The 72,089-nt window shown below is 40.6% G+C and overlaps 1 protein-coding gene across 1 annotated transcript; it reads left to right on the forward strand.

The window, feature by feature from the left end:
• Positions 1 to 2,457: 2,457 nt before the first annotated feature.
• APOB (apolipoprotein B) lies at positions 2,458 to 49,461 on the forward strand. The gene is made up of 29 exons (XM_075923425.1): positions 2,458 to 2,615; positions 4,301 to 4,336; positions 9,090 to 9,205; positions 10,966 to 11,111; positions 12,071 to 12,224; positions 12,386 to 12,541; positions 13,591 to 13,715; positions 13,892 to 13,977; positions 14,887 to 15,106; positions 17,427 to 17,654; positions 17,835 to 17,952; positions 18,069 to 18,215; positions 18,995 to 19,206; positions 19,563 to 19,800; positions 20,374 to 20,550; positions 20,889 to 21,080; positions 22,762 to 22,929; positions 23,899 to 24,110; positions 25,498 to 25,680; positions 25,882 to 26,003; positions 26,662 to 26,872; positions 27,803 to 27,978; positions 28,142 to 28,329; positions 28,592 to 28,725; positions 33,873 to 34,246; positions 34,978 to 42,552; positions 44,377 to 44,491; positions 45,759 to 45,942; positions 47,451 to 49,461. Exons 1-29 carry the CDS (start codon positions 2,555 to 2,557, stop codon positions 49,275 to 49,277), a joined length of 13,881 nt encoding a protein of 4,626 aa, XP_075779540.1. The 5' UTR covers positions 2,458 to 2,554; the 3' UTR covers positions 49,278 to 49,461.
• The last annotated feature ends 22,628 nt before the right edge of the window (positions 49,462 to 72,089 follow it).

Raw genomic sequence — 72,089 nt, forward strand, 5'->3', positions numbered from 1 at the left:
GCACAACATGTACTACTCAGAGATATGGTGGGCATTGGTGACATACCCAGGAAAAAGAAAATGCATAAAAGTATTAACATTTATTGCATATGTTGTTGTGAAGTTACAATGGAGTTGTAGTGAAGTTACTAGGAGTCCTAAGTGCTATGATAAGTCTACTAATAATTTTATTAATAATAATCCAAGTGTGCCACACACATGCTTTTGGATTGAAGTGGGATATTCATAATCTGCAGAGCAAATCTGGCCCGCATTTATACCAACCCAAATCATTGTATAAGCAATCTGCCCTGATTTACAACTGAGATCCTCACTAAAGACAATCAGGTTATACAATTGCAATTAGAATGTATTAACAATCCTGTTAATCATCAGCAATCCAGAGAAGAAACCAATTCTCAGTCTTCCAGAGATCTGCTCATCTATATTGCTAAGCAGTGTAAAAAGTAATAAAGATCAGTATGTGTTATTAATATGTAGTCCCCTTACACACATTACAAGTAAAAATTTGACACTACTACATAGTTGCTTTTCAGATAGAATCCCTTTCAAACGAAAAAACTAAAGAGACTGTTCTGTGTTTATGGACACCAATGATTGCAATGGGCTTTTTGGAAAACAAAAATGCTTTTCTCTAATATTTTGGTGGATCTGACAGGTACTAGATAAGGTCAGCAGTAGAAATAGAGAAATATGAAAGAAATGCACATCTTGTAGTGTTTTCAACCCATATCAATTAAGAAGAGGGAATTCTCACAAGAAAGTCTGTTCTTATGGAGATATCTGATCTGACCAAAGTGGCTTGTCCATACAAGTGATAAAATCCTAACCCCAGGGAGGTCAAGAAAGACCTGGGCTACTTGACTGAACTGTATCTGCCATGATGCAACTTCTGGTTGAATTGACACTGCACATCATGGGAGTTATGTGAATACGTCATGGGAGATTAATCTAGCAAGGCATCCCGCCCCACAAGAAGTGAGTCATGAAGTACTTGAATGATAGCTCCTATGAGGCACCATGATCATTTAGGGGAACCCAGATTATTGTTGATCCAAAATAAAAATAAATGTTTTCATTTGGTTCAACAAAACAGAAAAGAAATATTTTAATTTTGGAATGTGAACTTTTTCATTGAGGGCAGCAATGTCAAAATGAAATATTTTGATGTTACTGGACTGAATTTTTTGGGGACAAATGCTATTTCAACTTTTCACGTTGATTTGGGATTTTTCCCCCAAATATTGGAATTCCCTATAAGATGGAATTCTTGATGTTTGATCAGCTTTGAGCCCTAGTCTACACTAGGGAATTATTTCAAAATAACTCCCCTTATTTTGGAATAACAAGCAGAGCATCCACACTACTAAGCCCATTATTTTGAAATAACAGGGTGGTTATTTTGAAATAATAGCTCCTGCTTTCCACAAGGAATAACACTTATTTCGAAACAGTTATTTCTAAGTAGTGGTAGTGTGGATACTCTGCTGCTGCTATTTCAAAATAACTACTCCTCAGAATCATTCAAAGTAATTACTCCCCAGTGCTTCCCGGGGGTCTAAGTTCAGGGAGTGCATCCATGTTAATGAAAGTTTCCTCAGACTAATTTTGAGGCTTCCCTGTGGTATGGATATTCTATTTTGATTTTGTTATTTCAGGAGTTATTTAGAATTTAGTCATTTCAGAATAATTTCCTCATGTAGCCAGGCCCTAATATATACATAACTGTTCACAAATACTCCACATCTCTGAATTTCCTTCACTTCGTTCTCTAAATAATAACACTAATTTCTTATTATTTCCTCTCATTTCTTTGTTGCTGTTACCAAATAAGGAAATGTCCTCTAAAAAATCTGGAATCACTGAATCCAAGCAAAATACTGAATTTTCTAACCCCAACAGTTGGTATGGCCTGTTGTCCCTGAATATCCCCAGCCTGTCTGAAATGCTGCTTCTTTTCAGCAAGGGATGAAGCAAATTTTGGCCCTACAATGGGCACTCATAGCATTGATTCTTCTTCCTCTTCTGGCCACATGAAAGAGAAGATGCCTAAATTGCACAATAATCTAATTACTCTCATGCATAAGTACCATTCAATTCTCTCAGCAGCCACACTAATTCAAAGTTCCGTAGTAGTATTTTTTCCAGCAGTAATTTACATGATTTACTTTTGTTGTGGCTAAATGGAGGAAACCCCTTTAGCTGGAACATTATCCTCTAGAGTTAAAGCTCTATTAAAGAAAGAAAAACACAATGGAAGTGGCACACTCATTTACCACACAGATTAATATTCAGTCTTCCTCTGCATCTAGGGCCTCCGCAGCCCAGGCCGAGCCTTCTGAGGAATTGCAAAGAGGATCCAGGACTCTAACCTTTGGACCTTTTGCAATTTGCTCTGAACTTTCTAAACCATTTGCCTTAGCTGCTTGCAACAGACTATATAAATCCAGGTCCAAGTCAGGAGGCTCATTCTCCCCAGAAACGTGGGCAGAGGAGGGGAAGGGAGAAAGAAAGAGAACTGAGGGGACAGCAGCAGTAGGGTCCAGTGCTCACCATGGGCCCTCTGCAGCTCCAGCTGCTGCTGCTGCTGCTGCTGAGCTATGATGTCCTCACTGGTAAGTAGCATCTTGCACGCCAAGGCTTTTTTTGCAGCTTTATGTGGGACTCTTCAATTATTAAAATATCAGGAAGGGGGGAAATATTAATGGGACGTGGATCACAGAATCGGAAAAGCAAAGGTTGGGAAAGAAGTTATCTAGCTTCTTTTCAGGACAATATTGTTTCCTAATAGCAGGATCCAGATTGAATTTGTACAAGGAAAAGTTGGAAATCTCACCATTTTTTGGTTTATTTTTAATGTATTTTACAACTTACATGGTGTCACAATCCTTGATTTTTGTCCAGCTGCTTTACAGTGGTCATGGTGGTCCCCTGCAGACTATTCTGCAGATTTAGCGTGGTCATTGCTAAAATATTTTACTGCAAACAAGTGTGATGAGATAGGAGTGATAAAGCATGATGGCACTAGGTAGGAGGCACTGTATGTGAAATAGCCAATTTGTATTAAAAGATGACAGTAGCACTGTAGTAATTTTGATTAAGTAAGTAAAAATAAATCTTGTGTGATTTGGGAAAAAATGAATGTGGTGTGGTGTAGTTATAAGCTAACACCCTCCTGCCCTAGGAGATTCTGTTTAAATTGTTTGATGGTACTGTAATTTGTAAAATGTTTCGGGATTCTTCAGGAGGAAAGATATGCAGGTCCAATCCTTCATCATTGAAATAAATAGGCATTTAGCAGGATCTGGTCCTATGTATAGGCAATGATAATATTGATCCTCAATGTCCCTTTATCAACTTCACTGAAGTTGCATTAAGGATGTATTTGGTCCTGTACATTGTTACTAGTATTATTATTGTTATTACATTACATGAAATAAATTGGTTTTTTTTCCTAATACAAAACAATATGAGTGTGATCAGAAAAGTCCAACAAGTCAGTGAGCTTTGAGTCAAGCCCCATGTCCTTAAAATAATTGTCTCTGTATTGAAACTAATCTTACCTGAATGCATAGCTTTATGCAATCCAAATATTAATTACATTAAACACATTTTTCAACAAGTATCAAATATCTGTCATCCACACAGCTGACTCTTAATTATCTACTTTTTGCCAGTGTGCACATTTTATAAATCAGACTTAAAAATTGAGATTTCTTGCTGCTTCTTAATCAAGATTTAACAGCAGAGAGCTGTACAGAGGTCTCAAATAGTAAAGCGATTATTATTTTTAAAAAGGAAATGGTGATGCAGTACAGTTATGAGTCTATTATGCACAATTTTCATAATTTAAAGCTTAACTATAATTTTTAATGATGTAAAGACAGTATATGCTCTGATGCAGTCTGTCATCAATTGACTATACTACTTTCCCCATCATAATGCTTTTTTATCATTATGCTTTTTACATTTGGTGCCTGGTCATACACCAGTAATATTAAGGAGCACTTTGCTACCGATTTCAGTGAGATGAGGATCAGATCCTGACTTGCTTATTCACACAATTCAGTCATTTGCAATATTTTTTAGGTCTGCACTTTTTAAGTTGATATCAACGTTTTTTCTTTTACCTCGTTGTGCTCAGAACTAAGCCCTCGCTGTTAGTACAAATTAGCAGGGCCCCATTGTGTCTGCACATCTTTCCCTCAATAATGGGCAACATTTACATATTTATTTTCATGTTATTTGTTTAATATTAATGCTTTCTATATGTTTTATTTCATGCTTTGCTTTTTTACAGATGATGGGCCTGAAAATGGAAATCCAGCCTGCTCAAGTAAGAGTTCTCCCTTTGTATTTCACTGTTTAAATGGGCTAGACTCCTAAAGTTGAGGTGTTTTGTTTTTTGTTTTCCATTTGTATACATCCCTTCCTTTAAAAATAGCTGCAGCAAAAACAATGGTCCATATTCTGGAGTCCTTACTTTGTCAAAACTCCTGTAGCCTTCAGGCCTTAGAAGGTCTCAGGCATATACCCCTATCAATTTTAAGATATTTCGCCAGCCTGAAAAGAGGTGATCATGCCACTGCATTTGACATAACATTCCATAAAGAAATGCCGCATTTATTTGCTTGGTTAATTTTCAAAAGTCCATTATTTTGGAAATTCCTTTTCTCTAACTTTGAAGATTTAACAAGGAAATTGTGTACATTTCATTTCAATGTACAATGGTGTTCTCACTCCTGATTTTACTCCTCTTTTCTATTGCTAAACACAGATATTTGGCTCAGATAGCTAAATAAATATCTGTAGAATATGTCAATAATTCTATCAGCCGGGATAATAATTTATTAAACCAATCTAGTCAAGAAATAGGAAATGCTGACTTCATGCACAACCTTTGTAATGAACCCTGGTTGGCCCTAACTGATTGGCTGGATACATAATGTTCCCCTGAAGGGTCAGTGTCCAACCAGTTGATGTTTTTCTCTTTGTCCTTGATGAGCTTTTGTGTTTTCTTATTTGACACTTTAGCACCATCTACAGGTAATCACGATAAATTTATCTGAGACAATTCAGAGATTTTTTCCCTGTAGTTCACTGTCAAATTTTCAACTTTATTTTTATTTACTCTTTCCATCATTGTCTATTTCTTTTATTATAAGTGAGCTTCATGTTAAAAACTGGGAATGAAACAATAGTGGGAAGGAAATTATGTCTCCTAGAATTAGTATAACATATCTCTGTATTCTGAGAATTGATGAAAGTATACAAACAATTATCGCATGGTAGAGCCTGGGGTAGCCAAAGTTTACATAGATAGCCTTCAAACTTATAGTATTTATTATAATTGGTTATTAATAATCAAATCAAAGGTGTCAGAAATAAAATACTTGACATCTCAGATTCTGGAAATCCAAGGAATAAAACTCTCATTTACAATCCTCATGATGCCAGAATAAATCCTGGACCAGATGCTTAGCTGGTGTAAACTGGCATAGTTTGACTTCAAAAAAGCTATTACAATTTACACCAACTGAGAATTTGCCTCTTTGATTTTAAATTATTCAGTCTCATACCTTCCTCTCCTAAGATGTATAACTTGCTTTTAAGATGTCTCTGTCTTCCCCTCTAAAGTGTTATTCTTATCCCAAAATATAAGGGAAGTAATAAAAATCTTACCAGATTCTACACAGACAATCTCTGCTGACAAAGTAAAATGTGTTTGTTATAGGAGTGTGGCTGTGAATATGATACACTTCACTAACCTAAACACTGTGCTGGAATAAAGAGACAAAACTATTAATTTCACTGAAGTTCTGGAATGGGGATTATTATTTCCACTCCATTTTCTATATATACCCTTCAACTTCAATCATGTGCAATTCCTGGACAAATTAGCTATTATAGTTTTGGGAGTTGTGGGGTGGGTTGTTGTTTTGTTTCATTTTGAATTGAGATCGTACAAATTTGAGCTGAACTCTCCAGTCTCAGTGGCAAAGAAGCAAACACTACTTTTAAAGAAAATACGTAAGACGCTTTTTTAAAAAAAAATTGTCAAATTAATTGTCTGCCTAGAATCATAGAAAGGGGAGGCTGGAAAGGATATTGAGAAGCCATTAAGTTAAGCCTCCTGTGCCAAGGCAGGACCAAGTGAACCTAAACCATCTTCCTTATACGTTTCTCTAATGTGCTCTTTAAAACCTCCAATGATGGGGAGTCCACAATTTCCCTAGGAAACCTCTTCTAGAATTTAACTAGAGATATCGTTAGAAAGATTTTCTTAATATCTACCTTAAATCTCCTTTTCTGCAGTCCCTTACTTCTTTTCCTATCTTCAATGGAAATGGAGAACTATTGATCACAGTCATCTTGACAACAGCCCTTAACATATTATCAGATCCCCCTTCCAACTTCTTTTCTCAAGATCAAATATGTCCACTTTCCTAACCTTTACTCATTTTTAGCTGAGACTTAACCAATGCTGAGTAGAGTTGGACAGTTACCTTCTGTGTCTCACATATGACACTCCGGAGTGATATTAGGACTTTTGCAACTGCTTCACTTAGTTGCCTCATTCAATTTGCAATCCACAGTAGTTCCAAGAACCTTTCCAATAGTATTACTGGCTAGCCCAATTATTCCGCAATTTGCATTATGTAGCTATGCATTATATAGCAATTTGCATTTTGTCTTTATTGAACTTCATCTTACTGACATCAGATCAATTTTCTAACATGCCAAAATAATTTTGAATTCTAATCCTGTCTTCCAAAGTGTTACAGGCCCTCCAATGGAGGTATCATAGGCACATTTTAAAAGCATAATCTTAACTCCATTATCTAGGTCATGCATGAAAGTATTTAAGTTTGAAAGGATTATATTTTTATTGGCAAATGTGGGTAAATATCAATTTGACCATAGAAACAGAAACCAATGAACAAATATTCCCATCCATAATATTATATATTTACCAATAGGCAAAGTAAGAAAAGTGCTGCTTGAGAACTTACTAGAATTTAAAAGAATATTAATTTTGTATATTTTGACATGTGGTATTGACAATTTGTGTTTTAATGGTTATAAAGCTTTTACTTTTTGAATTTCAGTATGTAATGTCCTTAAATAATTATTGTTTGACCGTGACCCCTTAATTTCCTGCCACTGTGAAAACATAAATAAATGTTATAAAAGATCTAAAATATATAATGCTGCACAAATGTGCAAATTTAAATAAAGATTTATTTAAATGAACAGTTATATTATCTATCATAATGATAAAAAAATTCAATTATGCCAAGTCTCAAAATATTGAATAGCGCCATACCCACAACCCACTCCTCTGAGATACACTAAATACAACTTCCCAGTTTGACAATGAACCACTGAATATGGTATTTTCAACTAGTTTTGCACCAACCGTATAGTAATTTCATCTAGACCACATTTCCCACATTTGCTTTGAGAATGTTATCTGGGACTATATCAAAAGCCTTAATAAAATCAAGATATATCACATCTAATGCTCCCACCCTCTGCTGTAAGCCAGTTATCCTGCCAAAAAAGGAAACTAGGCTCGTTTGGTATGATTTATTCTTGACAAATTCATGCTAGCTATTCCCTATAAGCCCTAATATTCTCAGGGTGCTTACAATTATATTTTTCAATATAAACATTTTTGTTTGAGTATCTTTCCAGGTGTTAAGTTGGGCTGACTGGTCTATAATTTCCCATGTCCTTTTTTCTCATCTTTTTGAGGTTATGTACTAAGTTTGCCCTTCTCCATTCCTCTGGGACCTCGTCTATCCTCCAGGAGTTCTCAAATGTAATCACTAACAGTTCCAAGTTTTCCTCAAGCAAAGTTGATTTGGATACATCTAATTTATCTAAATATTCCTTAATCTGTTCTTTCCCTATTTTGGCTTGCATTCCTTCCCCCTTGCTTTTTAAATATTTGGCTTGCATTCCTCTCCCTCCTTCTTCTTGTTAATGTTAATATTGTTGAGTATTTCACCACCATTAACTATTTTAGTGAAAACTAAAGAGAAATAGGTTATTGCCAGCATATTGCTTTTTATGTTCCATGCTAGATGTAACTCATTCTGTGCCTTAGTCTTTCTGATTTTGTCGCTACTTGAGTGTGCTATTCTTTTTACTCCTCCTTAGCAATTCTTCCATGTTTCCACTTTTTGTAGAATTTTTAATCTTCAAATCATTGAAGAGATCCTGAGCCTTTTTCTTGTTATCTTTCTTTTGCATGACTTCATTTGTCCCTTAGATTTTCTTCCAGTGAGGCCTATGTTCCTAACTATGCTTATCATTGATTTTTAAATGGAGAAAATCAGAGCTGCATAGACTATAAAGCCAGAAGGGATCATTATGAGCATCTAAGCTGATATTGCATAACACAAGTCAAAGGAGCCAATAATTTCTGTAGCAAGGCCATAACTTTTAGGAGCTATATCACAAATTTTTAAAAAACATTATATCTTGACTTAAAGTCTTCAAGCAATGACAACTCACCACAACCCTTTTACAGATTTATCTTAAAACAAAAACACCTTATGTACAAAACCAAAGAAGAAATCAGCTATGGGGATATGATAATACAGGGATACTCAACTTTGGAAGCCTCAGGGGCCACAATGATACAGCATATGCTGAGGGCCGCAACCTAAGTGTGGTTGCATATACATGCAAATATATGAGCAAACAGCTTTTCACAATGACGGGCATGAATGCAAAGCACTTCACTCAATGCCCCAGCGCTCCCGGCACCTCCTCCCTGGAGGCTAGAAATGCTGACATCCTGTACCCGTCTGTTCTAGCCAGCCTGTCTGCCCGAGTCTTTCAATGCTCACCTCTGAGAGATGCCTCGCCATTGTGGCCACATGTTGAGCCCCGCGTAAACCCAAACTGAACCGCAAGTCACATGCAGCCCACGGGCTGCATGTTGAGTAGCCCTGTGCTAATATTTCTCAAATTTCTGGTATTATTTCCAATTAGCACAATGGTATTTGGGTCTGTATTATGATGATCTAAATATGCATGTGTCTGTGTTATTCATATTCATATTTTTCTAATTGCAGAAGATGCAGCCAGATTTAAACCTTTCAGAAAATATGTTTACAACTATGAAGCAGAAATAGCAAGTGGAGTGAAAGGAACAGCAGATTCACGAAGTGGCTCTAAAATTACCTGCAAGGTAAGGGAAGAGGAATAAATAACCAGCTACAATCAGAAAAAGGATAATGGCCAACAAGGGGATTACCCTTCCCTCTTATCTTCCATGTCCTCCATCTCCATTCCTCTTCAATTTTCAATAATTTATGTGGTGAATGCAGTGCTTGTGGAAAGGCATTTGAAAGCCTTGCAGTCTGAAGCCCTTTATTTTCTGACAGATGAGGCCGTGGCAAGACTGGCAGAGTTTCTTCACTCTACTCTGCCAATGCTGCCAGGCTTTTCTACTTCTAGAGAAGAGGTGGCAGAGTTGGTAACTCAGTCAAGTCTCATTCGGTATTTGACTTATCCTCCAAGTCTGCCTGTAGAAGCATCCAATGTTTTCTACACTTATTCACTAGACTGAGACTCCTAATTGATCAGTTGATTTGATGCAGGACACTACATACATATCAGGTGGTGACAGCTCCCAATTATCATCTTGGGTCAGGCTCTGGTATCCCCTAGGAGTGAAAGACTCCATTGATCATTACTAGTCTGATAACCTATCCCATTCTCCTTCCAACTTCCTCAAAAAGTCACATTTCGCAGGATTACTTCATTAACTCTGTAACTGGGCAAATAGCTTTTAGTAAGTATTACAGTGTTCTGCCAAGCAACTCAATACTTGTCTATGTAATGCAAAAATTTCTTTACAAATTCTGAAGACAGGGTCAAGACCCACAATTGCAGAAGGCTGGTTTGCATCTAGTATGCAGTATGGTGTGGCACAAATTGTCAATGTTGCTCATTAGACATCTTCATGTTTGCTCTGCTTGAAGTGTACTCAATTTTGACACACATTCCATATGAAAGAAAACTTATAAAGGCTTGATTCTGCTCCCATTAAAATCGATGGAAGTGAAATCACGTCACCATCATTACTGTAAGAATATCTACAGATATTCATGTCATAATATTTTAAGTTTCAATATTTTGACAAAAAAGTTTTTTGCCAAAAAAATCCCAATTTTACGAGCTGTAGCTATAAATATTATTTGGTTAATAATAATTTCTGGACTTTATAATAACATTGGATCATGCCATATTCACCTTCCTTTCCTAGATAGTTCTGCTGATAGCAGTAGGACTGGAATAGAGTGAGGAGGATTTGGTCCATTGTATATATTTCATAAGATAGTCTTTTTAAAAGATTTGAGAATCTAAGCCAAAATACAAAATATTTTTATTCCAGAATGTTCTGACAGGCCCTTATGGGAAAGCAGATACTTTTTTCAACAACAACAACAACAACAACCATCATTCTATTGAAAACCACAATATTTGCTTGAAAAATATTTTAAACAGAAAATTCTCTGACAACCCCAAATAAGAACTGGATCGTATCATGTTTAGTAAAATGGGTGGAGCAGTGGACCTAAATGTTTTGCTATTGACTTACTATGTGTCCATGCAAAAGTCTTTCTCTCAGTTTACCCATTATTAATATACGGGATATATTATTAATTAGGTGTATTTCCATATCTTTTAGGGGCCCTAGTCAAAGACCAGGGACCCCCTACATGCTAGGGGCTCTGCCAATTTAAATAACTTTTACTCCACCTGGGTATTGTAGGTCTATTTTAACCCCTCTTTGATCTTCACACAGAAACTGCTATAGAACTGCATGGTGCACTTTAAAAATAAACTTTAGACAATCTCCCGTATCTTTAAAAATATGAACCACACAGTTCTGCAGCAGTGACAGCGAGAAAGGAAGCAAACTTGTGCTATGTATGTTTTCAGATTGAGCTGGAGGTCCCACAGATGTGTAGCTTCACCCTGAAGGCAAGCCAGTGTACCCTGCGAGAGATGTTTGGTGTGGATGCCGAGGGAAAGACTCTCCTGAAAAAGTCAAAGAACTCGGATGACTTTGCCAGAGCCATGGCCCAGTGAGCAAACAGTTACTATTATCTTTGCTAACAAATTCACCCTTATTTAATTTGGGAGAGACTATGACTTCACAACCTGCCCAGTCCTTTACAAGGGACTGTGTATGGCAGTGGCATCCCAGACTTGGGAATGAGTTGGGGATGCTGAGAAAGCAGGAGGCTGAAGAGAGCTTGTGCTTTCTGTATCTTTAAAAATATGAACAACATGGTTCTGCAGCAGTGACAGTGAGAGAAGGAGCAAAGATGTGCTATGTATGTTTTCAGATAGGCTCCCTGATTCTGAGCCATCTGCTTGTGGCACAACTCAGGGCTGCACAGGGACAGCCTTGAATTATTTCACTGAAAGGTTGGGTGCAGCAAAAATCCCTGTCCCATCCACATCTAACAATCAAATGTCCGCAGTATGCTTCCTTCTCTTCCTTATATCAGGAGTGTGAGGGAGTGTCTGGTGTACAAGTTAGCATAGTACACTTTGACAGCTTTTTACCAGAAGAAAATTCCTCTGAACATGAGAAATCTGTGAAACCCCCTTTCTAAATAATTCCCTAATGTTATTACCCTATCCAGCACATCTTAGGCCATAGAATTGCACCCATGGATTCTTGTATCAAGCAAAATAAGAAAGAATAAATAAAGAAGCAATATTACATTATATGCAGTGAATCCAAGGCCACTATTTCTCATGAAAAGGGGAAGGGAAAGATACAGAAATTGGTTTATTAGGGAATATTTTAAATGCAATTTTCAACTATTTGGAACATGTGTGTTCATAGAATCCTTAGCCCAATGGAGTCCAAACTTGTTTAACGTTTTGGGGATCCACATTAATACAAATGAATATTAATACATAATTCTATATCTAGATACCCATGGAATGCATGGCAATAAATCAAGATGGCAAGCTGTTGGCTGGCTTGTTTCTATCTTTGTCTCACACCTACTGTCTTTTTGGGAGGCAGGTACGAGCTAAAATTCAGCACTCAGGATGAGAAGAAGATCCAGCTGTATTCAGAGAAGGATGAACCAATGAATATTCTTAACATCAAGAGAGGGATCATCTCAGCGCTTATTGTGCCAACAGAAACAGAAGACAATGTAAAAACAATCTCCATGGTGAGAAATTGAGCATTAGTGCATTTGCTTCTTTAAGAAAAGCAGCCAAACCCACTAAGTGGGCTCTGTCCTGAAGTTCTCTCTCAGAAAAATGGCATGTCAGACTAGACTTGAACTCTTTTGGTAACATGAATAATTATGTTATATTTCCTGCTTTCCAGGATACTATATATGGAAAATGCGACAGTGAAGTTGAAATCAAGGATAGGAAAGGGAACATAGCATCAGTTATTTCAATTAATAGAAACCTGAAAACCTGCGAAAACTTCAATCCCATCAGAGACTATGTCAGCCCAATTGCCCTCATAAAGGGACTGGTAAGTACATCAGAGAATAATGTTATGTCAGAAAGGACTTCATTATATTTATTTTAATTCTTCAATATCTGACCATCTGCTTTTGCTTCCTGCCCTTAGTGGTAATTAATGGAAAATATGAAATTTGGGAAATGAATATAATCACAACTTCTTTCACATTGTTCTCATTATCTGTATCACTTTTCCACAAGCTTAATACTGTCAGGTGTACAGCACCTTATAAGATCAGGCCCAAGGTTTTATAGAAATCCCATTAATCTTTATTAGCCAAACCTTTCAACATGCACATGCATATTGCATATAACCAGCATACATGTGCAAGTAGCCTTGATTTGCACATATATGTTTAGGTTTCATCACGGACCAAGGCAATTGCTTTGGCAAGCTCCATCTTCAAAGGCATTTCAGGATATTTGTGTATGCAACGAGGCCAGGTGCAAACACACATACAGACACACACACCTTGGAAGATTTGTTCATGTACCGACTGTTCCTGTGATTTTTCTTTTTAATGTTTGCTGTTGAAAATCGTAAAACCATTTGTAACTATGGAGCCCTTATAAGGACCGTAAAGTAAATTCACTGTTTTAAAGTGTTTAATTTATTCTAATCATTGCAAATTAATTCATAATGGTAAGAATCAGTGCTTAATTTGTGCCGGGACTTAACAGAACTGAGCCCTGGCACTTTTAGCCTTGGCACTTCAGAGTCCTGGCACCTCTTGAGCCCTAGCACCTAATTGTTTGAGCCCCAGCAACCTCTTGCATTACAAATTAAGCACTTGATAAGGGCATGTCCTTTCTTGTAGGCTGTAAGGGCTCAGTCCTATGGTACATACTCAGGCAAAGACTATATCAATGTCATTGACACTTGGGACAAGATATCCGCAGGAGTGTTGGATACGAAGGGACTGCAGGCTATGGACCAGTATTGGCACTCCCAATATGCTGTTACTATTAATGTTGCAGCCCAGGAACAATAGCCATCAGAAATGCGCTTTTTTCACTAATATATAATATGCTACATGTTCCTCACACGATGTTTTGCAGAACAGCCCATTAGCCAACCTGCTCAGCAGCAGCCAGTCCTGTCAGTACACTATTGATGCAAAGAAAAGGCATGTGGCTGAAGTAGACTGCCGAGAAAAACACCTGTTTCTGCCTGCCTCCCACAAGTAGGTGTCATGCCATATATCATTTCCCTTTCTTTGTAAATAGTCATAATGATTGGTAATGGGTCAGATTCTGCCCTGGCTTACTGCACATGCAATGCCAGGGCAGAATTCAACACAACTAAAGCACAACGAACACAGGCTTAACTAAAGGACTGCATTTTTATGTTGTTTATTAGAAATCAGTACGGTATGATGGCACAAGTCACGCAGACTCTGAAACTTGATGAAACCCCCAAAATCAACAACAGAAACTTTGATGAAGGTAGGATTAGCTTTGCTAAATTCAAAACCACCTACGATATAAAAGCAACATATCACCTTCAGAAAAGAAATGTTTATTTATCTAAATGTGATTTATATCTCGATTTGGGGAATCAAATGCACTATTCAGCCACCTCAGGGACTAAAAAGTTCATACAGATTCTGTTATTTAAACAGGAAGGATGCTTCAAGGAGTCAGAAACTAAAATGTCTCTGTGATGGCTAGTTATTGAGGTTCAGGCTCTTAGGCATGTGAGAGCAAGCAAGTAGGGTAGCCCAGGTCCTCCCACTCCACCAGGCTCCAGCTCAGGGCCCTGTGAGTGCTATCAAAGGTCCTTACAGCTGCCCTCCCTGGGAAACTTCCTACCACCCCACTATGGTTCAAAATTGCAGTCTCTGACAAGAAGGTGCCCTCAGCACTGGGCACTTCCTCAAGGTCGTGCTTCACACAGCAGTGTTCCCTGTCTCTCATAGGGCAGCATCTGCCTCCTCCTGTGACTTTCCCCCCCTAAATATCAGTGCCCAGACTCTGCTCTGTCGAGAGTCTATAGATAGCACAAGGGGAATCAATGCAAACAAACTGGGTTCATATGAGACAGAGAAGGAAAAGCCTTCGTCTCAGGGTGCATCTGAAACAGGCCCCCCCTTCTCTTCCCTTTCTTCCAGAAGTAGTTGTATGGAGAAGTCCTACTTTCCCTCAGCCCTTTATTCAGGAGCTACAGGCCCATTCTCTACCTTAGTCTGCCACCAGTGAGCTGTTCTCCCTTTAATTCCTCCTCCAGTCTGTACAAGTCTTACAAGCAGGGCAGGGCAAGGCTAGCAAAGCTCAGAGCAGCTCCATAACCCCTGCCGGGGGAGTCTGTATATCCCAGTCCTTACAGAAAGAAATAATGCTTTTCATGTTTGTTAGATAAACTGGAAAGGAGAGGACTTTCCTTGGAAGGTGCTGACACCAAATCCCTCCGGCATGGGGATGCTGTGCTGAAGGTCCTTCAGGAACTGCAGAAGCTGTCAGCCTCCCAGCAGAACCAGCAGAGAGCAAGCCTTTTTTACAAATTTGTAACGGGACTTAGAGGCTTACACAATGACACTCTGGGGTCTCTCGTACAGAAGATGATGGAAGCCTCAAGGTAATGGATAAAAAAAATTTAGTTCTTGCATTGTGCAAACAATGCCTGGCAACGTGGAATCAAATTTAATTCCAGAGGTGATGTTCTCCTTCAAGCGACATTCATCATAACCTAAAGTAATATCTTAAATGCTGTAATAGTTGGACCTTGGGAAAGGCCACTAAGACTATGTCTAGACCAGTGGTTCTCAACGTGGGCCATATGGCTCCCCAGGGGCCACGCCTTACTTCTAGGGGGCCACATGGAAAAAAACAGAACATTAGGGGGCCACAGTAAGTTTCTGAGGGGGCCACCCAAACTTAACTGCCAGGCGTATGATGAATGAGGCTCCGAAGGGGGCCATGAGCAAAAAAAGGTTGAGAAACGCTGGTCTAGACTACAGGGTTTTTTTTCGAAAAAAGTGGCGTTTTTCGAAAAAACATCACCTGCATCTAGACTGCCGCTGCGTTCTTTCGAAATTAAATCGAAAGAATGCGGCGGTTTTTTCGACAGTGGTAAGCCTCCTCTTTTGAGGAAGAATGCCTTTTTTCGAAACAGCTGCTTCGAAAAAAGGTGTTCTTGACTGCAAACAGGACTTTTTCGAAAGAGCATACAGATTGCCTCTCTCTTGAAAAAGCGGATCACTTTTTTGAAAAAGGTGTGGCTGTCTAGATAATCTCTTTCGAAAAAAGCTTTTTTGAAAGAAGCATGTAGTCTATATGTACCCTGAGAATTTGTGTATTTGAGTGAGAGACAGAAAGCTATTTAAATGTTATGCCACGTACAGAGAAGTCTAGCATGATAATAATTTACTTCAATGGGTTTATTCTGACCTTCCACAAGGTCGTCATATTTTTCATTTGCTCATTAACTGCTATTTTGATATATATAAATCCTTGTATAATATTGGGAAAGTAGACTCCTAAATGTAAATCACACTGTCCAGTATTGTATGGAATCCAATCCAGAACTTCTATCAATAGTCTCTCATTAATCATGTAATACATACTGCACACCAGCATAATAATTCCTTACCAGAGATGCCAGCCTCTCCTCTCTCCTGCCACCCTGTCACTTCTCATGCAGAGGTTACTACTATGTGATAAATCCAGATTAGAGCTGGAGTGGGGCTATTCAGGGAACCGATGTGATATCAGATGCTACTGCTACTTCCCATTTGTGGAAATCAAATTTTGTGGTCCAGGAGTTGTGCTCTGCCATTTCCTTCCTGGCAGCATTTTATTCCATTTACACATTTGCAGGAAAAAAGCAGACTCAGTTTAACTCATTAAATTATCCTGAGGGTTGTAACCTATTTTTGCATGTGAAGAGGATGGTTAGGGAGAGAAAGATGTAACTTGGCTGTTCTGTGTATGTATTGTGCCTACCACAATGGGTTCCTGGCTCATTATTGTGTTTCTAGGTGCTACAAGAATAAAAATAATGAATAAATATAACAGCAATATAATAACCAGCTATGGGCCACAAAAGGTTTATGATATTTATATAATTCAATGGCCATTTTTGTGATATGCTTAGAGACACACACAGATATCTGTATATATCACTCACACTAGAACGCATACAAATCTAGATACAGATGCAGAACATAAGAACAACCATACTGGATCACACCTAAGGTCCATCTAGCCCAGTATCCTGTCTTCCAACAGTGGCCAATGCCAGATGCCCCAGAGGAAATGAAAAGAACAGGTAATCATCAAGTGATCCCTCTCCTGTCATCCATTTCTAGCCTCTGACAAACAGAGGCTAGGGACACCATTCCTACCCATCCTGGCTAACCTCCATGAATGTATCTGGTTCTTGTTTGTACCCTGTTAAAGTACTGGTCTTCATAATTTCTTCTGGCAAGGAGTTCCATAGGTTGACTGTGCTCTGAAAGAAGAAAAACTTCCTTTTGTTTGTTTTAAACATGCTTCCTATTAATTTCATTTGGTGACTCCTAGTTCTTATGTTATGAGAACAAGTAAATAACTTTTCCTTATTCACTTTGTTCCACACCAGTCATGATTTTATAGAATATAAAAGATGTTGATGATACACATAGGGATGAAGAAGGATATGCCTGAACCAAAAGCCCAGTTCCAAATCTTCTTGACTTTGGGGCAAACTCTGAGTCTGAGCCATTCCATATTTCATGAAGTTCTGATTTGAATCTAAAATCTGTATGTCATGACCTCAAAGAGATCTAAAAACATTTCTTAATTATCAAAAAAATCTATCTTCATTAGAATATAGTTTAAACACACTTCCTGAATGTTTCTTTCCAATATGCAACATAGACCATTGGACTAATGAAAATAATCTCTTTCCCTTTCAGTTCTATCACAATGCAGGGTTTGATTCAGTGTGGTACTCCAGATTGCTTCGGTGCTATACTTCAGATAATAAGAACTGGAAATATCGACCCTCTTGTGGCTGATGCAGTCACATACAGCCTTGGACTCCTGCCTTTTCCATGTACCAAACGAATACGGGAAATTCTTAACATGGCCCAGTATCAGAAAAGTCGAGCTACATTCTATGCTTTAAGCCATGCTGTTACCAAGTGAGTATATATGCATTTGCTTATACATAAAAAAAGTGAGGAGAAACTCTGAAAGCAGTCATTATTTGGAGATTTAATCACTGAGGTTATGATGTGCAAATTGACTTAGGAAAGGATTCTCTACACACACCTAAGCAAAGTGTTTATGATGACTTCTGGTTCATTTCTGTCTTTGTTTAGCTTCTATGAAGACAAGAAAACTGTGACACAGGAAATAACAGATGTTGCAAACTTTATGGAGTCAATGATTGGCAGCGAATGCTCTGGGAATGATGAATTAACCTACCTCACACTTAGGGTATTGTAACTTGCCTTTCTCTTCATATAAACTATTATTTTAAAACCACAGCATGCAGGCTACCATTCTTGTTGATTGGGAAAATATGTGCATGACCTTGTTTGCAAAATTCACAGGCTATTGGAAACATGGGCAAAGCAATGGAGGTTGCTAATCCGAACCTGAAATCTGCTCTGAAGACGTGTATCAAGAGTGAAGTTGCATCACCTTCCGTTCAGAAAGCAGCCATCCAGGCATTGAGAAGAATGACTATCACTGATGAGGTAAATCAGTCTTTAAATCATTTGGATTGTTTTAGCCCCTTTCAGATGTATGTTTTGAGTTAATAACTAAACAAGCCAGACTTTCTCCATCCATGCGCATTTTTTGCTATTTCCCCATTATCTGTTTCCCTGCATTTCTTTAATATCCCTTCCTTCATTTTATTGAGTCTGATACTCCTCTCATAGAAGCTTTCTGCTGGTATAATGCACGCAAAGGGCCAGTGTTTTTGCTTGGGTGAATTAATATAGCTTCTGGGTGTTGAGCCTGCTTTACATAGGTTGCATTATGTGAGAAGAGAATTGGCTCCATCCATTGCTTTTTAATAGTGTCTTCAATGGATTAAAACATAGGAAAAAAGTAAAGCTGGTTGAGAAATTATTTCCTTTTGCCTAAGAAAAATGTCAAGCAAAAACTATTTTCATTATTCATCTAAATTTTTCTTCAGAAGTGTTTGGCCTTTTGTTGACAAAATAAAAACTAAACATATTTTGGCTTTCAGCAGCCCAAAAGCAAGTTTTCCTTTTCAGTTGCCGGACACCAAAATGAATTTAAGTTTTGACAAAAGTAGATTTTGTTCATGAAAATTTCCATACGAAAGTGTAAAGAGTGTTTTTACCAGTCCTAGAAATAAGGGGCTTCACTGCTCTATCAACTCAACAAGGTTACACTGATGTGGTTAAGGGAACAATTTGACCCAAAGTGTTGCAATCAGAGACTGACAATACCATCTGCTAGTCAGATTATTAGTGCACTGATGTACTTTTTGCTGTTGGTACAGGACCGTGCTGTGCTTCTTAAAGCTTTCCAAAGTGCAGATTCTCCAGTTGACAAACGTCTGGCAGCCTATCTCATGCTGATGAAGGGTCCTTCCCCGTCCGATCTTAGCAAGATCACTAGAGCGCTTGTAAAGGACAAAAATGAACAAGTGAAAAGCTTTGTTGCCTCTCACATTGCCAACATCTTGGACTCTGAAGAAATAGGCATCGAAGAGTAAGTATAATTATATTGACATTGTTGTCATAGGAACAAAATTCTAACTATCACTGGAATTCAGATGATCCCACCAAATGCTAAAGTCTAAGGGTGAACTGAAATTGCCTCATTAAAACAATTTAAAGTCAGAGGGCCAGATTGTCAGCCGGTGTAAATCAGAGGTTTCAATACAGCTATCCCAGCTTACATCCTCCTCGTTCTGGCTCCTAGCATTGCTTTTTTCTACATGAACAAGAGCACATCATCACTTAGTAGAATCAAGACACGTGGCACAAGAAATCTCTGTTGTTCAAAGACTAAATGATTTCTGAAATGTTAACTAACTATATTATAATTAATTTCCTTTTCCTTAGTCTTAAAGGCAAATTACAAGAAGCTCTTAAAGGATCTCAGATTCCAGCACCTAAGGACTTCAGAAAGTTTTCACAAAATTATCAGATTTCCAAACGTGTTTCCCTGCCTGGGAGTGATCCTGTCTCAGCCAAAGTAGAAGGAAATCTGATATTTGATCCAAAAACCTACATTCCTAAAGAAACCATGCTAAAAACTACTCTGCAGTTGTACGGACTTAGCCCAATGGATATCTTTGAGGTATAACAGATATCAAATCCTTACACTATTATTCAAGGTTTACATCTGTTATTTCTGTTCCCTTATATTGACTTGCAGTGAATAAATATGTTATTTTACAAGTATTGATCTAAACCCCATTGAGGTCAAAAGGAGCTTTTCCATTGACTCCAGTGGGCTTTGAATCAGATTGCTCCTTTCTTGGCACCCATTACCAATGAGTCTGGGAGCATTTCAGGTTTTGGTTGATTCATTCAGGATCTCATTTAATGTAAAAATCACCCCTATGTAACAAACCCACTTGAAGCACACGCATCGCATCATTAATGTCACACTTTAACACTCATTACATTTTAGAAAGTATATAAATAATTTGTAGATTTTTGTACTGATGAGAGCTGCAAGGGGTTAATTTCACCCCCAAAAAGATCACATTTTCTGGTCTCTGGCTGCAAGAATGTACTCTCTCTACAGCTCTCTATATTTGCAGTATTCATTTTGAAATGTACCATTTGTTCACCAGTATCTTTGCTGTAATGCTCCCTAGAAGCAGCGAATCTCTTTCAGTCATGACATTGTTTTATTGTGTTTCAGATCGGCATGGATGGAAAGAGTTTCGAGCCAACACTAGAAGCATTGTTTGGGGAAAAAGGATTCTTTCCTGACAGTGCCAGTAAAGCTTTATTTTGGGTTGATGGCAAAGTTCCAGAGCATGTTTCCAAGGTGCTTTTTGACTATTTTGGTTATTCCAAGGATGACAAACAGGATCAGGTATGCTTTCAGGTTCTTCCCTGGACAGTGTTTTATTAATATTTAGTGCACACGTGCATTTGTGTGCAGTACTTTCCAGCATGCATAATGTATTGTATAACTCGAACAAGGCCTTCTTGTTAACTTACAGAAGATAAAATACCTAGATACATCTAGCTTAAGGTGATTTTACTTTATTGCATTTCACAGAATCCTTTGTTTCAGGAACCTAAGTTCCTGAGTTCTGTCTTCAGTAAGGTTTTTGTGTGCAGACCATTATGTAACTGTATTAGGTGACTGATTCTCAGACTTGTTACAAGGGGATCTCATTGTGTGTCACTTTTTGACTGAATTCTCAGGATGTGATGAAAGCAATAATGCTGAACTTTCAAAAACTGATAAAAGAAATGGGAAATAAAGAAATTCCTGAAGGTAGGGCCTACCTCAGAATTCTAGGAGAAGAACTTGGGTACATGAAACTCAACGATTTAAATCTACTGGGCAATGTGATTTTAAAGAGCATCAAAACTCTGCAGGCCATTCCAGAAAAGGTATGTTTCTGAAGTGCAGAATGAACACACTTCACGCTATTTTCTGTCAAATGTTTATATATTTATCTTCTAAATAAACCAGATATTCAAATGGAGTACTAGTGGCTTAACAAGAAAACTACTTAAAATGTTAACCATTAAACAAAAAAAGAACTAAGGCTCTAAAATTATTTAGGTGCCTAACTAAATCAATCTAATGGGAGTTAGGCACCTAAATACCTTTGAGACTATAAGCCTAAGATAATTGTACATTTTGATAAGAGAAGAATGTGAAAGTCTTGAGATATGCATGGGTAATTTAAAGTCATCTTGATTTTGGAGATTTATAATAATGCCTTCGATGTCATGATTATCTTTATATTGCTATTCCATTTGATTTCACATGCTTTGGACCTAATCCAGCAATGAGATCAATGCAGAACTGCAGAGAATCTTGTGGGGGTTTGTAGGTTGCACCTACATGGAGCCCATTAACTCCAAAGGATCTCATTGCAGATTTGAGACCAACATGGGATTAATCCCTAAAATTTTAATATTTGCCACTGTGTTACAATGCTAAGATATTAATTATGGAGATAGAATGTACAGAAATATTTTAAATGTTTTATATTAAAAGTAAAGAAAATGTATTTCTCTTTAGAAATATTGGGTAAAATCCTGACTTCACTGACATCAGTGGAAGTTTTAATATTGACTTCAGGGATGATTTTACCCTTCTATCTATTATGATCTCCCTGCTTAATTATATCACACCTATCACTTATCAAAAAAGCAAACATGATTCTGGGATGCATTAACAGGAGTGTTGTAGGAAAGGTAAAAGAAGTAATTCTTCCACTCTGCTCTGTGCTGATTAGGCATCAACTGGAATATTATGTCACATTTAAGACCACCACATTTAAGAAAAGATGTGGAAAAATTGGAGAAGGTCTAGAGAAGAACAACAAAAATGATTAAAGGTTTAGGAAGCATGACCGATGAGGGAAGATTGAAAGAACTTGGTTTATTAGTTTGGAAAAGAGGAGACTGAGAGGGGACATGATTGCAATTATCAAGTATCAAGAACAGTGTTACAAAGAGGAAGGAAAACAAATTGTTCTCTTTGACCTCTGATGATAGGACAAGAAGCAATGGGCTTAAACTGCAGCAAGGGAGGTTTGGGTTGGACATTAGGAAAAACTTCCTGTCAGGGTGGTTAAACACTGGAATAAATTGCCTAGGGAGGTTGTGGAATCTCCAACCCTAGAGATATTTAAGAGCAGGTTAGATAGACATCTCTCAGGGATTATCTAGAGGGTGCGAGGCCCTGTCGTGACTGCAGAGTATTAGACTTGATGACCTCTCAAGGTCCCTTCAAGTTCTAGTATTATATGATTCTATGATTCCAATATCATGTAATAGGTGGTCAATATTGTTTCCTCAGATTTAGGTGAAGACATTGTACTTTTCTTAAAAGCCAGATTTTGATAAACATTCTTTAAGAATGTATGTGCATCATGTAAAGTAATATTGTGTAATTTTGGTCCCTGTACTATATAAGAATTATAGTCTTAGATGATGTGATTATGATTACAGTATATTTTTTAAATGTCCTTTATACCTCATCCTATGATTCATTTTAATGTTACAAAGCCTACATCAAAGTACTTCACTATTTAATGTTTCCTTGTTTGATTCACAGATTGTGCAGGCCATCTCAAAAGGAACAGAAGGTGACTTTTTTGTTCATTACATTTTTATGGACAATGAATTTGAGCTCCCAACTGGAGCAGGATTGCAGCTCCAATTTGCTTTGTCTGGAATTGCAACTCCTGGAGCCAAGGCTGGGGTGAAGATTCAACAAAAGAACGTGAGTCTTAATTTCTGTCGTGATATTATATTTGCTTAACAAATATACCAGCTCCTTTGGAAATAAAGCAGAGATATTACCAGGTTGCCAAAGCCAATATTTTGGGCATATGAAACATTTTGCATCTGGTCTATATTTTGGAAATCAACCAAATGAAAACCTTGAGCCTGAGCACTCTTGTACATTGAGAAAGTTTAGATAGATCTTTGGGCACATTCCTATTTGTCAAATATTTTACTCACTGTGGTTTAATATAATCCTTTTACTGTGGAAAAGTCTCTTCTTACTGGATTTAAAATTCATGAAGCTCTCCAAACAGCCATTTTTTATTCAAAGTATTTCTACATTGGGAACAGCTTCAACTACGAACCAAGGTCACTGTTTTGGAGATGTCTTCCCCCCTTACCCATATTTGAGCCCCACAAATATCACTTCCTTTTTCCTTTAGGCTCTTTTAGCGTGTCTTAGGGATCACATTTTATTGAATAACAAAATTAAATGGATAAATTAAATAGATCTAGTCCAGCAATATGAATAAGAATAGGATGCTTACACTGATATTATCAGGCAACTAGTGGTTCTTTAGGGAATGGAATACAGGCAGTCCCCGGGTTACATGGACCCGACTTACATCAGATCCCTACTTACAAACGGGGTGAGGCAACCCCGCACTAGGTGCTTCCCCCCAGCAGACCAGGGAGACGCGAAGCTAGCGCCCCTCCCCCAGCAGACCAGGGAGACGCAGAGCGGCTTTTCTCAGCAGACGCCTCAGCTTGAGAATAAAGGACTGAGGGAAGTGAGGTGTGGGAGAATAAAACTGAGCTCTGGAGAAATGTTTGGCTATGGTTTCCCCTACAATATGTACCAGTTCCGACTTACATACAAATTCAACTTAAGAACAAACCTACAGTCCCTATCTTGTACGTAACCCGGGGACTGCCTGTATATAATTTTGTCTTTGTCCCATAGATGCAAGCAGATCTGATCATTAAACCCTCAATGGCAATTGAGTTTATAACTCATGTGGGAGTGAACATCCCTGCATTTGCTAGAAGTGGTGTGGAGATGATCTCCAACATCTACCATGAGTCTGGAATTGAAGCCCAGGTTGCTTTGAGAACTGGCCAGTTAAAGTTCAGCATTCCTGCTCCAAAGACTCCTACCAAACTCTTCAGCTTCAGGTATTTGGACCTGGATAAGAATATTTTCTCTTTCAAGATTGCATCCCCTTTTCTCTCTTGCTTTTTATCTCTGAGGCCATGTCTCCACTTATGCACTGGAGGTTGATTTTCTGGCATTCAATTTAGTAGGCCTAGTTAAGATCCACTAAACTGAACACTGAGGGTGCCTCCAATTGATGCTGGTGCTCCTTGCAGTTGTGAGGAGTAATGGAAGCCGATGGGAGTATTTGCTCCTGTGAGCCTCCTACTGTGAAGATGGTGCTAAGCTCAGCTTAAGGTATGCTGACTCCAACTACCTATTTTATATAGCTGGAGCTGCATACCTTAACCCAACCTTCTTAGTCGCATGTAGACCTGGCCTGAAAGATAAATCTAGTACTGGATTTTATTTTGATGGAGTTTGGCTTGTTTTTTTTTCTTTTGGATGTGTTTGTTTGCTATTCTGGATATATCACTACTACTATAAAGCTAGGGGGGTAACTTCTTTCTAAGTGGCTAAGTCTACACCAGTACTTTACAGCACTGTAATTTTCTGACTCCAGTGTATGAAACACACCCTATGAGTGAAGCATGTTACAGCTTTGTAAAGCATCAATGTGAACCACGTTACAGCATTAGGAGCCACGCTCACTGTTAACTACTTCCTTTGTGAAGGTGGTTTACTTAGAGCACTAGATCTCTCTCCCAGCACTTGTGCAGTGGCCATACTTTCCATTTAAATCACTGCCGTGGCTGCATTTCAAACTTTTAATTATAGCCAAAGCTAGTGTAGTATAGTAGTCAGAGCAGACGAGGACCTGGAAGTCAAGTCTGAAAGGTTCCTGAATTTGTTGTTAGCTATCATAATATTTGGCAAGACAACCTGTTTATGCAAAAATGTCCCCTCTTATAAAATGTTGGTAATAACAATACATATCTATAATGAGCAGTCCTGTAGCACTTTATAAGCATTTGTGGGCAAAACCCACATCCTCAGATGAGCAGAGGAAGAATCTACTCCTCTGAGGAAATGGGTTTTACCCATGAAAGCTCAAGATACAATATATATTTTGTTACTTTCTAAGGTGCCACAGGACTACTCATTTTTAAAGTTATGGACTAACACAGCTACCCTTCTGACACCTTTAATACATATCTATGTGATGGGATGATAATTATCATAATCACTTTTAGATTCTAAGATGAAAGGATTTGTATGCACACAGATAATTATAATTATTCCATCTTTTTCCCCTCACTAAATGTTATCTCCAAAGTCCTGATTTATTTAAACTTATAATAAGTATATTTTTTAAAAAGTTGCTTGAATAGTAATCTCATAAACAGGAAAATTACAGGAATATTTAGATATTTCTTGAGAATAACTAGATTTATTTTTCTTTTCCAGTAACACATTACATTTGGTCTCTCCAACCAAAACTGAAGTGATTCCACCTCTGATTGAGAACAGAGAGTCATGGACATCTTGCAAACCCTTCTTCATTGGTCTAAATTACTGTACTAAAGTAGCTTACTCTAATGCCAGCTACACAGCTGCAGCACCATACTTCCCACTGACTGGAGAAACCAGGTAAATCATTTCATCCTTGACTGTATCTCTATTATGGCTGCAAATACATATTTCTTTTTTCATATACTTAAATAACAGATAGGAAGGATCAATTCAGAAACAAAATTGTTGGGAATTCAGGTGGTTTATATCCTTTGCTATACTAATTGGATATGGTAATTACTAATATAGGTGCCCTTTTCCTCATTCTGAATTCTCTAGGATTGAAATTGAACTACAGCCGACAGGGGAGGTAGAGGAGTACTCTGCAAATGCTAACTATGAGCTACAGAGAGAGGAAAATGACCTGGTAGACACTTTGAAATTTACCACCGAGACAAAAGGTAAGAATCTAGAGAACAATCAGATTTAGCTTTTTTTTGAATTGTGACATTGCTATGAAGAAAAATAGTTTTAAAAGATCAGCATTGCTATTTAAAACATACAGATCAATTGTTGTACCCAATTGCTCAGTTTTATGTAGATGAGTGTTTCCAGTGCATAACTGTTTGAAGGACCATAGTTATATTTGGTACCTTAAAATGTTTAGGGTATTAAATAAAAAAAATTGATATATGAAAGCAATAATGAAGGGAAATTACAGTGAGCATTGTAAGCAAGAGAAAAGATGCATTGCTAGGTGAAATATTAAAATAAATGGCTAGTCAATAATGCAAAGAAACACAGAAAATCTGTTGCAGAAAAAAGGAGTTGCACCAATATCAAATCGTATGGAGACAAACTGAAGGAGAGCAGTGGTAGATAAAGAGAGAGAGATCAGAGACATAAGTAAAGACAATATAGCTGCTCCAGCAGGATGGATGAAATCCCTAGACATTTGAAAGAACAAAGAGAGCAAATTTCAGTTTGAGAACTCAAATTGTGCTCTTCACTATCTGCATTAGACATTTGAGGTAATGCTATTTTCAAATGCGTATTTTTTTCTCATCCTTCCTCCCATAAATCCTAAAAAAGGACCTCTCTTAATGTTGCATTATTCAGGTACAAGACAAAGTGAGGCCTCACTAACCTTCAGATACAATAGAGACAAGAAGATTTTGACCAGTGATTTTCAAATTCCAAATTTTGATATTGACTTCGGTACCAACTTCAGAGTCAATGATGAATCCACTCTGGATATGAGGGCATATACCTTTATCTTAGACATCAGTAACAAGAAGATTCCTGAAGTTACTCTTACTGGTCGCATAAGGTAATCCTAAAATCCTCTTAGATTTTCCAAAGATTTTACAACTAGCTGAGTGTTTTTTCAGTAGGGTTTTCAGGAGTATGTTCTTCTAGATACACAAAGATCTACTTCTGTCTCTACTCAAAACCCTCTCTTAAAAATATACCAGCAAGTGAGACCCGTCGTTGACCGGGCAAAGTAATTTTGCTTAGATTACACTTCTAGGAAAGATCTAGAAATTAAACATATGTAATAGAAAGTTTATTAATGTTCTTGCAAAAGGGAAGTAAAAGAACTGTCTTAAATTTGTAGGATTTAAACTTCAAACATTCTTTATTTTATTCAATTATTACCATACACAGTAAATTTGAATCAGAAACTCATAAAGCTTCCATTACTCTTTCTGTAGCTAATTTGAATTATTTTGTGCACAAAAAGGCTTCTTCCTCATGTGGAGAGGAATAACTCCTGTGCAAAAAGCCCTCTCTTCTGACGACCTACTGTAAACTTTCTTGCGCAAGAACGGGTTTGTAGTGTGGATGCTCTGCAAGTTTTTGTGCAAGAACAGGCATCTTGCGCAAGAATCCTGCAGTGTAGACATAGCCTGAGTGTTTACTGAGTTGTTAAAAAAAAAAAACTATTCCTGATACTATTGTGAGTTTATCCTGAGTAAGGATAAAATACTAATTTGGCCCATATATCCCTAGACCGACAGAGCTCTACAGTAGTATTATAATAATCTTCCTTTATCAGTGAGTTACAAGGAAATCAATGGGATTTCAATGCACTCATCAGCTCAAGGGCCAAACTCCTAGATCCAAAATAAACCCATTCTTTATACCACCCAGAATTCCTTTTTTACAGGTCTAAATGCTTTACTGCTCCTGAAAAAGTGCCAGCTATAGCATAGCCAAACAGGTGATGCTCACGTTTGCTATCATTTTGCTTTCACAGATATGATGGGAAGAAAGAGACAGTGCTGGGAGGTGTCATTTCTATCCCTCGCCTGCAGACTGAACTTAGAACTGAAGCATTGCTTCATCATCCACCAAATAGGTTTTCTCTTCAGATGGATTCATCTGCAACAGTTTATGGGAACTCGATCTCAGAGACAGTTGTTTTCAGATATGGTATGGGCATTTGGCATGATTTAGAAACTTCACTCCTATGTGAAAGACATACTTATAATCTCCTGTTACGTCTGTTATCCAGTACCTCTCTATACCCAATAAGCCATACAAAAGTAATGTGATTGTTAATTTTCCTCCTTTCCGCCCCCCTCATGATTTTCAGATAATGAGAAGATTGAACTAGAGTGGAACTCAGGCACAAGCACTGCACTGAAAAAAATGTCTGACAGCTTCCCTGTGGACTTTGCTGACTACCCGAAAGCTTTACAGAAGCATGCCAATGAGCTGCTGGACCGGAAAGTGGCTAATACAGATATGACATTGCGGCATATTGTCTCACAACTCATTGTGGTAAGTGTGAATATTTCTTCTACAAATATTACAGCTTCACTACCCTGAGGAGCACTTGTGAATAGATCCAGGCATTTTACTGGGACTACTTGTGTAAATATTCACCAGTGTGTTTAAGAGTTGTATTATCAGATCCATCTGCTCCTCTCCAGAAAAGCACTCAATCATGTGCTTAACTTTAAACCTGTGGGTAATCCCACTGACTTAAAGCCAACACTTATTTCATATTACTCTGTAAGACACATCCACTGTGTTATTGCAGGCAACCCATACCTGGCTGCAGAAGACATCCAAGGATGTTCCTTATGCCCAAACTTTACAAGATAAACTAAATGGACTGCAGGATCTGAACATTCTGCCTGTTATTACCATCCCGGAGGAACTCTTTCTGAAAAGGTAAATGGGGAAATAAGAACAGTCATCACAGGGAAAGGAAACTGAAAAGTTTTTCAGGAATTTCTAATTTAAAATGTGGGTTGACCTTGTTTTAGACAATAGAACATAATGTTCATAACAAAGAATGTTAAGAGGAGTAATACATATGTTGGGTCTGAGACTCAGCTAACGTCCATTGGAGCTGATTTACACTACCTAAGATCTGGTCCATCTCATATCAGTGTATCATGCACTTCATATCCCTTAGCAGACAATGAATAGTTTTCTTTTATGTTTTCTCTTGCTGTGATAACATGACGCTCATGTTAGGCACAAGCATCTTCATTGCTTTCAGTCTGTTCCTGGTCTGAGTATGGGTGGAGAACCAAGTGATCTTTCTCCTGTGGTCTTCTTATCAACTATGCCTATAATTATAATAGAAATTTGCTGTCCTACACTACGTTTTTGTTAGCCATTTCTATTGTTCGTTTCTTAAAAATCACAACTTTGTTTGGGGTGCAAGAACTTTCAGACTAACATTTAGTTCCATTCAACAGCACATGTTTTGTCTAGCTAATCTATTTGTCTTGGAATTTGTACCATACCCACCCCTGTGGTATCTCAATGTCTTTAGGACCATATTTAATCTAACATACAGTAAAACTCCAATAGCCCGGCACCCAATTGTCCGGCACTCCCGATACTCCAGCATCAAAATGGCAAGCGCTCCCGACCAGCTGACTGAAAAGCCAGCCACTCAGTGCATGGTGCCGGCTGTACCTGGACCCAAGCATAAGGTTGGGGCGGGGGGGAGGGAGTGGGATTGGGTTACAGCACCGAGAATAGTGTTTTGCTCCAGGGAAGGGAAAAGGGAAGGAGAGGGGGAGGGGGATTGGGTCCCGGCCAGCTGATTGAAAAGCCATGCGGCTGTACCGGGACCTCCTAATACTCCAGCATATCCGACAATCCGGCACCACCTAGGTCCCAAAGGTGCTGGATTATCGATAATCTACTGTATTTTCTGATGCCGGTAAGGTTCTAATATAATTACAATTCTTGTGCTTCAGTAAAACTGTTTTGTAGACAATGAGACATGCACTTTTGGGTACGTCTACAATAGGAAACTATAACATTTCAAATAATAACTCTCAAATTAACTATTTATGTATGTCTGCACTAGAGGGGAGTCTTGAAATTAGTCCGAGGCAGGCTCCCTTAATGTGAATGTGCTACCTCGACTTAGAGCCCCAGGAAGCAATTACTTTGAATGACTCTGGGGAGTAGTTATTTCAAAATAGCAGCAGTGCAGCACCCATACTACTGCTATTTCAAAATAACTATTTTGAAATAAGCGCTATTCCTTGTGGAAAGCAGAAGTTATTATTTCGAAATAACCAGCTCGTTATTTTGAAATAACGGGCTTGGTAGTGTGGATGTCCCACCCAGGGCTTCCCAGCAGACTCCTGGATGCCTCATGGCCCTCACCTCTGGGGCTCTCTGGTCTCGCAACATCCATGGTACTTCTGGATCATGGATCTTGCTGGACCATAGTGTCCCAGATTTGGGAGCTTCAACTTGTAGTATCATGATCTTTCATGGGTAGAACCCTCTTCATTAGTACAGCTTATCTGATTAAGTGGATTTTACTTACAAAAGCTCATGGTACTGTATATTTGTTAGTCTCCAAGGTGCCACAGGACTACGGGTATGTCTACACTAGCCCCCTAGTTTGAACTAGGGAGGCTAATGAGGGCGACCAAAATTGCAAAAGAAGCAACCTTACTTCGAATTACCACTTAAACTTCATGGAATGTCATGGAATGAGGTTTAACTGGTAATTCAAAGTAAGGGATTTATTTCAGAATCGCCCTTCTCTGCCGCGTCTATACACGGGCAGTTATTCCAGGCTAGTCAACTTCCAATATGGTGACCGCCCAGGAACATGCTAATGAAGCACAGTATATTTAAATCCCGCGTTTCATTTGCAATTTCGGTCGCCCTCATTAGCCTCTCTAGTCCAAACTAGGGGGCTAGTGTAGACATACCCTACTAGCTGTTTTTAAAGTTACAGAATCACATGGCTACCCACAAAGACAGTCATAGGTGCCAACTGACTTTGTCAATATTTTTCCAATTCTGCAGTGGCATGTAGAGCACAAACAAACAATCATTTACAACAGATAGAATAATTCATGTGACTATAGCCCTTTTTTACTGTTTCAATTTGTTTATGAATTAGTCTTCACGGACACATTATGCAAACAATTTCAGCCTATGGACAATGGAAACTTCAGTTTGACTATTCATTATTAGTGCTGTAGAATTGATCATTAGATTATGAGTATTAATATTCTGGTTTCACTATAAAGATTCCATCCCTGATTGTTCTAGCCAGAGTGTACATGCAAAATAGCAGACAGTCTCTGTTCTAAGTATCATAGGGTATGTCTACACAGCAGGGCTAAAGTAAAATTAAGATATGCAATTGATGTAGCTAAAGTTGTGTAAGCTGAAATAACTTAACAGGGATTCAGGCAATGTCTACACAGCAGGAAGTCGAAAGAAGAACACTCTTCTTTTGACTTCCCTTACTCCTTGGTTCATGGGGCAGACTCACCATCATAGTACCTCCAGCTGGCAGTCCTGGGAATTAGCTTGATGACTCGTGGATGCCTCCCTCTAACTGGTGTCTCCCTGTTTTCTCTTTCACTACGGCATCCGCTTCAGGACCCTGGTCTCCAGCAGTGCCCACACACTGACTGAGCCCCCCCTTCCAGGGGTTGGTAATTATCCTGCCTGCACTCCAGGGTCCTCCCTTCCCCAGGGAAGACTTGCCTCAGTGACCTACTGCCAGTCTTCATCTAGCCCCTGCCTCAGGCGAACTGCAGTCTGTAATGGCCACTCATCACTGGCAAAGGGGTGTGGACCTGCTGCCCCTGCCTACCATGACTGCCTCTCTACAGCCCTAGTAGCCTCAGTTCAAGCCTTGCAACTTTGGAGCTTGCTTGGCTAGAGTTTCCCCAGCTGTGCCTTCCTTCCCCAGCGATGATCTACCTCCTAGAAGCTTCCTGCTTCCCTGGTTGTCAGGCCACTACTGCTCTCTAGCCAGAACAGCAGTCAGTTCTTCTTCTCCCTCCAGGAGTCCTCTTTATATAGCCTCAGCTGGACCCTCATTAGCCAGAACTGCCTCAGCTGGAGCTTTGCTCTCAGTCCTTGCTCAGGTCTGGGGTTTTGCTCTTAAAGGGCCAGCAAGTGCAGGGCAAATGCCCTGTCACACTTGTGAAATGAGGGTTACTATGAGTCAGAGTAAGAAGTCCTCCAGCTCAATATTATTTCAAAATAAAGGCTTAGGGTGCAGACATGCTCTTTATTATTTCGGAATAACATCAGTTATTCAGAGATAAGGCTGCTGTGTATCCATACCCATACAATCTAAAGCCAGGTTACAGAAACAGATACAAAGAACAAAACAAGGAACTTGTCTAATGTACAGATCTTGTAAATTACGGTGAAATTTCTTCTCATGTTTCTCTATGCATAACAATAACTATATCCCTACTGCCACCAATCTTTCCTGTTTCCAGGCACCTGATTGGATGTCTGGAATGCTTTAAGAAAAAAACCTGATTCTAAGAGATGAGTAATGAGGGTATACTTGTTAGTATGAATTTTTGGATGAATAAATGTTTTCTAAAATTTATTAAGTTTTTGAGATATGTAAATATTTTAAAAAATAACCAGCAGCTATCCAAATGCTATCAAACATGTAATAAATAATAAATAATACCCTTCATGTAACACTATACAAACATATCTCTTTTATTCACAAGAATATGATCAGATCCCTGTTTCTACTGTTCTGAAGCTCATGTTCTATACATTTGGCAATGATACAGATTGGATCTCTATAGTCCAGACTTCCATTATCTGGCAACATCTGTGGTCCAGCATGCCGGTGGGTGCTTCCATACTGGAGCTCTCACTGGGAAAAGCTGGACCCCATGCCTAGCAACTTCTCCCCTGCCTTTCCAGGGCTTCCAGAGTTCCACAGACAGATCATTTGATCGTTTGTGGTGCTCAAGCTCAGGGAAGAAAGGGGAGAAGCGAGAATGGGAGGGGGGGAGGTGCACAGGGAAAGAGGCTGGGTGACTGCAGAGCCCTGCAGCCAGGGATCAGAAGAACAGCCTGGCAGCCAGTGGCAGCAGTGAGGCCAGCATTGACTGAGCAGGAACTGGGTAGGGGCACTTGGGGGAAGAGGCAGGATGGCTGTGGAGTCTCACAGGCATGGCACAAGAGCACAGTCCCGTGGTGGGGGCCAGGAGTGCAGCCGCGGGCCTCGGTGCATTGCTGCAGGACTGTGTTTCTGGCCCCTGACTGTGTGGCTCCATAGCCATCCTGCTTCTTCCCCTGAGCACACTCCCGCAGTCCTCACTCAGTCAGCGCCAGCCTCTTGTCTGCCACCTGAGCAGAGCCCCGCAGACAATAGCAGCAGAGGGGCTGGCATTGACTTCCCCTGCTCCAGCAAATTCCCCAGTTAGGAAGTGGTCATAAATGCATATTCTAATACCTTCATTGCTCCATCTCTGACACCCATTCCCATGCCACCATCTCTGTTCATTAATGTTTGTAAGCAGATTGAGCTCTTCAAATAGCAGGTGCAAAATATTAATTAGAATAAAAAACCAGGATCAAAATTGTCCTAAATTTAACAGTCTTGTGTGCAGTTCCCTTGGAAAAAATAATTAGAGAAACAACCAGCATGCACTTTTTATTGAGCTTTGCACAAAAAAGTATAGGCCCTGCCAGTGACATTCTCCTACTTAATCTCTCAGCATTCATGTCTGTTAAATAGGTATAACAACACTTATACACCTCACTGCATAGAGGTTTAATTAGGGCATGTATGTGGTGTGCCGACTAGATTAGAGGTGGGCAATAAGTGGTCAATGGGCTAGGGACAATTCTTCAGGGTTAGGCTCTGGTGGGTCCCTGACACTTTATTTACCTTACTGTTCCTGGACTAGATGAGGATGATGGTTCTTTCTGCCCTTAATATGAATGTATCTATGAATGACTTCATTATTATTACTTATTAGTATTGCTAATTACTACTTTGTGTGGTTCACAGTTTTACATAATGGTAACAATGGGCAATTTTTGTGTTACAGTGATGGCCGGATCAAATATATTTGGAACAAGGACAGTGTTACAATTAACATCCCATTGCCATTTGGTGGAAGATCGTCACATGACATAAGGCTGCCAAAGATTGTAAAAACACCTCAGTTGGTAATGGAATCAATTGGGATAAATGTGCCATCTCAGGAGTTCCAGCTTCCACTCTTTACTGTTCCAGAGTCCTATCACCTCCGTGTGCCTTTATTGGGCACTTTAGAGGTTTCCACAAATGTATACAGCAATTATTACAACTGGTCTGCATCTTATGCAGTGGCTAACACCACAAAGAATGTTTCCAGCTTGACAACTAGTTATCTGATGAAAGCTGATTCTGTTTTCGACCTCCTTTCATATAGCATACAAGGTAAGAATTTTTGTCAATAGTGTTGTACTTTTAAATCTACTGTTAAAATGTCTATACTTTTATATATAAAAAAAACCAAGGAGTCCTTTGGCACCTTAAAAACTAACAGATTTATCTAAGCTTAAGCTTTCATGGGTAAAAAACATTTAGCCAGATACATACAGTTTCCATGTATCTGATGAAGTGGTTCTTACACACTAAAGCTTATGCTGAAACAAAAATATTAGTCTTTAAGGTGCCAAAGGACTCCTTGTTGTTTTTGCAGATACAGAATAACATGGCTACCACATGCTACCACACTAATAATTATATATATATATATATATATATATATATATATATATATATATATATTTGTAAATCCCAGCATGAAGCATAATAAGGACGAAGGCAATGAAAGAGATGTGTCATGAACACTGTGATTTGGATGATTTGTTTAGCACATAAACTTGTTCATTTCTAATGTAAACAATGACTTATTTCATCTTGCAAACTGATACATTTTATCCCAGTAAGAGTTCATTTTAAGGCTGTTTTTTGAAAATTCAGTCCAAATATCAAAGTAATAACCAGTATTAAAGAAATATGCAGCATTTGCTTTACTAAAACAGTGTTTGCTTTTTGAACAAAATAATGATGTCATACATAGTATATTATTATGTCTTGGAAATGTCAGATGTTTATTACCCCTTATGGCTTTTGTCTTCTCCCTTCCCGATCTCCTATTCTAGGTTCTGGAGAAGCAATGTATGATAGGAATGCATTTGATTGCAAATATGAAAATTCCTTACATCACAGACTCTTAGATTCAAATTTTAAATTCATCAGGACAAACAAATATGAACCGACACTCGCTATCAAGCAGACCATTTTGCTTACGGCAACTAGCACTCTGGGCCCTCAGCTTTCCTTTTCTACCAATATGGATTTCAGACAGAAAAATAATTTGAATGTCAATGAAGTACAAATGCAAGGGGAGCTGAGAGTTGCTTCAGCCTTTGCTAAAGCAATTTATACTCTCTCAAGCAACAACAGCAAAAACAGCCACGAGTTAGCTGGGACATCCAACCTGATATTTGACTCGTCTTACCTTCACTGTACCAACGAGATAACTGGCAAAAGTACCAAAGATGCACTGTCACTCACTTCAGTCTCTAATGTTCAAAGAGGTCTCATAACAAACACAGCTTCACTGAAGTATGAAAAGAGACAGCTGACTGTGATGTCGGAAACAAATGGAAGATACCAAAACTTTGTAGGTCTCAACAAATTTGAATTGACTTTGGCAATGCAGAAGGCTGCAGTTCGCTCTGAAAACCAAGCAATTTACAAGGAAAACCGGTATTACACCCTCTTTGCAGGTTCCCTTAATTCTCAGGGTCTTGAACTAAATAGTGATATTACTGTGAATGGCCAAAGAAACCGAGCAACGCATAAGTCTACATTAAGGATTAACCAAGATGGTTTGGCCAGCAGTGCAACCACTAACCTGCACCTTAATCCGCTAATGTTAGAAGAAGAAATGAATGCTAGAATTGATGCTTCTGGAGGAACCTTGGCAGTTACTGCTAAGGGGCGCTATGGTAAAGACAATGCACAAATCAACATAGATGGAAGAATGGCCCTAAGGGAAATAGCACTGGGAAGTGTATATCAGAGCACAATTCTGGGTATGGATAGCAAAAACGTCTTAAACTTTAGAATTAATAAAGAAGGACTCAAGTTTTCAAATAACTTAATTGGCTCATACGAGGAAATGAAACTTGAGCATGTGAATGAGCTGAACATTCCTGGCTTATCCTTAACATTTTCCTCAAAATTAGACAATGCCATTAGCTCGGACAATTTCCACAAGCATTATTTTGACCTACAGTTGCAGCCCTATTCACTCATAGCTAAGCTGAACAATGACTTAAAATACGGTGAAACTGATGTAACCAACAAAGCACAGTTACGACTGGAGCCACTGAAGCTGACAATGACTGGTAATGTGAGAGGCACCTACAGAACAGATGAAGTGAAACATGCATACACCATCACTTACGCTGACCTGGCTGCAAATTTTAAAACAGACACAGCTGCAAAAATTCAAGGCACAGCTCTGAGCCACAACATTAACCTGGACGTTGCAGGGCTTGCTTCCTCAATTACTATCAATACAAACTATAATGCAAAATCACTGCACTTCACCAATGTAGTACGTTCTGCTATGGCCCCGTTTACTATCACTGCTGATGTGCACACTAATGGTGATGGGAGACTATTTGCTATGGGAGAACATACTGGACAACTGTACAGCAAATTCCTGTTTAAAGCAGAGCCCCTAGCTTTTACTTTCTCCCATGATTACAAAGGCTCTACCAGCCACAGCCTAACTACTGGAAAAAAATACACTACATTACTGGATAACAAAATCCATATGCTTTTCACTCCATCAGAACAGTCGAGTGCCTGGAAATTGAAGAGTCAAGTGAACAATAACGTATACACACAGGACCTCGGTGCTTACAATGATGCAGAAAAAACTGGTGTAGAACTTAGTGGACAAGCTTTAGCAGACTTCACTGTAATGGACTCACCAATTCAAATACCATTAATGTCTGAACCAATTAATTTAATTGATGTTTTAGGTCTGAGGGATGCAGTAGACCAGCCTCAAGAATTCAGCATCTCTGGTTCTGTGAAATATGATAAGAACAAGGATGAGCATGTTATCAACCTGCCATTCCTTGAATACTTGCCCATTTACTTTGAACAAATCAGGGGTGCCATTCTATCCACACTGCAGTCTATCCAAAAGCACTTTAAAAGCATAAAAATAGATCATTATGTGAGGAAGTATAGGGCAACTATAGAAAAATTCCCCCGGCAGGTTAATGACTACATGGACAAATTAGATTTCAAAAACAGGGTTAACAGCATGAAAGAGAAGTTGGTTGCTTTCACAAATGACTATAGAATAACAGCGGATGACCTCCAAAATGCACTGGAAAATGCCAAAATCAATTTTCAGGAAGCACTGTCACAGCTGCAGCTTTACCTGATACAAATTGAGCAACATGTCAGAGATAATTATAAACACTATGACATTAGAACAGTTATTGAAAAACTGATTGACCAAATAGTTGAAAAAATTAAAGTTCTAGATCAACAGTATAACATCAGTGCGACAATGATTACCACTATTCAAGACTTACAATACATTATTGCTCAGCATGATCCAAGCGAGAGCAGTGTCTCAGTCTGGATTCAAAATATGGAGGCTGAGTACAAAATCATAGCTCAGGTACGAGGAAAGCTAGAGCAGCTCAAGAATCAGATTCACAATATTGATGCCAATCATATTGCAGAAAAATTAAAACAGCAGGTGCAGGATGTTGACATTAAGGGTTTTTTAGAAAAAATCAGGAATTCATTACCTATGAAAAAAATGAATGAAATTATTGAAAGAATTAAAGATATCCTCCTAAATTTGATGGAGGACTATGAAGTTTCTGAGAAGATCAATGCTTTCCAAAGCAAAATGCATGACATGATCATGAAGTATGAGATTGACAAGCAGGCCCAGTTTCTAATGGACAGGATGATACAAATGTCTGACCAATATAAAGTGAAAGAAACTGTCCAAAAGCTCACCATCTCCCTGAAAAAAATTGATATAAGATCATTCTTTGATAAAATTGTTACTGTTATTGATGATGCTGTCAAGCAAGTGCAAGAATTTGATTATCAAAAATTGGTGGATGAAGTCAACAAGTTTCTTGACTTGGTTATAAAACAGCTAAAGTCTTTTGACTATAACCAGTTTGTAGATGAAACAAACAACAAAATCCGAGAAATTACCCACAAAATCAATGATGAGATTAGAACTCTGGAACTTCCACAGAAAGCAGAAGCATTAAAAGAGTACATGAAGGATATCAATGCTATGGTTTCAAAATTCGTGGAACAATTAAGAGACACCAAGCTCGCAACAGTAATTGATTGGTTCAGAGACCTCATAAGTTCAACAGTATTTGCTGATCTAAAAGTCAAGCTAAATGAATACCTGGAAGATCTACGAGACAGGATTTATGAAATGGACATTCCAAAAGAATGCCAGAGATATCTTCAGAAGGCAAGCCAATTCTACAATAGCATTGTAGGATATATTTCTGAGCAATGGAATATTGCATCTGAAAAGATTGCTCTTTTAGCTGAGCAGTATGATGTAAAAAACTGGGCTGAAAAAGTCAATGTGTTTGTTGAAACAGGTTTCATTGTTCCTGCAATTAGAACAGGCATAATCAATATACCTGCCTTTGAAGTCAGTCTCCGAGCTCTCCGAGAAGCGACATTTCAAACCCCAGATTTTGTAGTTCCATTAACTGACCTGCATATCCCCTCTTATCAGATACACATAAAGAAACTTAAAGACATACAAATTCCAGTCAGGTTTACTACTGCAGAATTTACTATTCTAAATATGTATAAGGTTCCCTCCTATACAATTGACCTGAATGAAATCAAACTAAAGATTGTGAAAATAATAGACCAAATGATGTCCAGTGAATTTCAGTTGCCAATACCTGACATGAATTTTGCAGAACTAAAGATGAAAGATATGCTTTTTTCTGACATTTCTTTCCCAGCAATTTATATACCTGAGCCACAAATACCTGAATTTTTGATTCCTAAACTAAATCTAAATGAGTTCCAGTTTCCTAACATTCAGATACCAGAGTACCACCTGCCACGCATTCCACACACAGTCACTGTACCTACATTCGGCAAACTGTCTGGTGCTTTCAGAATAGTCTCCCCATTCTTCACGCTGTCTACTCTTGCTGGCATTCATAACACTACCGTTTCTGTAAACAGCCCAGAATTTGTAGCCACCATTTCGGCTCAAGCAACATCCCGAGTAGATTTCCTTGCTTTCACTATGAATGCAGACGCACGCCTCTCAGCCCCGGAGATGCAGCAGCTGATACTTAAAGAAACCATGAAGGTTACCCATTCACTCGTTAAAGTTGATCACAACAGTGAAGTGATATTTTTAGGGACTTCTGTACAGGGGAAAGCTGAAACGACTACAAGTTTACGTACTACCAAGAATTTGATAGAAGTGCACAACAACTTACTCGTCAAGCTACAGAGGAAAATACTGATGCAGAGCAAGACCACATACTCTCACCGACTGAACATCCCACAAGCTGATCTCTCCAGCCAGGCGGATTTGATGAATGATATGACAACAGAATTAGAAGCAGGACACGTCTCATTTACTTCCAGTGGTAAAGGAAACTGGAAATGGGCTGCCCCAGATTTCTCTGATGAAGGCACCCATGACTCCCGTGCCACTTTTACAATTGAGGGGCCCATTATTGCATTTGTTGCTGAAAACAGGATAAACGATAAATACTTGAAAATCAACCAAAATGTGAATTATGAATGTGGTCTCCTAAATTATGCAACACTTCAGCTTCAGTCTGTAATTGAGTCACAACATGTGGGACATAGCAATTTAAGTGTACACGGCACGGGGCAGCTTGCAACAATGAAAGTAGAAATCAAAGGCAATCATATGGCTAAGCTCAATGGGCGAGTTTCTGGAACCATACGCAATAACGTAGCCCTTTTGGTGCAGCCCTTCGAAATTAGTGTATCAACAAACAATGATGGGAATGTGAAAGTTAGTTTTCCATTAAAGCTGACTGGCAAAATTGAATTTCTGAATAACTATGGCCTTGTGCTCAGTTCCTCTGTTCAGGAAGTTAATTGGCAAGCTAGTGGCAGGTTTAATCAGTACAAATATTCCCACAGAATGTCTGCGGGGAACACTGAAGACAAAATTGAAGCCCACGTGGGAATGAATGGGGAAGCCAACCTGGACTTCCTAAAGACTCCTCTGTCAATTCCTGAGCTTCACATCCCTTATGTTGGAATCAAAACTTCTCAGGTGATGAAAGAATATTCCCTGTGGGAACAGACAGGCCTGAAGGATTTATTGAAGACTACAAAGCAATCATTTGATTTAAATCTGAATGCCCAATATAAGAAGAACAAAGACATGTATGCACTCCCAATTCCCTTAAAAGCAGTGCAAGAAGGAATTAATCAGTACATAATCTTCTTCAATAAATATTTTGTGAAGGGAAGGGACAATGCATTGGATTTCCTCACCAGTTCATATAACCAAGCCAAGACAGAGTTTGACAAATATAAAGTAGAAACTTCACTCAACAAACTACCACGGACTTTCAAGATTCCTGGGTACACCATTCCCGTTGTAAACATTGAGGTCTCTCCCTTTACTGCAGAGCTGCCAGCATTTGGTTATGTGATCCCCAAAGAAATAAGCACAACAAGCTTCACCATCCCACTTATTGGGTTTTCAGTACCATCTTACACATTAGTCCTACCATCGCTGGAGATGCCAGTTCTTCATGTCCCCAGTGATCTGCGCACACTGAAACTTCCTAAGTTCACAGTGCACCCATCAACCCATATCTTGATTCCTGCTTTGGGAAACATTACCTATGACTTTTCATTTAAATCCAGCATGATTACCTTGAATACAAATATTGGACTTTTCAACCAGTCTGACATTATTGCTCGCTTCAGTTCCTCATCTTCTTCTGTCATTGATGCAGTGCAGTTCAATTTAGATGGTACCACAAGCCTGACAAGGAAAAGGGGCTTGAAACTGGCCACAGCATTATCCCTGAGTAATAATAAATTTGTGGAAGGAAAGCATGAAAGCACTGTTAGTCTAACAAAGAGGAACATAGAAGCCTCAGTGACAACAAATGCAAAGATCAACTTGCCAGTTTTTAAAATGAATTTCAATCAGGAACTTAAAGGAAACACTAAATCCAAGACTACTGTTTCCTCAGCAATTAATTTAAATTATGACTTTGATACTCTTAAATATGGAGCCAGTGCTAAAGGTGCAGTTGATCACAAACTTACTCTTGAAAGTCTTACATCTTCGATTTCTGTAGAGACATCAACAAAAGGCAGCATTAATGGAATGCTATACACCCAAAATCCATTTTCTGGAATGCTAATCCATGAGGCAAATACCTATTTGAACTCTAAGGGAGCTCGTTCTTCAGTCAAGCTGGAGGGTAACTCTAAAGCAGATGGAATCTGGAATGTGGACGTGGCAGAAAAACTTGCCGTTGAAGCATCTACGCAACGTGTTTATGCAATCTGGGAGCACAATGGGGAAAACTATGGACAATTTACCCCTCTTTTGAGAACTAAAGGGACTCAGAACTGCAGAGTAACCTTAGAGCTGGTTCCTTGGAGTATGTCAGCAGCTCTTCAGATACAAGCTACTCAACCAAATTCTTTCTTGGACATAGCTTCAGTTAATCAAGTAGTCTTATTGAACATCAACACTGAAAACCAGAAACTTGGTTGGAAGGGTGAAGGCCAGATTCAGTCATTATCTCTCAGTCATGATATGCAGTTATCAAATGAAAAAACAAAGGTGCAATTTGACATTTCTGGGTCTTTGGAAGGACATATTGATTTCCTCAAGAACTTTGTGTGTCCAGTGTATGAAAAGAGTTTATGGGATATCTTGAAACTGGATCTCACTACCAGTGCTGACAGGAAGCAATATTTAAATACTTCTGCCTCCATAGTTTGTACAAAAAGTGAAGATGGTTACTTTTTCCCTTTATATGTGAATAGACTGGCTGATGGCTTCACAATCACAATTCCTGAGATGCATCTAAAAGCTCCAAATCCAGTTCTTACAACTCCAGAATTCCAAGTTCCTTTCACAACCCTGCAAGTTCCATCATATACCATGGACTTGCGCAATATAAAAATTCCACACAAACTAAGCATAATGCCTTTTGACATCAATTTACCCTCTCTGCCACGAATGGGAATCCCCAAAGTAGATATAGGAGCCCAGTACATTACACTGGAAGAATATAAAATTCCATACTTTGAGGTGACAGTACCTCAGTACCAAATAACTCTATCTCAGTTCACTCTTCCAAAAAGCATTTCTCTTGGTAATATGCATGTGGATCTGAATCAAGTTGCTAATAAGATTGCAGACTTCGATTTGCCAACTGTTACAATTTCTGAGCAAAAAATAGAGATTCCACCTCTCAAAATGTCCTTGCCTGCTGGAATTTATTTCCCTGCATTCAGTGCTTTGACTGGATCTTTCAGAGTTGCTTCACCATTGTATAATGTTACCTGGAAAACCGACCTGAAAAACAACAAGGACTCTTTTACAAGTTCTATTGATTCAACATCCAGTTCAACTCTACAGTTCCTGGAATATGACCTGGAAGGTAAGATGAATTTTGGAATTTTATACTGAAAAATTTGGTTTTCAAATGTTAACATTTTTCCCAATAATTTTCCATTTCAAGTGCAGTTGCACTGTGAGAGAGAGACGTAAAAGAGGATCCTTTCCCCCTTGCTATGTTCATTTTAGTGACAAAATAACTTTATAACTTCTCATTCCACTTAGCCCCGTAGACTAGTACAGCTAAAAGAAAGAGATCTACAGGTTGGACCTCCCTCGTTTAGTACCCTCAGGACATGACCGGTCCCAGATGAGGGATTTTGCCAGAACAGGGGAGGTCATTTTGGACCCCTGCCACCAACCCCCCTGGCCTGGCCGCTGGACTCCCAGCTGGCCCCCTATCTCCTGCTGGCCTCTCCACCCTGCCAACACCACTTGGCAGCCATTGCTGCTGTGGCTCCGGTACTTGCCGGGCAGCCCTGCGCTCAGGCTTCAGGACTCATGGGGCAGCCGTGTGCACCGCCCTGGAGCTCTGGGACCCACAGGACAGATGTGCATCACAGTTCCCTGCCCCACCAAGCTACCACAGCTCCCAGCCCCACCAGGTAGCCACGCTCCAGGTCAGTCAATGACATTGGGGAGCCCTGCAGCCACATGCTGGGCAGCATGCTGTCAACTTGATGTAGGCAACCCACTGCAAGGGAACCTTGCCACTGGCCTTCCACTGGGACTCTCTGGTCCTACAATACCCTGCTGGATCATGGATGTTGTCAGACCGGAGAATGCTGATTAAGAGAGTTTCAACAATGGTTTCTGTTCCTTCTTGCACATCATCAGCCCATTTATTTTCAGTAAGGCTGTGTCTAGACTACATGGCTCCATTGACGGAGCCATGTAGATTAGGGTTGTAGGCAAAGGGAAATGAAGCGGCGATTTAAATAATCGCCGCTTCATTTACATTTACATGGCTGCCGCGCTGAGCCGACAAACAGCTGATCAGCTGTTTGTCGGCTCAGCGCGCTAGTCTGGACGCTCCCCTGCCGACATCAAAGCCCTTTGTCGGCAGCCCCGTTATTCCTCGTGGGATGAGGCTTGACTTGTGTGTGACTTGGAACATGGTGAGGCTTGACTTGTGTGTGACTCGGAACCACAATTCCATATCCAGCTGAACTACAGGATATAGGCTGAACCTCTGCAGTCCAAGTCTCTCTGGTCCAGTAACATCTGTGGTCCGGCATGATTTTAGTTAGCTGGACTGCCACTAATCATGGGTGTGGCCACGTTTTCTGCAGTTCCATAAAGTTTGTTTACACCCACCACTCTTGGCTGTCAGTGTTCTGGGCTGTTATTTAGCTCAAATTTTCATCTAAATGTTGTCTAAGGGTATGTCTACACTAGCCCCCTAGTTCGAACTAGGGAGGCTAATGTAGGCATTCGAAGTTGCAATGTTCTCGTCCAGTCGCCATTTTTAAATTCCACTAGTCCAAAGTAACTGCCCACGGCTACACGCGGCAGTGAAATGGCAATTCCATGCGGAGTAACAGTTAATTTGAACTAAGGACTTAGTTTGAATTGCCATTTCACTGTCGCGTGAAGCCAGGCTTCATTTGCAACTTCGAATGCCTACATTAGCCTCCCTAGTTCGAACTAGGGGGCTAGTGTAGACATACCCTAAAAGCCCAGTAAGCAGTAGACATGTGGGTAATACGGCTAGAAAATATTGACCTCCCATGGTCCGGCAACTTCTCTGGTTCAGCACCAATCAGGTCCTGAGGATGCTGGACTAGAGTGGTTCAACCTATACCATGTTATCTGTTTTCTGCAGAGATTCAGGAAAGTGACACAATGTGAAATCTCTTTTTTGCAGCTGTATCAAGCTACAGCAAGGAAGGTGACATGTCTTTGGCAAAGGCCACATGCAGCTTTTCACATCGTGACATGAGTGTGGACTACAAGATAGATCTGCCTATACAAGGAAAGAGGTAAAGATTTGTTCAGGTGGCAATGGTTTATCATAGACACAATGGCAAGTGACAGATTATGTCTTAGAAACTTAGCTCCTACAAAGCATCTCCCTGGGCTGCCCTTGCCATCCCATTCCCATTCGATAACTGGGACATTGAAAAATATACTTTCCCAATATGACTGTTCTGAACATCCTGCCACTCCACATAACTAGTGAAGTGTAACTGAAGTTTTCATATAATCAATTATTCTGATTTTCAAACAGCCTCTACTGAGGTTCTCTTTCTGTGAAAAGAAAGCCATTTACTTGCAATTATTTATACTCAGAATTGCAGTGACTAGGGTGTCCAACTACCTGATTTCATCTGCATATGAGGACAAACAGGGCATGTCTACGCTGGAGAGTCTGCTACTTCAAAATAATGGGTTTGTTATTTCTAAATAGAATCATAGAACTGGAAGGGACCTCAAGAGGTCATCGAATCCAGTTCCCTGCTCTGACCACAGGACCAAGCACTGTCTAGATCATCTTTGATAGGTTTTTGTCAAAGTTGCTCTTAACAGTCTCCAGTGATGGAGTTTCCACAGATTCCCTGGGGAATTTATTCCAGTGTTTAACCATCCTGAGAGTTAGGAAATTTTTCCTAATGTCCAATCTAAACTTCCCTTGCAATTTAAGCCCATTGCTTCTTGTCCTATCATCTGAGGCCAAGGAGAATAATTTTTCTCCCTCCTCCTTGTAACACCCTTTTAGATACTTGAAATAATAAAATCCTGCTTGTGAAGCCAAATAAACTTATTTCGAAATAGCTATTTCAGGAGTTATTATTTCAAAATAATTTATTTCAAAATAACCTGACAGTGTAGACATAGGCACAGTGACTGCAAACAATTGTAACAAGAACAGGGCACAATGTTTCTACTTATACTTATTTTGCCTCCAGTATACATGTGGAAAAAAGAGAGGCTAGTTAGTTCAATTCTGACTTTATAAGGATCTATTCTGCAGTCCTAATTCAAGTCAAACTGACCAACTTCAGTATGGAGCTTTGCCTGAGATAACAGTATATAGTTCTTTGACCCTGAATTTGCATATGTGTTAAAGTCCCAAGATAAAATGCTGATAGTAAAACTCTTAATTTTCTTTTGCATGTTTGGCTTTGGTTATACTTTTATTAATCATGAGATACACCGTAAGAAAACCTACTGCAATATATATTTCTTTAGGAGCAGCACTGCCTCTTAGCTTTCATTTGTTACTTAAACACTGTTTGTTTTTATCAGAATCTTGGCTCACACTGCATCTCTAAACATCACCAGCCCAACCTTTACTGATGTTCAGCTGAGTTATTGGGGAGATAGCCACAGGATCTCCTCGTCAGTATCTTCACCTTCTGCTGGCACCCTGGGTTATCTTGTTGAGATGGACACAGATATCCTCCGAGGGAAAATTTACTACCAAACTCAGGTAGGCAAGTCTTGAAATGAAGCAAAAACGCAGTGTGGGGACTGGGTTTTTACCTTTTAAAATGATCGTACTGCTTAGGAAATGGGCTGGAGCGATAGTTTTGAAAACTGACCTCTGTTCAAGAAAAACTTAAACATAAACCCTGCAATGTGAGCATCCTTTACTCATTCTAACGTCACTAATATGAGTTAAGCCCAGACTGGAAATAATATTCTGTAAACACTTTCAAATGTCAGAGATTATTTCAAGTTCCCAATATATTCAGTCTTGGCAGAGTCTTCAGATCAAAAATATGCATCTATTAGGAATTGGAAACAGGGCAAACAAACTAATTTGAAATAAGTCACTTTACAGCTATGAGATGGCAGTAAAAGCTCTATTTTATGAACTAATTGAAGACTGAGGCATTTATTAACATTGAAAAGGTCATAGTTACAGTAGTATGATACAAAAGTTGCTCTTTGAAGCACGCACAGCTTTCTCTTTGTCCTTCAAATCACTGCAAATCAAATTCCAATGAAATGAAGGCATCAAAATGTGAAAGGATGTCGATTTCTTCACTGACATCTCTTTTGTTATGTGATCCTTTTTCTGTTGGGGAATATGGTTTGCATAGCTGGTCATTTGTATGGTGGGAGTTCATGAAAATTGAGGTCCTACTGCACTTGCAATTACTGTAAAAATGGCCCATTTTGGAACCAGCAACCTAGAAGTGATGGGAAATAATGAGATACTGAGAATAAGTTCTAGCTCCCTGTCAAGTGTCTTTTGTGGAATCAGGATTGTGAGGCACAAAGCTAAAAGCCACTCAATGGCAGCAAAAAATGCCAATTCTGAGAGTCTACAACAATAATTTCACAATTTCAGACTTAATAGTCTAAGACTGTGATATGTTAATTTAGGTAGCATATAAAACTCACAATTTAACTTGGGTAAAACTGAAAGCTGGCAAATATATTTACTTAGGGCCTGATTCAGCTACCTTTAATCAGACTGAGAAACATTTATAATAGTAGTCCTGATGATTTAAAGAATTGGAGGATCACATATTTGTAATGCTTTTGTATTAAGAAAGTGAATCTTATTCAATCATCATATAAAATAATTAAATAGAATCTTAGCAATAACATCACAGGATCTTAGTGAATGAACAGAACTAACACCTACGTCTTGCATCATTTTTGATGCAATTAACAGGCAATAAAAAGGAATTATAAAGATGTTATGAAAATAACAATTTCTGCCCTAATTTATTTTCAAATTCCACTATTGATAGATTTAAGGAGAGAATTTTATCCAATACAAATGTAAATATATGAACAAACACATGGCAGACAAAACTGAGTTTATATTCAAATTAATTTAATGCAAGATAAGAAAATTTCTATCGTAAATACTTTTATTTGTGATTTAGGATCATGGTTTTAGAATAGAGGTATCATGTAGCATTATTTTAATTTATTTGAATTGGAATCTATTTTTTCACTTATCCTATTTTGGTTTTTCAGTATACCCCTGAGAAAGAAACTGACATATTAAAAAGTGAGATATCATTCAAGAAACCTGACCTGATTCAGATCAAAACTAACTGGAACGATGCTGCTGCTACAGACATGTTGAATGGTCTAAAAGAAAAAATACCTAAAATGACTAAGGCACTTTACACCAGTATTAACAAGTACCACCATGAGCATACAGGGATGGAAATTAGTGATGCCACCCAAAAGCTGAAGAACATCATGCAAAATGAAGCTGAAAAAGCATATCGATTAACCACAAGAAAAATAGATGAGATCGATCTTCACCTTCGCAACACTGCCTTCCAGGCCACTGGGAAATACCAAGAGATGACAGTCAAAGCTAAACAGTTATATCAAGAAGCAGCAGATCAAGCAGTCCAAATTGACTACCAACAAATAAGGGCAAAGATTTTTGATGCTACAATGAATTTACTAAGGGAATACCAGAAGAGGATAAAGCACCTAATAGACTCAGCCATCGAATTCCTGAAGATCACAAAATTCCGGTTTCCTGGACTAGCTGAAAAGCACACTGGTGAAGAACTATATGTAATGGCTACCGAGGAGACAGCAAAAGCTACTGATGCATTGATTTCAAAAATACAAGAGTATTTTGATGCTTTGATTGCTTTTGTCAATGAGATAGAATTTAAAGTTCCTGCTTCTGACAGAATTCTTAAAGGTAGTGAAGTGCTTGATCAAATTAAAGAAATGCTAAAACGTTTGCAGAATAATGCCAGACAGATATTTGCTACTCTTCAGGAGGCTGACTTTGCAGAAAAGCTTAAGCAACTGAAACAATTAGTGCAGCAAGTTTTCCAAAAAGTAGAGGAAATTATTAGAAACTTGCAATCAAAAAACTTTGAAGAGATTAAAGACCAAGCACAACAGATGTACAATGATGCCATCAATTCAGACTATGCAGAAAAAATGAGCTTCCTGGCAGAGAATATTAAAACGTATCTTTCCCAGTTAAAAGATTTTAGCAAGCAGACATGTAATGAGATTTCAGAGAAACTACATCAGATTCTTCTATATGTGAAAGCACTGCGGGAGGAATATTTTGATCCAAGTTTAGTTGGGTGGTCAGTCAAATACTATGAAGTGGAAGACAAGGTGCTAGACTGGTTAAAGAATTTAATAGATGCCCTCATGGACTGGCATGCCAAGTACATTGGAGATACTGCTGACTTAGTTTCACGTCTGACAGATCAAATAAAGGAATTTGTGGAAAACCATGGACAGAGGTATTATGATCTGGTGACTGATGCAGATGGAAAAGGAAGACAGAAAGCCATTGAGCTCTCTTCTGCTGCTCAGGAAAAGATCCGATATTGGTCTGAAACTGCTAAAAAGAATTCTGCCGAATATAACAAACTAGTTAAAGTGAAAATTCAGGGTGCCCATAACCAACTCAGCCAAGCCTATGAAAGGCTAATTAGTGCAACGCAAAAGTTAATTGACCTGACTATAGAAAATTACTCTACATTCCTGCAGTACATCACAGAGCTTCTCCATCAACTTGAGAAAATGACAACTGATACTATAAGGCCATACATAGCTGTTCGTCAAGGAGAGCTTAGACTAGACATACCTATACCATTTGACTTGCTATCAATTTATCAAATGCCCCAATTAAGTGAGGAGGCATTCCAAAAAAAATTGGAAATAACACGCATGTTGATTCAGAAAGGCATTGACCAAGGCTCCAAGACATGGATAGAATTGCAAACATTTATTGACCAGCAGCTTGCTGTTGACCAACTGAATATTCAGCAGATTATGGAAAATATACAGAAGCGCATAAAAACCTGAATGGACATGTAGAAGAGCAAAAATCAAAAGTTTATACCACACTGTATTTAAAAGATGACAGCAATCCTCATACTGGAACTTCAAAAAGAGAGTCTCTGAGTTTGTACTTATAAATGAAACTAAATAATCTACAGCAGGTTATTTTAATGTGCTTCAAAGGCCAATAAATGAATTCTTTATTACATTCTTGTGTTATTCATTATAACCCATTTTACTTGGGTCATGAGCCTGATCCATTAGGAACAACAGAAGTCTTTACGTTGACTTCACTGTGTGTTGGGACCAAGTCAGTAGTGTACAGTTAATTTTGTAAATAGTCACAAAAGCTAGGGTTTCAAAACTAGGTCAGATTTATAAGCCTGTTAAAAAGAGTAACTTGAAAATGCAATTATTACAAAGTGCAGAAATTAACCCCAAAATATCCTTATAATTATCTGGGAGAAGAAAAAGAAGATGAATCCATGCATTGCAAACAAGCAAGAGAAGAAAATAAATAAATTTTAGGAATAAAATTGATAAGGAAAAACTCACATTTTAAGAAAAGTCAGATAGTTTTCTTCCACTAAATGACAAATATAAATAAAAAATCTTTATTAAAACAAGCAATAAACAATACATATATCTAGCAGTATTATTTAGAAAAATATACCATGGATTTTAAGAAAAAATATGATATTGTTCTGAGCTAATTTTTTGCCACAGATATTTAGGGATCATTCTGATTTTTCCATGCTGCAATGTTTTAGGATTTTTCATCAAATTCTGTGACTGTTTTAGTCTTCACAAGTTTTACAGCCAATATTGATCACCATAGGAGTCAAAGGAAGGATTTTTTTTTTATTACTTCCTATGGCCTTGGGGTCAGACTTTCATATGAAATAAATGCCAAAATATGAAATTTCAACTAAAACATTGGAGTCTTCACTCAAAAATATTTTCATTTCTAAAAGGAAAATGTGTGGACATAATTTTTTCAGGCTTATATACAGCTGTTAGAATACTATGTCGATACTCCTTGCACAAAGGGCTGGAAAGGCTGAAATACTGGGCTTTTTACTCCTTGTTGCCTCATTCAAAATAAACTCTTTAAAAATGTCACTAGAAATTTTGTGAGCATGTTTATTTTGGTGTAGTGGGTTTACCCTGGTTTTTTTTCTATATTTATGGATGGGAATGGGGTGCTTTCATATAAGGCTTTGTATTGCTCACCTTTCTCATGTGCCTCTACACCACCATGATCTGGGTGCTTTTGGAGGCAGGTTTCATTCCGTAGTGTAATTGTGGTTTAAGCCATTGTCAGAGGAATGCCACCATTAGAGGGAATCAGAAGGTCAAGACTAACCTAAAAAAGCAAAGTCAGCTAATCAATCGAGTGCATACATCTATCCAGAAAAAAAAAAACTCCAGTCATCTGAAAAAGTGGGCTGTGCCCACAAAAGCTCATTATACCATTTACATGTTTTGTTAGTCTATACAGTGCTACCAGGCTATTTGTTGTTTTTTAAATTTATCCTGTACAGACTAACTCAGCTACCGCCTGAAGCATCTATCTAGTTGTTAGGAGGGAAGATTGGCCCTTGAAACGTAAAACTACCACAGCTGTGTCCACAGATCCACTGTTCCCAGGGATCATGAGAAGTAATGCAACTAAAGAGTTGGCTTGTGAGCAGTAAATGGAGCTCTTGCTAACTAAGCCAGGATCCAGACACCACCATAATTCCCTCCCTTCTTGAGAATTGGGAAGAACACTGTAAAGATGCCCTTTGCATAACATCTACTGAGTGCTTGAGTGGAAGAAGACTGATTCAGTCTTCTGACCCAAGCACAAGAAGCCTTTCTAAATTCATTTGTAAGGTATATTAAGTCCGTGGGTCATTGGAACTTTATTTGAGCTCAAATACCTAGCGCATCACACTGCCCCCCAAAAAATGCATGATGCTAAACAGATTTGTAAAAACACATCCTTAACCTTGCTGCTTTCACAACAAAGACAAACAACAAGAAAAATACCATCAGTATCAGGTGTAGGGGCTGGGGGTGGGTGGAAGAGATTTAAACATTTGATCTTTTCCTTTTCATTTTCTTTCCTCTTTCTTCATTATGCCTATTTATTTCTGTATCTTGGGAAGAATAACTGTTCTATAGAAGGCCTAATATGGCAGGGATGGGTAAACTGAATAATACATTTGCCAACTAGCATAAATACTGGCTGTATTTGGAAAGTTTCCTAAGAGCAAACACAATACACATCAAATGTACTGAGAAGTTAGAGGGTGATTTCCAGCTCTCATAACAGCACTGCTGACAATTTATTAAAATTCTCAATTATGTAATCTCTGTGGTAGCCATTTTGCAATCATTCTATGGTTGACTAAAGGAGTTTATCACTACAATAATAAATATTGTCAGATTTCCACATCAGAAAGAAAACACTTGAAACATTTTTATAAAATCTCCATACACAAAGGCTGTGTCTACATTGGCATCCCTTTCCAGAAAAGGGATGCTAATGAGACACTTCGGAATTGCAAATCCGCGGGATATTTAAATCCCCCGCGGCATTTGCATTTACATGGCTGCCGCTTTTTTCCGGCTCGGGGTTTTTGCCGGAGAAAAGCGCCAGTGTAGACGCGATTTTCTGGAAAATAAGCCCTTGAAAGTAGGAATAAGGGATTTTCCGGAAAAGGGCTTATTTTCCGGAAAATCGTGTCTACACTGGTGCTTTTCTCCGGCAAAAACCCCAAGCTGGAAAAAAGCGGCAGCCATGTAAATGCAAATGCCGCGGGGGATATTTAAATCCCCCGCGGATTTGTAATTCCGAAGTGTCTCATTAGCATCCCCTTTCCGGAAAGGGATGCCAATGTAGACACAGCCTTTGTGTATGTATATAAAAATTCACCAATTTTTCCATACAACATGTTACCAACTGAAGATAAATTTAAATTCTCTGGCTTGTTTTTCATTCACTTGTTTTTTAGATTGTGACAGATTTTACTCTTAATTTTGGACTAAGTCCCAGTTATTAAAATTATAGTACTATTTGCTCCATTTATGAAATTTAGCAACATAAACTGTTGAAATATTAGTAGTCCCATCCTGTCCTCTTTTTGAGTCTAGCTTGAATTCTGAGAAATTAGATATTTCATTAAATAGAATTGGGTGGGAGATACATATAAGGAATGAACAGCTATCTCGGACTCAATTACGTTGTTTCTTTTTGCCTATAGTTTTTATCATCTCAATTCTCATAAATGCTGAAGGGGCTTTGCTTTATAATTCACAACAAGTATTGGACATAGAGCAGAGTTGGTTGTAAAAGTTTAATTAAATAAAATATTTTAAGAAGAATTTCAGAGAACAATATGCCCCGCTCTCAAACAAGTCATCGTAGAATCAGGGCCGTAACAAGGGTGAGGGGAGTGAGGCACTTGCCTCAGATGCACAGCTGAGGGGGCACAGTCTTGCAGCTGTGTGCCACATCCGGGGTTTCAGGAAGTGCATGGGCTGCACTTCCCCTCCCCAAACATCCAGCACACTGCTTGAAAAGCTGGGTCTGTGGCATGCCGGCTATTTCCTTCCCCCTGCATGGGTGAGGGGGAGTGGGAGTGGAAGTCCCAGGACTGCCAGCTCCAACTGCTCAGGAAGCACGCAGCTGTCATGGGGAGAGAGGAGTAGGGCATGCACTGATTTAGCAGTTGGAGCTGGTGCAGTCCCAGGACTCCCATTCCCCTCTCCCCAGGCAGACAACAGGGGAAGGAAGTCGCTGGCACGCCACAGACTTGGCTGTTCAGGAAACACACCGGCTATTTGAGGGAGGGGGAAGCAGCGCACATGCTTCCTGAGACCCCAGACCTGGCACGCAGGTACTGGCCCCACCTGTCCCTGTTCCCTCCCTCTGGATAGACCGCCCCCCCCATGAGTATCCTGCCCCTGCCAGCACCCTGTCCCCTGCCCCAACCAGCACCCTGCCACCTATCCAGCACCGACCAGCACCCTGTCCTCTGCCCCAGGACCCACCAGCACCTGCCACCTGCCCCAGCACCCACCAGCACCTTGCCCCAGCACCCTGCCCCAGCACACTATCCACAGCTCCAGCACCACCATCACCCTGCCACAGCACCTGTCCCCTGCCCCCACCAGCACAGTTGGGACAAGATTAGTGAGGCTTGGGGGGATTTGGAGGGGTTGTTTTTTTGCATTTCACTTGTGTGGTCTCAACTCATTTTTCTGTGCATCAGTGACCCCTGATTCAAAACAGGTTCCCCGCCCCCTCATATTTTTGGCATAATATTTTATTTAAAAATGAAGCCTGGCCAAAAAGCCCCCAATTGGGGCCAAGCCCCCATCTGGCCGCAGCATCATAACACTCCTGCACACACACCCCAGACCCCAAATCTGAGCCTATCATACACTGGAACCCCCTGTCCTGAGCCTCTCGCATCCCCAAACTCCTGCACCCCCACATCCTCAGTCTTCTGCCAGAACACTCCTGCACCATCCACACACTGCAAATCTGTGTCCAGAGCCCATCATACTCCCTGCCCTGAGCCCCTCACATACCCAACCTAAACTCCTGCACCCTCACATCCACAATCCTGTGGCTTGCTCAGCACCCCAAACTTCCACCTGAGCCCAACACTTCTCAGCCTGGAGCCTCCTCCCCGAGCCAGCATCCCCTTCTCCACCTCTTCCTGCATCCAAATTACCTCCCAGAGCTTGCACCTCTCACCGCTTCCCACACCCAAATCCCTCATTCCCACCCCAGAGCTCGCACCTCCTGTCTCAACCTAGTGAGAGTATATAAAGGGCTGGGGGTAGCAAGTGATGGAGAGGAGGGGAACAAAGCGGATGGGGCCTCAAGGAAGGGGTGGGATACATCTTGGCTTGTCCTGACATTTAAAAAGTGATCGTGGGTGTAAAAAGGTTGGAAATCACTGTACTAAGCTATCTTTACCCGTGCCTCGTGCCACATCAGCACCCATGCCCGCACCGAGGATGGTCAACATCGACCCTGCTTAGGGGCGCTGTTGTCCAATTTCTAAAAAGATGTTTCCTTTATGAGGTCCATGGTAAAGTCAATGTGGCGATCCCTTAAACATATGTTTCCAATTTTCAAGGTAATTTTAACCAGGAATGTGAGCCATTTAAAGGCTATTGTATTTACATTTAAGAATTGAAGCAGGATTTTTTTTCGGGCGATTCTTTTGTTAAAATGGATACTGCTAATCTTCCAAAAGCAGCAGTAGATTTAAGTTTTAAATATGACAGCAATTTGAATGCCTCGGAAATTTTGTCAAAGATTCAGAGTTTTAAACATCAGGCATTAGCGCTATTGCCAAACGTTTCATCTGCGACTAGTTTCGACACACTACAGTTAATTCATGAATATAATCTGGCCAAATCTTATCCAAATTTGGAAATCGTCCTGCTAATATTTCTCTGCTTGCCAGTGACTGTGGCTTCTTGAAAAAGAAGTTTTAGTAAACTAAAATTAATTATTGTTATTTATGTATTTTCCCTTTTTCTATGAAATAACTACTATAAACATGAGGGGGTGCAATTTTATAATCTTGCCTCAGACACAAAACTAGCTAGTTATGGCACTGCATAGAAATAACAGTGACAGGAAATGTGTGTGTTCCTAAATGAAATATTGCTGCTAGAAGCAGCACAGCAAAAGTATGCCAGAACTTTAGGCTGCTCAGTATTTACCTAAAACAGCTGTATAGATCAGTAGCTGATAGAATATATTACCATTGTCTAGCAAACAGCAATTTGTTTGGCATCAATCAATGATCAATAACTTACACAGTTTAAATTGAGAGAGAAGGTGGGTGAGGTAATATTTTTATTAAGCTACAAACGAGTATAATAAAGGTTAAAGATGAGATATTTAATTGCTCAGTAAAGGGTATGTCTAAAGGCAAAGGGAATGCCTTTGCTGACCGCTTCTGTAAACCCCGTTTCACGAGGCATAAGGGAGCGGTCGACAAAGGTGTTCCCTGTCGACCGATCCGTGTCTTGACTGCTGCACTGTGCCGATGATCAGCTGAGCCAGCACAGCACGGCAGCCATTTTTATTTTAATGAAGCTGGGGATATTTAAATCCCAGCTTCATTGACTATGTCAGGTAGTCTAATTTACATGCCTCTGTCACCAGAGGCCTGTAGTTTAGACATACCCAAAGAGACTAAATTCTATACTATTCTGCTGCTTGAAAATATATCAATCAGGTAGGAAAATGTGATGTATTAAGGGAAATTCTATGTTTGTTCTGAATATGGCACTCCTACAGGCACTCAGATTTAGTTGCATTTCACTAATACAGAACCAAATCCTGATTCGTTTAAAATGAGTAGCAAAATTTTATTGGATTTAATGGTGTTGGGATTTGGTGTATTGTGCATGTATAATTTGGTAAGCACGTTGGGATCCTATTGTATGACAAAAGTTATATTATTATACTGCCTACAACCATCTAAGGCAGGAGGTCTCACACTTTGAGTTGGGATCCCAAAATGGGTGACCACCCATTTTAATGGGTTAACAAGAGTGGTGTGGGCCCTGGACACGACCAAACCTCACCATCCAGGAATGATGCCCAAATCCCACTGTCTGGTACTAAGGTTACATGCCCCCCCACCCAGGGGAGAAGCCCTTGGACTTCAGCTTTGGCCCCACAAACAGGGGCGGCAAAGCTTGGTTGGGCTTGGTCTTCCATCTCTACTCCTAGGGTCATGTAGTATTTTTGTGGTCAAAAGGAAATCACCTTGCAAAGAGATCTGGTCCTTTGTGTGCTTTTACTCTATACTGTACAGATTTCACAGGAGAGATCAGTGTTTCTCAAATTGCGGGACCTGACCCAATAAGAAATTGCATGGGGGAAGTCCTAAGATTATTTTTGGAGGGTATTGTCAGCCTTACTTCTGAGCTGCCTTCAGAGCTGGATAGCTGGAGAGCAGTGGCTGTTGGCCGGGTGCCCAGCTCTGAAAGCAGCACTCTACCAGCAGCACAGGCATAAGAGTGACAATACAATACCATGTCATCCTTATTTCTGGGCTGCTACCTTCAGAACTGGATAGCCTGGGAGTGGTAGCTGCTGCTGAAAGCCCTGTGCTGCAGGAAGCAGCACAGAAGGAAAGGTGGCAATACCATACAATGCCATCCTTATTTCTGTGTTGCTGTGGGTAGTGGCTGCTCTTAGTGCCGAAATCCTGGCCAGCAGCCACCTCTCTCCAGCTGCTCCACTCTGAAGGCAGAGCCACTCTTAGTAGCAACAGAAAAGTAAGGGTATCAGCACCCACAATACTAAGCTTATGATTTGCCCCCGTCCACCATCTCAGGACCACTACAATTAAAAGCCCATGAAATTTCAGATTTAAATAGCTGAAACCATGACATTTATGGATTTTTAAAAATCCTGTAACCAAATGAAAATGAAATTGACCAAAGTGGACCTTGAATTTCATAGGACCCTAAATATAGGCATTGATTCCACCCTCGGCCACATGGTTGCAAGTATTGTTGATCTCAACATTTCAACCAGTGTTTCGAATGACATTCCTGCAACCTCCTCATTGTATTGTACTGCTGCGAACACTTCTGTGAAGCACACATATACTACCCTTCCCTTAAAGAAACATCACCCATGTACATGTGTAACCCACACACCTAGGGAACGTCTAGACTACATGTCTCTGTTGATGGAGCCATGTAGATTAGGGTTGTAGGCAAAGGGAAATGAAGCGGCGATTTAAATAATCGCCGCTTCATTTAAATTAAAATGGCTTCCCCGTTATGCCTTGTGGGATGAGGTTTACCTGGGAGGTCGACAAATGCCTTTGATGTCGACTGCGGAGCATCCAGACTACAGCACTGTGCCGTCAAACAGCTGATCAACATAGCGCGGCAGCCATTTTAATTTAAATGAAGTGGCGACTATTGAAATAGTCACTTCATTTCCCATTTGCCGTGTCAACAAATCTACATGGCTTCATCGACGGAGCCATGTAGTCTAGACGTGCCCCTAGTGTGGTTCATTGTCCCATGCAGTGGCATTTAGACCACAGCAACAGATAAGAACAAGAGACCTCTACAGCACGGGTTGAAAGCCAGCTGACTTTTAGCTCAAAGGGTAGAGACTCCTATTCTAAGTTCCAGAGGTCCCAGATTTAAATCTGCCCAGTGATGGTTACACATGCTCACAGAAACCAACTCTCAGAACCTCTATGGTACAAGCATTGCAAAACAAAGAAATTACAGGTTTAAACGACTGCAACTTTTCAGTTTAGAAAAGAGGAGACTGAGGGGGGATATGATAGAGGTCTATAAAATCATGAGTGGTGTGGAGAGGGCCAATAAAGAAAAGTTATTTATTAGTTCCCATAATAGAAGAACTAGAGGACACCAAATGAAATTAATGGGTAGCAGGTTTAAAACTAATAAAAGAAAGTTCTTCTTCACACAGCGTGTAGTCAACCTGTGGAACTCCTTGCCAGAGGAGGCTGTGAAGGCTAGGACTATAACAGAGTTTAAAGAGAACCTAGATAATTTCATGGAGGTTAGGTCCATAAAAGGCTATTAGCCAAGGGATAGAAATGGTATCCCTGACCTCTGTTTGTCAGAGGCTGGAGAAGTATGGTAGGAGACAAATCGCTTGATCACTGTCTTCGGTCCACCCTCTCTGGGGCACCTGGTGCTGGCCACTGTCGGCAGACAGGCTACTGGGCTAGATGGACCTTTGGTCTGACCCAGTACGGACGTTCTTATGTTCTTATGTATATAATATTACTGGTTCCTGTACACCTCCATTCACTCTACTCCGCAGGGTTTGTAATAATCACTTGTCAAGCTATAAATTAATCTGGGTCCAGTGCCTGCAGAGGCACACCTTGCATAAACAGGGCTGCATTAAAGCAGTTCAGTATTATAGGGCACACCACAACGCAGGATATCTCGCAAGTCCATCCTCATGCCCTGCTTTGACCTGGATAGATAGACATACCTTTTTCTTCCTGCCCAAAGAAGCAGGAGAGGCAGCAGGCAGCACTTCAGTACTTACCCCAGCAGCTCGTGAGTTGGGGTGGGTTAAGCCAGACTTCCTATGTTCTTCAACTGCTATCCCATAGTACATGCAGGAATTGGAAAGGTGATCTAGTGGCATGGGCATTGAACTAATCATAAGGGGCTATAGAATTCAGCCACAATCTTACTGTACAACCATGGGCAAGCCACTTCTAACCTTTGCTTCAAGTCCTTATCTGTAACATGGAGGTAATGCTTCCCTTCCTCAAAGGGCTGTCCTGAAAATAACAGCTGTGAAATGCTCAGCTATGTTGGTGTTGAAGGCCTGAAAAATAGATGGAGACACTGTATGGACAAGAAATCAATAATTATACCAATTTATCTGTTCATTGCTCTGGTAACTTGCACTAGGTTTCATAGGCTAAGTCAGTCAGAAACTCTCTATTTAACCCCATCCCCCCATCACACATGCCAGGCATACAGTATAAAAAAGCTCACACCGATAAATGATCCGAGGAATGGCCTAAACAGCTGCTAGGAGTTAATTTATATTGTGGTTTTTCCATATGCTTTTAACTTTGGAAATAATCCGCCACCCATTTCACTTTTTGGCTAAAGCATAATGCACCTTTGTAAAGTCACCATTCTGTCTAATAGAGATGTTTCTTTTTAGTACTTGGATTTTTCCCCCCCTAGAAATAACAAACAGCTATCTCATTTACCCTCCACAAAATGCTGGCCACTCACTGTGTGTAACTAAGCCCCATTTCATCTGGCTTAATGTTTAGCATGGCATGCAAACTAGTAGATTACGGGGCGGGGGGGAACCCAGATGATTTATTTAAGAAGAGGTTTTATGCCATAAAAAAGCAAAGTAATTGCAAAAAGAATCTGTGTACAATGTAAAAGCACAGCCTGTGATTGACTCAAAATAGTCCTGCAGTACATATTGGTACTAAGCTCAACTGCTTCACCTCCTCTCCCTTTTTCTCCTTTCCTTTGTGTCTTGACCCCCATCTTGAGAACTCTCCTCTAGGGCTATTTTTCACTGCAGGTACCCTACCTCTGGAATGCACAGTTCCCACTTTCTACAACCACACAGAACCAGCAAACTCTGATGTTCACCATGGAATAGATTGTATGTGAGATGCACAGTTCGTTTTGCTCAGCATTTCTATTTGTCAGCATTTGTCAGCATTTCTATTAACCCAGACCACAATGTTTTTCACAGGGGACAATGAGGGCTTGGAATGTAGTGACAAAAAGATAGATCATGCAGTATTTTGGCACACCAGGGCTGAGTTCAGGCGATTTTTCCCATCCTCTCTTCCCTAAACTTACACAGCATCCACCACCTCCTTCTTTCAACTCCTACAGGGATTCCAGGCCTTGAGCATTAGTTATTTGGGGGACAATCCTGTAATCTGAGGATGTTCAGCATCATTCAGGAATATTTTGGGGATTGTAATTATGTGACAGGGAGAAGAATGTTTGGATAATGTGTGGAGTGACAAAGCCAAAAGCATGCAAATGCATTTAGGCGTTTGCTGTTGGTGTTAATTAGCTGGAGTTTGGGAATTAATGGTTTCACAAGGATATTTGGCATGGAAGTTATATTTATTTGGGGTGGAGAGCAAACTAAATCTTGTCTCATATATACAGGCAACCAAATTCTGTGTATCTGGAAGAGTTTTTCCAAGCAAGACAAATAAATAGCTACATAAGAACATAAGAATGGCCTTACTGGGTCAGACCAAAGGTCCATCTAGCCCAGTAGCCTGTCTGCCAACAGTGGCCAGCACCAGGTGCCCCGGAGAGGGTGGACCGAAGACAGTGATCAAGTGATTCGTCTCCTGCCATCCCTCTCCAGCCTCTGACAAACAGAGGCCAAGGACACCATTTTATCCCCTGGCTAATAGCCTTTTATGGACCTAACCTCTATGGGTATGTCTACACTACCCTCCTAATTCGAACTAGGAGGGTAATGTAGGCATACCGCACTTGCAAACGAAGCCCGGGATTTGAATTTCCCGGGCTTCATTTGCATAAGCCAGGCGCCACCATTTTTAAATCCCAGCTAGTTCAAACCCCGTGCCGTGCGGCTACACGCGGCACGGAGTAGCTAGTTCAGATTAGGCTTCTAATCCAAACTAGCTACTCCGTGCCGTGTGTAGCCGCACGGCACGGGGTTTGAACTAGCCGACGCCTGGCTTATGCAAATGAAGCCCGGGAAATTCAAATCCCGGGCTTCGTTTGCAAGTGCGGTATGCCTACATTACCCCGCTAGTTCGAACTAGCGGGGTAGAGTAGACATACCCTATGAAATTATCTAGCTTCTCTTTAAACTCTATTATAGTCCTAGCTATGCTGGGACAGAAAAACTGCCCAACTGTTCAATAGCCTGGCCTCAAACCTTGGTCTTGGTTGCATTGAAGGAGAACAAAGCAGCCAGAATACCACTCTAAAAAAGCATCCCAGGAATTCTCTGCGACAAGGCAATCCCTGGGTACCACAGAGCTGGTATAGCCACCTCTGTCCTACTTGTTTTTCTGCTCTTTGACATGGGAATTACAGGAGCTCATGGTGTTCTGCTGGATGCTCACCCACCACTGCCCCTGGATGCAGATGGCACAATTTAGAGGAGTCCTAAGGTTGCTCTCAGAATCTAAGTTATACCAGAGGCAGTTGTAGCACTGGCTGGCCAGTATCCGGGAAGTAAAAATGTGGTGTAAATGTGCATCCCTGTCCCAGCTTCCTCAGTTATGTCAAAAGCTATCTTAACACAGCTGAGAGCTGAGCTGTGTCTGAGAGTGGCTTACAGCTGATCAATTTTTCATAAATTCCTCCTGACTCATGCCAGTAATCAGGCCTGAAGCATGATCAGAGGTGTTCCTTGACACCTAGATGCTATATATCATTGGCATTATTAAATTATTGTTTGCATCTAACTGCATCTCTCTTCAGCTTGACGTGTTTTCAAAAGATCATAGACCCTCCCCCATCCCCACTCTAAGGCTGTGTCTAGACTACATGGCTCCATCGACGGAGTCACGTAGATAAGGGTTGTAGGCAAAGGGAAATGAAGCCACGATTTAAATAATTGCCGCTTCATTTAAATTTACATGGCTGCCGCACTGAGCTGACAAACAGCTGATCAACTGTTTGTCGGCTCAGCGCGCTAGTCTGGACGCTCCCCTGCCAACATCAAAGCCCTTTGTTGGCAGCCCCGTTATTCCTCGTGGGATGAGGTTTACCAGGGCTGCCGACAAAGGGCTTTGATGTCGGCAGGGGAGCGTCCAGACTAGCGCGCTGAGCCGACAAACAGCTGATCAGCTGTTTGTCGGCTCAGCGCGGCAGCCATGTAAATTTAAATGAAGCGGCGATTATTTAAATCGCCGCTTCATTTCCCTTTGCCCAATAAACAAATCTACATGGCTCCATCGATGGAGCCATGTAGTGTAGACGTACCCTTATTGAAAAGCATGAAAAAATGACCATCATAAAATGACTTTTATGGGCACAGATTGGCTCCGACATCACTGTAATTTATCTTCAACACACGTAGTAAACTGCTTTTGGGGAAAGGAATGCTCCATAAATGTGATCTTTTGTTTTGACATTATGCATTCCCTACTTTCAACTAGATGCTTTTGAATGATTAATCTGAGAATGTTGCTCTTGCAGTCAACCAGATAAAACATCTTTGGAAGGAGGAGAGGGGGGGGTGTCTACAATTATTTGGCAAAAGCAGTATCGATACTTTATGAAATTGTGCCTTTGCTTTGAAAATAAACACATACACTTGGCTCAAAAAGAGAGTTCATAACATTTGTTTCCATTATTAAAATAATTAGAGTAAGACTTCACCTAAATGTATTAATGACTAAAAGCTGTTAGACATTTCAACTGGTCACCATATATAAGTTATCCTTCACTGACAGTTATTACACAGGGCTAGCAGAGTCAACCACAGTTTTCATGTTCATTTACTACAGGTATCTGTGATATCTTGCAAATGAGCAAGTGCAAACAGGTATATTAAAAAAGAAAGAAAACGGAACACTGTTTTCTAAAGCACTCAACATTTGCCAGTTAATCCGATCACTGAACATACATTCTAAAGAGTTTTCAGCTAGCTGTATCTTTCCTTGTGCTGCAGGTCAGAGCATACATCACTTCAAATTCCACCCTGAAAGGAAGTGGTCTCTGAGGCATAAGAGAAGTGAGAGTTTCCCAAAATTCTACCCTTTAACTATGCCATTGATAAAGCTGTGGAGGGAGATCTCAGATGCACCATTCCTATATCCATCAGTTAGTTTCTTCTTCAGTGATTTTGTGCTTCCTGTGTGCTTGCCCTGTCCATCACAGAGCTAATCAGACCTTTACTAAATATAACAGAGAGTAATGCATTCTATCTAATGAAGGATGAACTGTGGAAGACATAATAAGAATTGATCTTACTCTTTCCCAACACTTGAACTAAATTCAAAATATATTTTGCAAAACATCGCTCCAAACCTTAGCTAACTTTTTTTGGATGTGGGCATGGATGGAAGTTGCCAGATTAATAAATAAATACATAATATGTATTCCAGTGACACCTCAAGGCTCCAAACAAGATAAGAGTCAGTAGCAAGATGTCTCAGAGGCTACGTCTAGACCACATTTTTTTTTTCGGAAGGAGATATGCGAATTTGGTGCTAATTTGTATATCTTCTGATCGCTTTTTCAAAAGCGGGTCTTTTGAAAGCGAAAATAGTCTGGACATGTTTTTTTTTTTTTAAAAAAAAGTTCAAACAACCCACTCTTCCTAAAAAAATATTTACGCAATTTTTCAAAAAAGGTTTTTTTTTCCGAACCCCCCCCCCCCCCCGCATCCAGACTACTTTCACTTTCGAAAGACCCGCTTTCGAAAAAGCGATTGCAAGAAGATATGCAAATTAGCACCGAATTTGCATCTCGGAAAAAAAACATAGTCCAGACATGTCCTCTGAATCTGGTATTAGAGCTAGCTCCCTACCTCGGTTCCCTATTTGTACTAGTCATTGACTAGCTCCCAGGTCTCTCAAGAGATGTAGCCCTCTGTCTAAATCCAAAAGTCCTTGCATTCTGAAGTTTAACTTAAAGTTTAACATGAGCCCAAAACCAAATCTCACCCCAAAGGCACTTTCACTAGGCAAAGCGCTTCCTCTGTAGGTTTCCCTTTGTCACCAAATCTTTGGCCCTTCTTCTGGGCTTTAATCAGTCCTTTCTTTACCTCATATGCCTGGGTCAGTGTATTCCCTCAAAGGGTGGCAGTGGGAGAACGTCTACTATGGGTACCATAAACAACTGGGAAGCAGTGCAGGAAAGGCTATTCTTGTAATTTAACTGGAAAATTGTACAAGCTACACATGAGAGTAAAAGAGTATTTTGACATTTCCAGGTTGGTTTCTAAAGCAAAAGAGATTTGGATAAGTCCACAAGCTTACTGATATTAAGTAAAAATGACCTAAAGCTCTTAAGTGATTCTGAAGCCCATTGAACAGCTTAGGCACCTTTGAAAATGTCATCTGCCTAACAGAACTGAAACCCAAATGCTGAATCACTTCACGTTGGACTATCTCCAATAGCAAGTGTGAGCCCCACTGTCTGAGGAACTAGACTGCAAACATCTTAGGTAACACAGAGGCACAGGTGTTGATTCCATGGGTGCTCATTCATCCTCCCTGTTGAAGGAAAAGGTCCAGGTAGGGATCAACACATTTTGGAAGTAAATGTGTAGTTGCGCAGGTACGGTCAGAGAGAGGGCTTTGGATTCTTTGACCATGGGATGCTGTTCCAGGCACAAGGATTCCTAGGAAGAGCTGAGATCCACCTAACGAGGGGAAGGAAGAGCATCTTCACAGGCAGGCTTGCAAACCTAATGAGGAGGGTTTTAAACTAGGTTCATCAGGGGATGGTGATCTAAGCTCTGTAAGGTAAGTGGGGGAGTGGGATACTGGGAAGGAATACAAGGGAGAAGGGACAACAGAGGAGGCCCCCCAATTCATACAGAGCAGGTAGGACAATCAGCTAGTTAACTAAGGTGTCTTTACATGAACGAAAGAAGTCTGTGAACAAACAGGAAAAATTATAAGTCCTGACAAAAAGAACTATGATTTGATTGGAATAATGGAGACTTGGTGGGCTGACTCACATGACTGGAGCACTGTCATGGGAGAGTATAAACTGTTCAGGAAGGACAGGAGGGGGAGAAAAGGTGGAGGAATTGCACTGTATGTAAGAGAGCAGTATGATTGCACAGACCTCCAGTATAAAGTGAGAGAAAAGCCTCTTGAGAGTCTTTGGGTGAAATTTAGAGGCAGGAGCAACGGGAGTGATCTCATGGTTGGTGTCTGCTATAGATCAGCAGATCAGGTGGATGAGATAGATGGGGCTTTCTTCGGACCACTAACAGAAGCTTCCAGCTCACAGTCCCTAGTTCTCATCGGGGCCTTTAATCACCCTGAATCTGTTGGGAGACTAATATAGCAGTACACAGATAATCCAGGAAGTTTTTGGAGAATGTTAGGGACAATTTCCTGGTACAAGTAGTGAAGGAACCAGCCAGGGGCTATGCTCTGCTTGACCTGCTGCTCACAAACAGAGAGGAATTAGGAGGGGAAGTAGATGTAGGTGGAAACCTGGGAAGCACTATTTAGAAAAGTTGGACATACACAATTCCATGGAGGCAGATCTAATGCATCTGAGGGTGCTGAGGGAGTTGGCAGATGTCATTGCAGAGCCATTGGCCATTATCTTTGAAAATGTATAGCAATCATGGGAGGCCCTGGACTATTGGAAAAAGGCAAATTTAGTGCCCATCTTTAAAAAAGAGAAGGAGGACAATCCAGGGAACTACAGATCAGTCAGCCTCCCAAGAAAAATCATGAGGGGGATCCTCAAGGAATCCATTTTGAAGAATTTGGAAGAGAGGAAAGTGATCAGGAATAGTCAATATGGATTCACCAAGGGTAAGTCATGCCTGACCAACCTGATTCCCTTCTATGACAAGATAAATGACTCTGTGGACACGGGGAAGGCAGTGGACGTGATGTACCTTGACTTTAGTAAAGCTTTTGATACAGTCCTCCACAGTATTCTTGCCAACAAGTTAAAGGAAAAATGGACTGGATAAAAGGACTGTAAGATGGATAGAAAGCTGGCTAGATTGTCAGGCTTAACAATGGCTGATCAATGGCTTAATGTCTGGTTGGCGGTTGATATCAAGCAGAGTGCCTCTAGGATCGGCTCTAGAGCTGGTTTTGTTCAACATCTTTATTAATGACCTGGATGAGCGGATGGATTGCACCCTCAGCAAGCTTGCAAATGACACTAAGGCTACGTCTACACTGGCCACAATTTCCAGAAAAGCCATGCAAATCAGGTAAGTCAGATTTAGAGAACTGATTATTCCCCTTTATTCAGCACTGGAGAGGCCACATCTAGAGTACTGCATCCAATTCTGGGTCCACATTACAGGAAAGATATGGACATACTGGAGAAAGTCCAGCAGAGGGCAACCAAAATGATTAGGGGGCGGGAGCACATGACTTATGAGGAGAGGCTGTGGGATATGGGTTTGTTTAGTCTACAGTAAAGAAGAGTGAGAGGGGATTTGATAGAAGCCTTCAACTACCTGAAGGGAGGTTCCAAAGAGGATGGAGAGAGGCTGTTCTCAGTAGTGACGGATGGCAGAACAAGGAGCAATGGTCTCAAGTTGTAATGGGGGAGGTCTAGGTTGGATATTAGGAAAAACTATTTCACTAGGAGGGTGGTAAAGCACTGAGTTGGGTTCCTTAGGGAGGTGGTGGAATCTCCATCCCTAGAGGTTTTTAAGTCTCGGCTTGACAAAGCCCTGGCTGGGTTGATTTAGTTGGGATTGGTCCTGCTTTGGAGAGGGGGTTGGACTCGATGACCTCCTGAGGTCACTTCCAGCCCTATGAGTCTATGAACTGTATAGGACCCATGTCTTCCAGTGTGTATCACATAATCATGTGATATCCATGTGAATGAATAGAGCTGGGCAATTTTTTTTTATTTCATTGGTCACGCAGTCTAGACAATCAAAAATACTTTGGTTCAACCTGAAAAAAAAAGTCCAGTTTGGATGAAACAAAACATCTTGTTCAGTCCAAAATGCAGGCCTAGAACCAGGCAGAATTAGGAGCGAGAAGGAATAAGTTAAATAATCATTGGACATGGACATGAACTTGTGTCTCATGTCAGGTAAGTGTTTGACTGATTATGCTACAGAGTTATTCTGACTTAACTCTCTCTCAAGCTGGTTAAATGTTCAAGTCTTGTATATGTAACCCCCTCTTTCCTCCCTGGGTTACTGGAGAGCAGACCACAGTCACCTGTGTGCCTGGGCTCCTGATGTTTTTAACATAAAAGGAGATCCTGCATAACCCAGTGGTGATGTTGGATAGTTGGGGATTCCCTATCCACCCTTTTACTGTAGTCCCTTTGCTTCTAAAGGAATATAAAATGGTGGTGCCTCCACCTGGCTGGCCCCCTTGTTTCACTCTTAATGGTGTGTCTTGGGAGTCTCCAGGAATAAACTAATTCCAGTAATAATCTAGGTCTAACTTCAAAACAACAATTATAAATCATGTACATCTAACTGAATAAATTAGAATTAACACACCTGTACTCAACAACTTAAAGAAATAGGGTTTAACAGACTAAAAGTGAATACAATCAATTAAAAAGGACACAAAAATAAAGGAAACTTATTTAATTGGCATTTACACTGCCACCATTTATCCCACCCCAGAGTGTGCACTCCTCTGGATCTCAGAGTCCCAGACACTAGCATGGGAGCATCTGCAGCTGGAGTGGAGACAGCACAGTGAAGGTTCTGTGTGTGTCAGTCCAGACAGCAACAAGCTGCAAAATCCCTCTGCTGCTGGAGCAGGTCCCAACAAATGCTAGCAGCTCTGGTTCACTGGGCCGATCACTCTGCCTCTCTTTGGACCCAGAGTCAGTTTATTTTCTGTGCAGGCAGCATTTTCCAAAACAACTACAGTTAACTCACAGTACCTTCTGTCCAGGCCCTTATGTTATCAGTTACAGGCACAGCCAGGGTCTCAGTCTTTCAGGGACAATTGCCAACAGCCTCTGAAGCAGCCTGCTAGATCAAAGCCTCAACAGGCTCTCAGCAACGGGCTCTAGCTTCCAACAGCAGCTACTGGACTGGAAAAGGCTCCACACCAGCTCCTGGCTCTTCTCTCCAAATTGGAGTCCACCAATTCTCCCTGCACTGCCTGGAAGACAGCAACAGTTTCCCTCCTTTTTTCAAGGCATCATGGGAGTTGCAGTTTCTAGGGTTAGCCTGCAGCACCAAGGATCCTCCCAGTAAAAGTCAGAGGCTCCTGTAGTAAAGGGGGCCTACATATGCCAAGTGGAGCAGCTTCAATGGGAGAGACTGAGAAAACTCTCCCATCTTCCAGGGGCTTGTGCGCACTCACATTCAGATCCCTTCTCCGCATCAGGCAGATGGGGAAACAGAACCTATCTCACCCATCTCTTAGGCAAGTGTCCTAACCAATAGGCAAAACTTAAGAGGTAGGGGCCTCCTCCTCTTCTAGCCATTTTGTGAACTTAACCTGAAATTTTTCTTTATGGCTGTGAAAAGGTGATTTCCCCACATTCACTCTGCAGGGTTTAGCTTATGCCAGTGGTTCCCAAACTTTGCAGACCAGCAAACCCATTCACAAACTTTTGGTGGACCGGTAACATTTTCTTTGTATATTTATGTTCGTTATGCAAATAGTGAAAGTGCAAATATGCAAATAAAATGGTACCTATCTGCTTAGCCCCAACCCAGCCTCTTGTTCCCCAGTGCCTCACATCCTTTGACACCCACCCCTATGTTCCATGCAGTTTGACCCCACCACCACCACCACACGCTCCCCAGAGCCAAGCTGCTCCCTCTAGGGCAGTGGTTCCCAAACTTTTCAGCATCACACCTACTTTTTGATTTTTGAGAAACCCTTACACCGCCCCTCCTCCCCAATAACAGCAAAACTTCTTGAGGCAAAAAAAAAAAACCCCACGGAACTGATGGGGGCCAAAAAACAAAAATAGCAGCAAAACTTAGGGGGGCGGGATTGACAGGGGAAAGGGAGAGCTGGGTCGCCTCACCCCCCCTGGAATTTCTTCATGCCCCCCCAGCGGGGCATGCACCCCAGTTTGGGAACCCATGCTCTAGGGAGTGTGGCTATTATTGCCGCACAGGCAGGGAGAATGTGAGCTCCCTCCTCCTTCACACACCCTCCCACCCCAAGTGCATCTCCCACCCCCGTGGGTAGAAGCTAGAGGCAGAGGGAGTGCAGAACCCCAGCTGAGCTCTCACCTTACGTGGGTGGGAGGGAGAAGAAGGGATGGAGGTTCCTCCTGCTTTGCCTCCTCCTGTCGCTGCTTCAGCCTCAGCACCAGGCAAAATCAGCCACCACGGCTGCCAGAGCTGAGCTGCCGCGAACAGCAGGCTTGAGCTCTGGCAGCCACTGCAGCCAGCAGTTCCCAGACTGGCGGTTGGGCACCAGTGGTGTAGGCCAAAAGAATCAATTAACCCACTAGACACCTATTAAGGATACACAATTGTGCAGGAATCAGTGGGATCTAAAAAGCCCAAGAGTTGAAAGGAGAACAGGTTGCTGGGAAAAAGCAGACACTTGCAGGAGAGAGTGGAGAATTGCAGTCACTCACTGGGAAAAAGAAGGAGGCTTTTGGGAAGTGATTGGCCTAGGAAGAAAAGGAAAACCAGTAGTAGGAAGCAGCTCAGGCTTAGAGAAGTAAGGTCAGAGAGGAGGCCCAGACTTCTGAGTTGAGGGCTTCTGAGCTGGAACTTGACCCAGGGTGAGTGTTCCCAAGCCAATGAGTGAGAGGACCTAGGGCTATAGAGGGTTAAAACTTCCCAGGAATGGGGGGAACAGAGACAGAGACAAGGTTGGGGGGCTGAACTATGCAGAGGATGCTGGAGTTCCTGGGGCTCTGAGAGGATCTGCAATAGTTTGCAAACTGTGGACCAGGTGGGTGGGGGGGGGAGGTTGTCAGCTTTGAGTTGATCCCCAAAGTACTAGAAATCTGGTGCTGAGTGGTATGCCCCATGACATGACCAAAACTATTTGGTGAATTCTTGGCAAATTCATGAATAGCTGTGAGCCTACTGAAACTGCATTTTTTCAGTGAATAAGCTATTTGTCAGAAAATTTCACCCTGCTCCAATGCCCCGCTCTTAGGTTTAGTATTATAGTCTCTTATTTTAGGTGTGTAAAAGCTCATGTAGCTTGACAGTTTCCTATTGGCCACAAAGATATACAAGTTTTTATATAAAACATATTCAAACAATGTATAATACTTGGCAGTAACTGATAGTCATGAAATCGCTTCCACAAGTCCAGATCTACATTTTTTAGATGACTGCATATGAATACTGCCTGAGCTGGAATGAAAACTCCCACTTTCGGTCAAAACAGGCCCACGTATCTGGACTGCACATGTGAAGTAGATGGTGGTCCTGCAATAGGATATTTGGAAGAACATTACAATGGGCTTTTCAAATACAGTACTTACTACATACTGCAGTTTGCTGTCTGTGGTCAAGCTTCGGCCCTCTCTCTGGTATCTGACCCATTTCTGATTTAAGATGCATTGCTATGTTGAAACATGAGGACAAATTTAGGAGTGAATGCATTACACTACTACAATTATACGGGGAAGCACAGAGCAAAGGTCTGATCCTTGTGTAACGTAGAAGAATCTAAATAGGAAACAATTATTTTGTCCAACTGGCCATTGGCTTTCTCTTGACAGCACTGCCCCTTCCTGCCATGCTCTCAAGATCTGCCTCCAGCGATAGCGTTGCACTGCTCTCAACCTCTGTGACTGGGGTGGAGGACAAACCTAGAACCTTCTAGTCAGATTAGGTAAGCCTACCCCAAACCCATCCTTTATTCTTCACCCTGGGCTACAGTCATGAGCTTTCATAGGTAAAACTAGCTTCATCTGATGAGTTGGAGTAGAAATTACAGAATTTGGGGTATATATAACAGCAAAAGAAGTTATTTGCCAATTGTAGGGCCAGTGTTAATAAAGCTAATTAAATCAGGTTGGACATGCCTCATTCGCTCTATTTGGTGTGGAGAGGTGAATATCAAAGGCAGGGAAATTGCCTTTGTAGTGTGTTAACCAGTAAAGATGTCTAGTCAAGTCTAAGTTGATAGTATTGAACTTGTAAATCAACTCCAGTTCAGCAGCACTACCCCTCTGAGGCTACGTCTAGACTACAGGCTTCTTTTGCACAAAGCTTTCTTCGGAAGAAAACTTGTGAAAAAACTTTTTGTGAAAGGGTACGTCCACATACAAAAGTGCATCGAAAAAGCGATGAGCTTATGCGAAAGAGAGTGTCTAGACTGATAGGATGCACTCTCACATAAAAGCCCACCCGGAACCACTTCAGGCAGGGCTTTAGGTCACCAGTTGCTTCTGAGGGCTGGTGCTGGAGCCTTGCAGAGACATGCACTTAAAGGGACCCTCCTGGACAGTTATTTCTCTGCTTCTGCTGCGTGCTTGCTACCTCTTCGAGGGACAGCAAAGCTCTCACAGTGCCTGCTGTGGTTACTCTGTTCTTTTTTGGATGCCACAGCTTTTCTCTTGGTGCCATGGAGCCAGAGCTGCCCCGGGCATGCAATAGCCCCACATGGCCATGCTGCAGTTTTTGCAACAGTTTCTGCCAGCTGCCTTCCTGGTCCTGCACGACCAGGACCCCGAGCTCATTCTGGGGACCCTCTCCATGGCTCTGGCTGTTCCATTCTGGCAACTGCACCCCACTGTGGAGAGGTGTTTTTGGAGGCTCGACACCAGTTCAGACTGGTGGGACCAGCTGATTAGAGAGGGCCACCTTTTTGGAGCTATGTGCCTGGCTTGCCCCCACCCTCCGGAGACTCGACACCCACCTGCGGCCCGCCATCCTCCTGGAGAATTGGATCGCCATCGCCCTCCGGAAGCAGGCCACCCCCAAAAGCTACACGTCAGAGGACAACCAGTTTGATGTGGGGAAGTCCACCATCTGGGCCCTCCTCATAGAGGTAAGGCGCTCTCAGGCTGCAGTCCCTTCAGTGGCAGGGAGAGTGTAGCATTAGGGGGACCCTCAGAAAGGGGGGCTGGGAGAAGTGGGGCTTGTGCCATCCCACCCTCACATAGCCCTGTTGCTGGGGGCTGGCCTCATAGGAGATGGCTCCTGGGGTGTTTGGGGGAGGGCAGAAGAGGAGAGAGGGGCATGAACCTCCCAAGGGCTCAGGCACCCCCTCTCTCATTCTCTATTTTCTGTGTTTCTTTGTCTCCTTCTGCAGATTGTGAGGGCCATCAACTCCATCCTGCTGCGGAGGGTCATCTGTCTGGGAGACTTGGATGCGACTGTAGCTGGATTTGCTGCCTTGGGGTTCCCAAATTGTTGGGGAATGATTGATGGAACCCACATCCCGATCCATGCACTGGACCATCAAGCAGCCCACTATATTAACAGAAAGAGCTACTTCTCTGTGGTGCTCCAGGGCCTGATCAACCACTGGGGACACTTCACAGACATTTTTGTCGGGTGGTTGGGCAGGGCACATGATGGAACTCTAGCCTGTACAGGAAGCTGGAGGTGGGCACATTCTTCCCCCACTGTGACTTAGAAGTTGCAGACATGCAGATGCCATTGTGCATCGTGGGGGACGTGGCCTACTCCCTCATGCTGTGGCTGATGAAGACTTATAC

This window comes from Pelodiscus sinensis, chromosome 3, assembly GCF_049634645.1.
Source record: "Pelodiscus sinensis isolate JC-2024 chromosome 3, ASM4963464v1, whole genome shotgun sequence".
NCBI lineage: Eukaryota > Metazoa > Chordata > Testudines > Trionychidae > Pelodiscus > Pelodiscus sinensis.

Coding starts and splice junctions, on each gene's coding strand:
- APOB (XM_075923425.1), top strand. CDS start 2,555: ATGGGCCCTCTGCAGCTCCAGCTGCTGCTGCTGCTGCTGCTGAGCTAT. Junction 12,542..13,590: donor TTGCCCTCATAAAGGGACTG/GTAAGTACATCA, acceptor GATGTTTTGCAG/AACAGCCCATTAGCCAACCT. Junction 26,004..26,661: donor ATTTACCACCGAGACAAAAG/GTAAGAATCTAG, acceptor TGCATTATTCAG/GTACAAGACAAAGTGAGGCC.